At 46.9% G+C, this 72,089-nt stretch overlaps 1 protein-coding gene and 1 long non-coding RNA gene across 3 annotated transcripts; one reads left to right on the forward strand and one right to left on the reverse strand.

The window, feature by feature from the left end:
- Positions 1-2,681: 2,681 nt before the first annotated feature.
- dram1 (DNA-damage regulated autophagy modulator 1) lies at positions 2,682-37,750 on the reverse strand. Of its 2 annotated transcripts, XM_052029842.1 has the most exons (7): positions 37,470-37,750; positions 26,192-26,259; positions 22,438-22,580; positions 17,958-18,135; positions 10,150-10,208; positions 9,078-9,170; positions 3,354-6,916 (listed from the first exon to the last, which is right to left on the reverse strand). In XM_052029842.1, the coding sequence occupies exons 1-7, from the start codon at positions 37,598-37,600 to the stop codon at positions 6,833-6,835; spliced, it is 756 nt and encodes a 251-aa protein (XP_051885802.1). In that variant the 5' UTR covers positions 37,601-37,750; the 3' UTR covers positions 3,354-6,832. The 2 variants fall into 2 exon arrangements, with proteins under 2 accessions (XP_051885804.1, XP_051885802.1); XM_052029844.1 differs by lacking the exon at positions 9,078-9,170 and having other exon boundaries at positions 2,682-6,916.
- A 21,042-nt stretch (positions 37,751-58,792) lies between these two features.
- Positions 58,793-60,906, forward strand: LOC127578486 (uncharacterized). Its single transcript, XR_007957528.1, has 3 exons — positions 58,793-58,931; positions 59,033-59,093; positions 60,802-60,906. It is a non-coding gene; the product is annotated as an uncharacterized LOC127578486 (long non-coding RNA).
- The last annotated feature ends 11,183 nt before the right edge of the window (positions 60,907-72,089 follow it).

The raw sequence follows: 72,089 nt of genomic DNA on the forward strand, positions 1-72,089 counted from the left end.
TGTTCCCTAAACAGCCTCCATATTTCTTCTGTGCATTTCCCTGAGAACATCTGTTCCCAATTTACGCTCCCAATATCCTGCCTAATACCATCGTAATTATCCCTCCCCCAATTAAAAATATTGCCATATTGTCTGCTCCTATCCCTGTCCATGGCTATGCTAAAGGTCAGGGAGTTGTGGTCACTATCTCCGAAATGCTCACCCACCGAGAGATCTGTCACCTGACCAGGTTCACTACCTAGTATTAGATCCAGCATGGCCTCTCCTCTAGTCTGCCTGTCCACACACCATGTCAGGAATCCTTCCTGGACACACCTAACAAACTTTGCCCCATCTAAACCCTTTGCACTAAGGAGGTGCCAATCAATATTAGGAAAGTTGAAGTCTCCCATGACAACAACCCTGTTATTTTTGCACCTTTCCAAAATCTGCCTACTTATTTGCTGCTCAGTGTCCTGGTGGCTATTGGGGGGGGGGAGCCTATAGAACACTCCCAATAGAGTGATCGCTCCCTTCCTGTTTCTGACCTCCACCCACACTGACTCAGTAGACGATCCCTCCACCACGTCCTCCCTGTCTGCAGCTGTGACACTGTCCCTGATTAGCAATGCCACTCCCCCCCCTCTTTTACCTCCTTCCCTGTCCCTTTTGAAACATCTGAACCCCAGAACATCAAGCAGCTACTCAGGCCCTTGCGACAGCCAAGTCTCTGTAATGGCCACAACATTGTAATTGCTCATACTGATCCATGCTCTGAGTTCATCACCCTTATTCTCAATACTTCTTGCATTAAAGTAAAGACATTTCAACCCATCCAACTGACTGTGTTTATGACCTATCCACTGTCTATCCTTCTTCACACTCTCCGCACAACGCATCTAACTTTATGTCAACTGCTCCATCATCTGACCTAACACTCTGGTTCCCAGCCCCCTGCCAACCTAGTTTAAACCCTCCCAACAGCTCTAGCAAACCTGCCCGCAAGGACATTGGTCCCTCTCGAGTTCCCTTTCGTACAGGTCATTGCTTCCCCGAAAGAGATCCCAGTGATCCACAAATCTGCAACCCTGCCCCCTACACCAACTCTTCAGCCACACGTTCGTCTGCCATATCTTCCTATTCTCACCCTCACTGGCGCGTGGCAGAGACAGCAATCCAGAGATGACCACCCTTAAGGTCCTGCTTTTTAGCTTTCTTCCTAACTCCCTATCTTCCCTCTTCAGGACCCCATCCCTTTTCCTATCGATGTCGTTGGTACCATGACTTCTGGCTGCTCTCCCTCTCCCTTAAGGATCTCGGTCCTTAAGCTGTGATGTAAATGTGAGATATTGTGATCAGCCTTGGACACTGTTGGGCTCTTAGACCTTTTGCATTGTCTTGGTGCTGCCATTCCACCTGTGAACCAGTTGAGGACATTGTTCTCTGCTCTGTGTGGCTCGGGACCACCCCGGTCCTGTATTAAAGTGCTAGCCTGCCAAATGTACTCAGTTTGGGAACTTAAATCCATAACTTTCTCCCTTGGGGATAAATGATTAGCTCTGAGCCACTCAGGAACAGGAAGGGGTAATTGACCGTTCTCCCTGTGACTGCATGGTTTACCCCCGGGTGCTCCGGGTTCCTCCTACATCCCAAAGACGTGCGGGTGGGTGGGTTAATTGGCCGCTGTAAATTGCTCCTAGTGTATGGGTGAGGGGTAGACCCTGGGGAAGTTGATGGGAAAGTGGGGAGAATAAAATGGGATCAGTGTAGATGGGTCAACACACAAAGTGCTGGAGGAACTCAGTGGGTCAGGCAGCATCTATGGAGGGAAGTGGACAGTGAACGTTTCACTCCTCAGGTGCTGCCTGACCTGCTGAGTTCCTCCAGCTTTTTGTGTGTTGCTCCATTTTCCAGCGTCTGCAGTCTCTTGTGTCTCCTTGGGTGGCTGATGGTCGGAATGGACTCAAGTGGGCCGAAGGGCCTGTTTCCATGCTGTATCTCTCCCTGACTCTGGGCAGAGGAGGGTGGCGAGGTAAAGTCATGTGATTAGAACAGAGCTGACCTTTGTCTTCCCTTGTACATCAATAACCATGGCACATTTCTTCACAAGTGTCGCTCTATGTTCTCCAAATCTGCAGTCCATTTCTGGTCACCACATCACAGGAAGGATGTGTCAGCACTGGACAGGGTTCAGGGGAGACTTATGTTTGAGTGAAGGTTAACTCGACTTGTTTTGTTTACTCTGGAGCAAAGGAGATGGGAAGCATAATTGAGGTGCCTAATATTCTGGGAGGCCTGGCCAGTGAACAGGAAGCACCCGTTTCCTCTGGGGGAGACGACGGTAACCAGGGTACATCGACTAGAAGTAAAATGAGTGATGGGGATCTCCCTCTCCCTGCCTGAAGGGAGTGTTGCAGAAACCCTCCGCACATTTGACAGGCACCTGGATGAAAAGCCATTGTTGCATAGTGCCGCGGGCAGAGACTGTGGAAAAGGGATTAGACTCAGTGGCTTCTTTTTGGCTAGGCTTGGATGTGATGGGCCAAATGGCCTCCATTCTAAATTTCTTTCTTCTTTTTCAATCTTTTTATTAATTTTCAGATTAATACAGATTAATACATATAACATTGGTAATTATACACATAATACAAAGAGATCGAGAGGACAATCATGACATATATAATCATAAAGAATAAAAAATAAATTCTAGGCCCCACGGTTTCTTGGTAAACGAATGTATTACAAAAAGAAAGTCAAAAGGAGAAAGAAAAAGATTTATTATATAAAAAAAAACCCAAATCAGGAAAAAAAATTGTAAGTAAAATGAAACAAACTAAAACAAAAAGTTCAAAAGAAAAAAAACTGGACTGACATTTCTCGATGAACAAGGAGCAGTATTATGTCATCAATTCTGCTCCTCTAAGTTCAAAGATTAATGAAAATGGATCTATATAATATGAAAATATTGAAGAAATGGAGTCCAAACTTCCTCAAATTTAAGCGAAAAATCAACAGTGCTACTCCTAATTTTTTCTAAGTTTAAACATGATATAGTTTGAGAGAACCATTGAAAAGTGGTGGGGGGTATTGGATCCTTCCATTTGAACAAAATGGATCACTTGGCCATTAATGTAACAAAGGCAATCATACGACTAAATTGATATTATTTTGAAGTTCTGTAGTCTACAGATCTGCTCAGAGGTGACAGACCTCAAGCCTGAATAGTCCGCTAATGCCCACTGCTTCAGACTCAGGAAGAATAACAACTGAGGACAGGAGCTCATGGAAAGGGGGCCGGAGAGTGGGAAGAAGTGAAACTAACAGTCACAAACACAATCTGATAAAATATTGTTTATTAATAAAAATAATCTGTATCAAACCGTAATAAAACTTTAATACAGTAAAATAGATATATGTATAAATTCTCATAACCATTTCAAACAACATTCTGTCAATTTATCACCAATAGCCTGATTAAAGCAACTAGTTTATAAATCAAATCTTTCACCCATAAAACATATTCATTAATGTTCTTTGGATATGCATTGCTCTTGAACTCAACTCAGTTTTCTGTTAGTATTATTGTGTTTTAAAGAACCAGCATTGGGATTAATCAAACTTGAGGTTACTGTGAGACAATATGATTTGAACAGTTACAGCAACTTTTACCTATACTCATTTAACATTACAAAACCTTCTGATGTGCTTGCTGGAATACTAAGAGCAAAATCAGACAGAAGTCCATTGGAGATATTAAGGCAGTTGACCAAAAGCTTGGTCAAAGGGATGGATTTTGAAGAGAGAGGTGGAGAGGCTTAGGGAGGGATTTCTGGAGTTGGGGGTTTGGCAGCTGAAGGCACAGCCACTCGTGGTGAGTGATTAAATTCAGGATGATCAAGAAGCAGAATTGGAGGAGCAACGAGATCTGGGTGAGATGAAGAGCTGGAGGAGACATCAGCAATTTAGAAAGAGCTTTTATAAATGTGCTCTTGTAGCAAGCAACTAACTCACACCAATATTCTCACTAATACTAGTGACACAGCAAAGCGCTTTTGCCTTGTTGTGTCTGTAAATTGAGTCCATTTGTTGATGGAACCTTCACCCATGTCTTTGCTTCCTCAAGATCTGACTCCTGTGAAACTCCTCTGTCTTGCTTCCCTCGATCTATTCTCCATAATTACATTCAAGCTCTGCAGCCTGTGACCTGAGTCACACCAAGTCCCGATCACCCCTTATCTCTGTGCTTACTGCACCACACTGGCTTCTGGTTCTGAGAACCAGAAAATGTTCAATATACTCAGTAGGTCAGGCGGAATCTGTGGGAAGAGAAGCTGTTAACATTTCAGGTCCAGGACTCTATGCTGTTCAGTGTTTCCAATATTTTCGGTCTTTATCTCAGACTTCCAACACCTGCAGTTTTTTGCTTTCCTGATTCTCTGTCCTTTCAATGTAACTCCCATAGTTTCATCCCTCCCTTTCTATAGTCTCTCCCAGCCCTGTAAACCCCTCTATCACCAGCTCCCCCTATTTCACCCTCCCGCACGTCCCCAGTTTCAATCACTCCACCACTGGTAGCTGCACCTTCAGCTACCTGGGCCTGGGGCTCCAGAATTCCCTCTCAAAACCTCCCCACAAGCATCTACCTCATCATGCCCTGAGAATTTAATGCATGTTCTGTTTTTACTTCAGATGCCCAGTATCAGAAGTATTTTGATTCTGTCTTCTCACACCTCTTTATTTTTATACTCGGATGTTTTACAATGCCCTTATGTGGTAACTATGAGTATGCTGCTTGTTGTAACCATGGATACCTGCTCTGACTTGTCCCTGCTCTGAAACCCCAAGCAGGTCTAAACTCATGCACCTATTTTGCAGGTAGTGTTGTGAGATTAGAACATCACGGGAAGAGAAGGTAGGAACAGATCAGCAGAGCCAATTTAACCCACAGTGCTATAGTTGGTCTCCTTTTGTGACCTTCATTGTAAACAGGGTTGTTTGGTGTCACTAGACAAGAGTGGACTAGACACAAAGTTAAAATCACACAGTATTTTGGAGAATTTTTCCACAAATAAATCTGGATTAATAAGGTAGTTTCAGTAATTCCTGGAAAAATAAAAAATGGTTCACTGATGTGCCTCAGGGAAGGAAAACTGCTTCCCTTGACATTCTTTATGGATCCTGACCCTTAGCAGCCTCCTGGAATACCTAACAAACCAACCCACCAGATAACACTGGACCTGCCAACCAAAGCCCCAGCCTGTGAATGATGTTCTTAAAAATCATAGATTGGATTTGTTTGGGTTCAGATTCTCACCTGTAGATGATTTTTTAAAATTTTTTTATTGTACCTGGACATCACTGGCAAGGCCAGCATTCATTGCCCATCCCTAAGTCCTTGACCAGGAAGTGGTGAGCTGTCTACTTGAACCATTACTGTCCGTAGGATCAGTGGGGTGTTACTGGATTATTTCAAAGCCAGAAAGTGTGCAACTTGAGGGACAACCTGCAGGCGGCAGTGTTTCCATGTGCCCGGTGTCCTTGTCCTGCTAGACGGTAGAGATTGCAGGTTTGGAAGGTGCTGTCGGAGATTGATGAGTAACTGCAGTGCGCTTTGTACAACGTACTCACTGCCGGGACAGTGCGCTGGTGGTGGAGGGTCTGTCACAAAGTCATGCACCACAGAGATAGGTCCTTCTGCTGACCACTTTGCACTAAAATTGACTTTTTTTTGTTCTAATTGTGTTCTTTCTTATAAAAAATGTTTTATTTATGTTTGTTTTTCTTGTGAATGCTGCTTATCTGACGCTCTGTGCCTGTGATGCTGCTGCAAGTAAGTTTTTCATTGCACCTGTGCACACATGGACTTGTGCAGATGACAATAAACTCAACTTGGACTTTGAATCCCTGCCAACCACCAAGCACCCATTTACACGAATCCTACACTAATCCCACTTTCATTCTCTCCACATTCCTGTCAACCCTCCCCTAGATTCTACCCCTCACCTCCACACAGGGGACAATTTACAGCGGCCAATTAGTCTACCAACCCGCACATCTTTGGGATGTGGGGGGAAACCAGGGCACCCGGGGGAAACCCACGCGGTCACAGGGAGAACGTGCAAATTCCAGACAGCACCGGACCCCAGGAGCTGTGAGGCAGCAGCCCTATCACTGTGCTGCCCCTCTGAGACACACTTTGGAATTTCCTGTCCAGACTTTCTGCCTCCTTCTTGCTCATTAACACTCAACAGTTTCTCAAAACTTATAGTCACATCCAAATATCTTGTTCAAAATGTTGTCCACCTGCGTTCCTGTGAAGTTTTACAACTTGGTGTTTTACAACTTCAAAGATGCTGTGTAATTTTGGGATTTCTTCTTCCTGAGCAGTCCAGTAGGTCCTGGGACAACCTGGATCTCTCTCCAGTTCTGCGGTTGAACCCACAGACTATACCACAGGTAGGACAGATGGGCTTGACAGTCAGGTGTGTCAGTAGCATAGTGCCGGAGGCTCCTTCCTCTGTTGGGACAAGGCTTCTGCGTGCCTCAATCGAAGAAACTCTGAGTTCTCAGATCCTTCCTATTTGCTTCTATGGTAATTTCAGAGCTCACAGTCTGGTAACTCCTACCAGATGATGCGGATGTTACAATTTTTTCAACGATACTTACAGAAGATTCTTAAATTGTTTTCTGTGCCATCCTGGAAATGGCTGGTGATGCTTGCTCAGAGTAGTGTGCCTGTTTCTGGAGTCTAATGTCGGGCAGGTGGACTGTGGAAGTGCAAAACATCTTAAAACACAGGAAAGGATACCGATGGTAACTGTAGCGTTTCCCCAGGCTCTGGGAGAGGTCACTGTTATCGTTGGCCGGAGAGAATAGGGATCCTTAACTCATCCTGGAAGTCATCAATTATCTCCATTTTAATGCTTAGAGTAAACTTCTGTTGGGGCAAAAGAAACATTGACTTACAAAAGCATTTTTTAGACCTAATTAATGCAAAGCTAACAGTATGGCTACAGGCCATGGTCAGATGCAGTGTGTGTTGAAAATTAGATGAAAAACTCAATGATGCTGGAGGAACTCAGCAGGCCAGGCAGCATCCGTGGAGAAAAGCAGGCGGTCAACATTTCGGGTCAGGACCCTACTTCAGGACTGAAGATAGGAAAAGGGGAAGCCCAATATATAGGAGGGAAAAGCAGAGCAGTGATAGGTGGACAAAAGAGGGGAGGCGGGGTGGGCACAGGGTGGTGATAGGTAGATGCAGGTAAGAGATAGTGATGGGCAGGTGTGGGGAGGGGGAGAGCAGATCCACCAGGGGATGGGTCAAAGGTAAGAAGAGAGAGGGAAAAAGGGCTAGGGAAGGGAAGAAGAGATGAAGCATGGTGGTGGGGGCGGTGGGGATTACCTAAAGTGGGAGGATTCAATGTTCATGCCGTCAGGCTGCAAGGATCCAAGATGGAAAATGAGGTGCTGTTCCTCCAGTTTGCGCTTGGAATTCTCCTGGCAGTGGAGGAGGCCAAAGACTGACATATCAGTGATAGTGTGGGAGGGGGAGTTGAAGTGACCGGCAACGGGGAGATGCAGATCACGGTTACGGACAGAGCGCAGGTGTTCTGCGAAACGGTCACCTAGTCTGCGTTTGGTCTCACCAGTGTGGAGGAGGTCACACTTGGAGCACCGAATGCAGTAGATGATATTAAGGGAGGTGCAGGTAAATCTCTGCCTCACCTGAAAGGACTGTTTGTGTCCCTGGATGGAGGTGATGGGGGTGGTGTAGGGGCAGGTGTTGCACCTATGGCGGGAGCAGTGGAAAGTTCCCTGGGTGAGAGCAGGATGGGTGGGGAGGAGTGAACAAGGGAGTTGTGGAGAGAGCGGTCCCTGTGAGAGGCAGAAAGGGGCGGGGAGGGGAAGATATGCTTGGTGGTGGGGTCCCGTTGGAGATGGCGGAAGTGGCGGAGAATGATGTGTTGAGAATTAGATTGCAAATTAAAATGGGGTCAGTGGGGTGTTGCTGGATTCAGACCAAGCAGCAAATGGTCTATTTCAAACTGAGGAAAGTGTGCAGCTTTAGGGAGAAGCAAACAACCTGTTGGAGGAACTCAGCGGGTCGAGCAGCATCTGTGGGGGAAATGACATTTCGGGTTGAGGCCCTGCATCAGGACTTGAAGGGGATCCTACAGGTGGTGGTGTTCCTGCGTGGCTGGCGAACCTGTCCCACTAGAAGGTAGAGATTGCAGGTTTGGGAGGTGCTACCAAAGAAGCTTTGATGAGTAACTGCAGTGCACTTTGTACAATGTGCTCACTGCTGGGACAGTCCTCGGAAGATCCTCAGGCTACTGTCTGTGATTCAACAGGTAGCTGTCTCACCTCAGTCAGGAGGGAATGGGCTTTGGTCCCAGTCCAGAGACTTGGACATAAAATCCAGGCTGTGCAGCCGGAGCAGGACTGTGGGAGTTCTGCACAGCCAAAGCTGCTGACTTTAGTTTGGGACCTGCAACCCATGCAGTCATAGAAGGTCCCCAGGCTCCTACCCGAAGAACAGGGTGGATCATAAATATTTATAAGATAAGATTCCTTTATTAGTTGCATGTACATCGAAACACACAGTGAAATGCATCTTTTGCGTAGAGTGTTCTGGGGGAAGCCCGCAAGTGTCGCCACGCTTCCGGCGCCAACACAGCATGCCCACAACTTCCTAACCCGTTCATCTTTGGAATGTGGGAGGAAACCAGAGCACCCGGAGGAAACCCACGCAGACATGGGGAGAACCTACAAACTCCTCGCAGACAGCAGCTGGATTGAACCCGGGTTGCTGGCACTGTAATAGCGTTAGGCTAACCGCTACACTACCATGTCTGCCCGGTATGCTCACATCCTGAAAATTATATATTTTTTAAAATAGCTTTGAATATTTCCCACTGTGGAGCAGAGGAAGAAAGGCAGATTGTGTTCCCTTGATTCCCACACACGGATCGTTTTGTAACCCGTTGGTGCCATGGAGTTTGAAAGTAATTCACCACCTGTGGGAGGGAGGCAGTGAAGGGACCAGCGGGTGGACATGGGGAGAGGTGTACGGCAGAGATGTTCAGAGCAACTTGTACCTGGAATTCTCTGATAAAAGTCAGGAAGAAGAAGTTAAAGCAGAAGGCAACTATCCATTCGCAGACCGCACTGGCCACATGGTAGCCGTAGCCCTGGTGAAGAGGGAGAGAAAACGAGACTTAAGCACACATTCCATTACCCTAGAGCCCAGAAATAAAGCACAAATTATATGGCACTATCCAGAGCAACACAGACAATGCTGGAGGAACTCAGCGGGTCGGGCAGCATCTGTGGAGGGAAATGGACAGTCAACGTTTCGAATCAAGACCCTTCATCTGGACTGAAAGATAAGGGGAGATGGTCAGGGGAAGGAGGGCGGAGCGAGAGTGGCAGGCGATAGGTGGATCCAGATGAGGGGGGAGAGTGGGAATTATGTCAGACACCGGGAGGTGATAGGTTGGACTGACAAAGGACTGAAGATCATGGAATCTGAGAGGAAGGTGGAGCGTGGAATAAAGGGAGGGAGGGGGCGAGGGGAACTAGTGGGAGGAGTGTGTGGGTGATGGAGCGGGTGGGGGAGGGGAAAGAGACAGGCCTGTACTGTGCTGTAACGTTCTATGTTCTTTACAAGATCACTTGACTCCCAATGTCCTCCTTCTTAGCAAAGCCAGACGACCATCAGCCCATGGACTCCTCTGTCTACTCCCTAACACCTCCTCCGAGATCTCCACTCCCTGCCAATGTGAGAGACTGCGGAGAAAGTTGTACTGTATGGGGTAAATTGTGTCCCGAGCACAATGGAGCACTTGAACCTGGCAGACCAAGCCCAAAGGACTGTTCCCTCAGAGATAAAATGCAGCTTAATTTCCATTGGGATGGGGAAAAAGAGAACTAAGAGAATGGCCTGTGATTTCGGGGGCGGCAGGGGAGAGTGCGGGCTGAGAGAGGGTGGGAATGGGACAAAGCAGGGGTCGATATTGGCCTGGCCCTGGTTATAGGATTTATTGTTTCTTGAAACTGCTGGGATGAATGTTGCCTGAGTAGTCAGCCCCTTCCACTGGGCCAGTGCGAGAGCGCGGCCGCGAGTCTATGCCCTGTCCCTTTGCCCTCCCACCGGTGACAGATCCTTACCTTATCCGTTGGATCCCAATTAAATTTTGATTGTCCACTTAAGATGTAGCAGGTGAACACTAGAGTAGGCAAAGGTCAAGGAAGGTCAACGACATTTCTGTAAGAAATTAAAGTGACTACATCGAGGGTTAGACCCAGACCTAGCTGTCATACCTGGGATCTCGAAGTTTGGAATTAGGGTCGGTCTGGAGGTATTTAAAATGGTATCTTCCCTCATTGCATCTGAGGACAGCTAAATCCCAACACAATTTCCCCTGTAGCCCCTCCAGTCCTACACCCCCCCCTCTCTCTGTAACCCCTCCAGTCCTACACACTCCCCGTAACCCCTCCAGTCTTACACACTCCCCGTAACCCCTCCAGTCCTACACACTCCCTATCTCTGTAACCCCCTCCATTCCTACACACTCCCTATCTCTGTAATCCCCTCCAGTCCGACACTCCCTATCTCTGTAACCCCCTACACCCCTCCCTGTGTCTGAAACCCCCTACACCCCTCCCTATCTCTGTAAGCCCCCCCTCAGCCCCTACACCCCTCCCTATCTCTATAAACCACCCCTCCACCAGCCCCTACACCTCCCTCTGTAACCTTATCCAGCCTTTCCCCAACACCCTGCACCCGCCTCAATGCCCCACTCCCCTTGACACCCGTCCCTCCCACCACCAGGACTACAAGGATGAAAGACGATTTCTTCAGGCTGATTCTGCAGGGGGTTCTTGTACTTTGGAGAAGGTAGTGTGCGGATCTAACAGTGTGGTCACTCTTGGGGTTTCTTTCCACCCAAGACAGCCTTGAATGTGGTCCCCGAAGGCAAATGACAACTGCGAGAGGAAGCAGTCGGAAGTGGCCCTGCAAATCACTTTCAGTTACAGGGAAGTGCAGTGCAGGTAGACAATAAGGTGCAAGGTCAAACAAGGTAGATCGTGAGGTCAAGAGTCCATCTCATCATATTCTCCCCTCCCATCAGGCAGAAGATACAGGAGCCTGAGGGCACGTACCACCAGGATCAAGAACAGCTTCTACCCCACGGTGATAAGACCATTGAATGGCTCCCTTATACGATGAGATGGACTCTGACCTCACAATGTACCTTGTTTGACCTTGCACCTTATTGTCTACCTGCAATGCACTTCCCTGCAGCTGTGACACTTTGTATTCTGTAATTGATTTTACTCTGTACTACCTCAATGCACTGTGTAATGAATTGACCTGTACGAACAGTATGCAAGACAAGTTTTTCACTGTACCTCGGTACAAGTGACAATAATCAACCAATACCAGTTAAACGAACCCAAACTGTAGCTGAAGTATTGTAGACCTGCCCATCGACTGAAGCAAAGAGCTCACGAGGGTGAATACCTTCTAATTCCTTGTCTGAACTGAGTGAATGAAGGACTTGTAATAGAGACACTCCCAGCGATGGTGGTAAACTGTCTAAGGTGAACCCAGATGCTTCCTCCAACCCTGCCCAGGGCAATGAGAGTTACGTGCCCTGAACAGTAGCAAGCCAGCTCTCAGCTTGGCTCAGCCTCGGAGGGGCTGAGTGTTCTCACCACAGTCCAGTCTGCAGTGATGCCCTCTCTCAGATAGACCAAGCCCCCCACCTGCCCACAGGGAGATGGGTAGGTAGGCAAGGAGAGGTGGGTGAGTTTTTCCCCTGTATCCTGGACAACATTCATCACGCAAGCTATCTGATCGTTATTTCATTGCTGTCTGTGGGATCTTGCTGTGCACACATTGGCTGCCACCTTACATTGGCGGTAAAGCAGTTTGGAACATCTTCAGGTCATGAAAGGTGCCGTGCAATTCCAAGCCCACCAATCGTTAAGCCTGAATTCCATCCATCTATTTAAGTGGGCATTAAAGTTCCCCAAACGTGTGTCGGTGGATGGATAATTCTCCAAGTGTCCAGGCCGAGGTCCCCCTCCATCAACCAAGACCACCAGTTTATCATCTCTTTGGGATCTTGCTGTGCATAAATTGGCTGCCACATCATTTCCCCTACTACAACAGTGACCACACCGCAAAGTGCTTTACTGGCAGTGGACCACTTGGGGAAGATTTGAAAGGGACGTTAAAGGTTCTATAGAAATGCAACTTGACTCAGGCCTGATCTCCATAAATGTAAATCACAAAACCTTAGATGCTGGAAATCTGAAACTAAAAACAGAAAATGCTGGAAACACTCAGCAGGTCAGGCAGCGTCTATGGAGAGAAATGGTGAAATAGTAAACCTGTCCCTCTCTCCACAGATGCTGACCCGCTGAGTGTTTCTAGCATTTTCTGTTTTTACTTCTGATCTAACTTCATTCACTCCTTCTTACAGAGTCATAAAGCACAGAAACAGGCCTTTCAGCCCACCATGTACATGCTGACCATCGTCCTATCCACACTAATCCCATTTACCAGTACTTGAGCCAAAGTCTACTATACTTTGGCAATTCAAGTGCACTTCCAGATGCTTCTTAAATGTTGTGAGAGTCTCTGCCTCCACAATCTCACCAGGCAGCGCATTCCAGATTCCAACCACCCTCCAGGTGAAAAATATCTTCTTCAGTTTGCCTCTTACTCCTCACTCGACCCTCTGCTCTTTGCCATGGGGAAGAGTTTCTCACTACCCTATCTATGCCTCTCAACTTTGTGCACCTCTGTAGGTCCCCGTCAGCCTCCTCTACACTAAGGAAAAACAAACCCAACCTCTCCAGTCTCTCTTCAGAACTAAAGCACTCCATCCCAGGCAACATCCTGGTGAACCTAGAGAAACAAAGAACCGTAGATGCTGGAATCTAGATGAAAAACACGATGATGCTGGAGGAACTCAGCAGGCCAGGCAGCGTCCGTGGAGAAAAGCAGGCGGTCAACGTTTCGGGTCAGGACCCTTCTTCAGTCGTCAACGTTACGGGTCAAGACCCTTCTTCAGAATAAGAGTCCTGACCCGAAACGTTGACAACCTGCCCTTCTCCACAGATGCTGCCTGGTCTGCTGAGTTCCTCCAGCGTCGTCGTGTTTTTTATCCTGGTGAATCTGCTTTGCACCCTCTCCAGTGCAATCACTGTAGTGTGGTGACCAGAACTGCACACAATATTCCAGTCATGGCCTAACCAATGTTTTATAAAGTTGTACCAAGACTTCCCTGCTCTTATGAAGACAGATGAAGGGTCTCCACCCAAAACGTCGACTGTCCATTTCCCTCTGCAGATGCTGCCCAACCCGTTGAGTTTTTCCAGCACTTCGTTTCTCGCTTCCTGCTCTTTTAGTCTATGGCCCAGCTAATGAAGGCAAGCACCCCCGATGCCTTCTTCACCACCTCATCTACCTGTGCTGCCACCTTGAGCAATCTTTGCACCAGAATTTCACGGTTCTGTAATTTCTAATTCTTCTGCAGGACAAGCATCTACCAAACACAGTTTTGAAATGTTCAACCAACCCACAATCCCTGGCAGTTTTCTGAGGGAACTGCAGGTCGTCATTCCCACTGCCCCAGTGAGGAAGGTCCCTCCTAACACTACCTCGCCCCGAACGGCCGGGCTCTCTTCTTCAGGTGACACGAGAGACTCCAGATGCTGGAATCTAGAGCTAGGTACAAGATGCTGGAGGAACTCAACAGGTCAGGCAGCATCTGTGGAGGGAAATGGACTGTCGACGCTCCAGGTCGAGGCTGTTCATCAGGACTGAGGGGAGATAACCAGTGTAAAAAGGTGGGGGGAAGGGGTGGAGCAGGAGCTGGCAGGTGATAGGTGGATCCAGGTGAGGGGAGTGATAGGCAGGTGAGGGAGGGGGGGAGAGTGGGGATGGCGTCAGAAACTGGGAGGTGATGGGGGGAAGGGATAGGAGAGGAAGGTGGAGCATGGACTAGAGGGAGGGAGGTGGGGAGGGGAGGTGGTAAAGGTGGAGAAAAGGAAAAAGATGGATCAGGGAGAAGGGAAAAAGGGGGAATGGGGACGGGGGGGGGGGGGGGGAGCAGCTTCAGGAAGTTTGAGAATTCAGTGTTCATGCCCCAGGCTGAGGCTGCCCGGGTGGAATATGGAGGTGTTGTTCCTTCCTTTCGGAGGTTTTGACTCCCAGTTCTGGTCTACCCTCATCCCACCCCCACCTGGGGAAAAGCAGCCACTCTCACCGAACTGAATGGTGGGATCCAAAGGGCAAAAACCCTGATTCAAGGTATCCTTAATTATCAATATTAAAATCTGCTGTGAGCATCATGTACTCATAATTTAATCCTTTAGGTCCTGGTATCACTGGCATTAGCCTGGAACTCTCTCCAAGGCCCACATAACCTCCCTGCAGTGGGTTCCCCAGAACCGCTGACAGTTTCTCTGACCAAACATAACACCACTTTTACCAATTTTTACTTCAGCCCTTGAGCTAAAGGCTAACATTTAAAGACAAAGTAATAATCACACACCATTCTGTTAATTAATTGACCCTCTATACCAGCTTTTAACGACTTCTGACCCAAGTCTCTCTGGCGACACAAACATCCCATCCTCTCATCAGCTAGAACTCGTGTAGATCCAAAGTTGATGACCTAGCCAAGGTGGGCCGAAGGGCCTGCTTCTGTGCCGTACAACTCCATGACCTCATACTCTCCACATTAATGGAAAGTTACCATCCTATCAGAGATCCCAAAGACTCCTTAACCAATCCCCAGAATCCTGACCACACATCTGGAAATGATCACCAAACACAAAAACTAGTCTCCGGCTTTCAAAGGCATTTGTTAAATATTATTGCTGGCAATTAAGTAAGGGCATTTTCAAATTCAAAAGAATCTCATAATCGACTTGTGTCACTTCCTGAAACAGGGAAAGTTCAGGAGTCTTCCTGACTGGGATTTCTGGGATTTGGGAATGTAGCCAGAACTTTACCATCGCTGAGCTGGCCTTGGGTTGATTAACCTCCTCCATAACACAGTACTTTCTGTTTCAGGTGTCAACCTCCTGACCTATGTTAGCTTGCCTAGTGTTAGCATGACCTTTTCGTAAGCCTGCAGGGAATTTTCACTATTAGAATGCAGTTACCAAAGTTTGCCAAGTTTCTGTTTCAGGACTGTGTACCACGTAACTCTGACTGACTTCCGGGTGTAATGTTTGTCCAGTATCATTAGGCCTGACAGGTAAGGCAGAGAAACAGACCATTCAGCCAACTGACCTATGCAGGTGTTCCACGTGAGTCTCTTCCTACCTCTCTATGTGTCACCCCTCCTAATACTCTCCAATTCTTTCTGCCTCACTTCTTTATCCAGCCGACCTGTAGGTGCAGACAGCACCTTCCAAACCCACCACCTCTACCAGCTAGATGGACAAGGGCAGCAAAAGCCCGGGGAGCACCTTCCGCGGGCGTTGCCCTCCAAGCCACATACCATCCTGACTGGGAAATATATAACCGTTCCTTCACCGTCGCTGGGTCAAAGTCCTGGAACTCCCTCCCTGACAGCACTGTCGATGCACCCACACCTCAAGGACTGCAGCGGTTCAAGGCGGCAGCTCACCACCAACTTCTCAGGGGCAACTAGGGATGGGCAATTAAACATTGGCTCAGCTGCCAAAGCCCACGTCCCTTGAATGAATACAAAAAAAAACCTACTTGTCCCAACCACTCTCTGTGGGTGTGTCCGGGCAAGAAAGATTCTCAGCCTCACCTTCATATCTGGGAGGAGGAGAACATGTCAGGGAATCCAGAGACACTACAGTCGTGACCATCTTCAACAAAGGAGCCATCCGGTTGGAGTGAACATGCAGCATAGGGTCATACAGCCCAACTGGTCCATGCTGACCATCTAAGCTAGTCCCATTTGCCTGCATTTGGCCCATGTCCCTCCAAACCTTTCCTATCCATGGACCTGTCCAAATATCTTTTAAATGTTGTTAATGTACCTGCCTCACCTACTTCCTCTGGCAGCTCGTTCCATATAATGACCACTCTCTGGTTGAAAAAGTTGCCCCTCAAGGTTCCTATTAGATTTCTCCCCTCTCGCCTTAAACCTACGCTCTCTCATTCTTGATTCCTCAACCCTGGGGAAAAGACCGTGTGCATTCATCCTATCTATGTCCCTCATGATTTTATACACCTCTATAAGATCACCCCTTGTCCTCCTACGCTCCAATGAAAAAATCCCAACCTGCTCAACCTCTCTCCATAACTCAGTCCCTCGAGTCCCAGCCACATCGTTGTAAGTCTCCTCTGCACTCTTTCCAGCTTAATGGCATCTTTCCTATAGCAGGGTGACCAAAACTGAACACAATATTCCAAATGCAGCCTCACGAACATCTTGTACAACTGCAACATAACCTCCCAACTCCTGTACTCAGTGCCCTGACTGATGAAGGCCAGTGGGCCAGAAGTCTTCACCACCACCCTGTCTACCTGTGACACCACTTTCAGGGAACCATGTACTAGGTCCCTCTGTTCTACATGTCTACCCAGGACCCTCCTGTTCACTGTGAAAGTCCTACCCTCATTTGTCTTCCCAAAGTGCAACACAAGCAGGCAATGACTGATGAATTTATGAGGGCAGACAAAATTGAAAAAGATTATCCACAATGCCTCTTGACTCAGTCAAAGCTTTTCGTCAGCTTGAGAGAGATCACTTGCAAAGGCCCGGTATTTTTTGCCGAGGTGAAGATCCGGTCTGATGTACCTCTTTCCAGAAGGGAAACTGTGCTCTGAGGAGCTCAGTGGCCAGTGTGAGGAGGGAGTTGAGAAGGATCATTGTGATGACTTTCCCTATTGCAGACTGCTCTGATCACCAAAGCTGATTTGTCTCCTTAATTGACGATGGCCACAATTCTGAGCAAAAATTGAGCTGTTGGAGGACCTCGGGGTGGGGGGGGGGGGGGGGGGGGGGGGGGCAGGGGTCAGGCAGCATCTTAGACCAGACACCCAGGTGAGGGGTCTCGACCCAAAATGTTGACTATCTTTCCCATCACAGATGCTGCCTGACCAGCTGAGTTCCTCCAGCATTTTGTGTGTTGCTCCAGGTTCCAGCATCTGCATCTCTGGTAACTCCACAGTTCTGAGGTTCCCTGACGTGCCTTCCTCGTCCCAGACAAGCGAAACGAAAATAAGAATTCCTGCCAGAAGTTCCCCTCGGCCAATGTTGGAGCTTCATTGGGAATGTCACCTGCACAAGGGGATTGTCTATCGCCACCATGTGGCCTTTTCACCCTGTTGTGGGGCAGTGTCACCAAGCTGGAGTGGATATTCACATCAAGTTAAGGGTCTCGGTCAAGGAGTTCGTCAACATGGTTCTTCCAGAAGCTACTGACCACCTCCTGCATCCTCGGTACACCCTCTGCTCTTCATGCCTCAAAGGCCCAAGGTCCCATCCCGCTGACAGCCAAAGAGAAGTCTGTGCCGCAAGTTTGCTTCAATCTGCTCTGCCATTGGATAGGATCATGGCCAATCTGATCTGGTCTTCAACATCTTTCCTCCGGGTGCTTGGGTTTTGTCCCAAAGACGCGCAGGTTGGTGGGTTAACTGGCCACTGTAAATTGCCCCCAGTGTGTGGCTGAGGGGTAGAATCTGCAGGGAATTGATGGGAATGTGGGGGGAGGATAAAATAGAATAATAGACAACTTGAAAATGGGATTGGTGGTTGGCCTGCACTTGGTGGGTGGAAGGGCTCATTCTCATGTTTCTGTGCTGTATCTCTCTAAAGTGAAAAACCTCACAGATAAAACTGCCCACAGATGTAGCTTTGGCCCTTCCCACAGCTGTACAGAATCAAAAGTGCCCCAGCGTCCCTCACCCATTGTACTGTTACACATTGGTCCAGTATATTGACCAGACCGCTCAACAGAAAGGATACTAATGATGAAAGCTATCACAGACACTGCTGTCAGTACTGCCTTGGATAGAACCTCACAGCGATTGTTACACAGAAGCAGCATCTTGTAAGAAATCCAGGTCTGAAAGATGAGGTATATCGTTCCCATGCCAAAAGTCAGTAGCGCCCCAATGTCATGGACTGACCTCACAGCAGTTTCCTGAATACGAGACAGAGAATAAAAAAATGTAAGATTATTGTAAGCTTAAGCCCCAGTGTCAATGAAAATCAAATCATTCAACTGATGTGCAAAAGACCAATATTTATACCACACCTTTCAGTCCCTTACAGGATATTTAGATCCACTCTCAGCCTGTTAGAAAAGCATACGACATGTTGGAGCTGTACAAAACATTGGTTAGACCACACGGAGTATTGTGCACACTTCTGGTCGCCCCACTACAGGAAGGATGTGGTAGCATTAGAGAGAGCGCAGAAGAGACTCACCAGGATGTTTCCTGGAATGGAGGGCTTTGCTTTTAACGAGAGATTGGATGGGCTGGGATTATTCTTACTGTAATGTGGGAGGCTGAGGGGTGACGTTATACAGGTTTACAAAATCATGAGGGGAATAGATGGGATCAATGGAATCTTTTTCCTACTGTGGGGGAGACCAAAACTAGAGGGCACAGGTTTAAGGTGAGAGGGGAGAAGTTTACGGAGAATTGAGGGGTAAGTTTCTCACACAAAGGATGGTGGAATAAGCTGCCAGAGGAGATGCTGAAGGTAGATACAATTACATTTAAAAGGCACTTTGACAGGTACATGGATGGAAAGGTGTAGAGGGATACGGGCCTGACGTGGGCAAATGGTATTGGAATTGGTTTGTTATTGTCACTTGTACCAAGGTACAGTGAAAAACTTGTCTTGCAAGCCAATCGTACAGGTCAATTCATTACACAGTGCATTGAGGTAGTACAGGGTAAAAACAATAACAGAATACAGAGTAAAGTATCACAGCTACAGGGATTAGTGTAGCTAGATATCACGGTCAGCAGGGATGAGTTGGGCTGAAGGGCCCATTTCAGTGCTGTACATCTCTATGTGAATCTATAAGTCACACACATACTCAAATGGAGACATATAAACACACACCACACAGAGACACACACAGTGTGACACAAGAGATGCCAGATGCTGGAATCTGGAGCAACACGGAACGTGCTGGAGGAACTCAGCGGGTTGAGCAGCGGGAGTCCTGATGCAGGGTTTCAACTCGAACCGTCGACAGTTCCTTCCCCACCATCCAGATGCCGCTGGACCTGCTGACTTCCTCCAGCAGACTGTTTCTGGAGACGAGAGAGATACAGGTACACACCAACCCACGTGGAGAGACGCACACTGCAGCGAGGTTATGGAGTCGGCTGTGCTGTCTGAGAGGGGAATGGGAGAAGATTCAATGGGGACTTCCAAAAGATAAGATCAGATCTCTTTATTGGTCACATGTTACATCGAAACACACAGTGAAATGCATCTTTTGCGTAGTGTTCTGGGGGCAGCCCGCAAGTGTCGCCACGCTTCTGGCGCCAACATAGCATGCCCACAATTTCCTAACCTGTACGTCTTTGGAATGTGGGAGGAAACCGGAGCACTCGGAGGAAACCCACGCAGACACAGGGAGAACATACAGACTCCTTACAGACAGCGGCTGGAATTGAACCCGGGTCGCTGGTGCTGTAAAGCGTTACGCTATCCGCTACACTACCGTGCCTGCCCAGAGTGGGATGCACAGAGTAACCGTGCAGAGTGGTGATGATCTGGAACTCGCAGCATGTAGGGGCAGTGGAACAGAGTCAATCCAGGATGTTTGAAGGCAATTGGATGGGTTGTTGAGGGAAAATAGTCTGTGGAGCTACAGGGAAATAGTGGGGATTGCTGCTGGATTGATAGCTCAAAAAGGATGCAGCATCGACGATGGACCAAATGGCTTCCTTCAGTTCTGTAATGGTTGTACAATTCATTGATTCCTTCAAGTAACACCAGAAGCAAAAAATTATGATCATCATTCATAGTCATAGTAATACAGCATGGAAACAGGCCCTTCGGCCCAACCTGTCCGTGCTGACCAAGATTCCCATCTAAGATGGTCCCATTTGCCTGCATTTGGCCCATATCCCTCTAAACCTTTCCTATCCATGTATCTGTCCAAGTTTCTTTTTAACATTGTTATAGTACCTGCCTCAACCACTTCCCCAGCAGCTCGTTCCATATACTCACCATCCCCTGTGTGAAGAAGTTGCCCCTCAGGTCGCTTTTAAATCTTTCCCCTCTCACTTTAAACCTACGCCCTCTAGTTTTTGACTCCCCTACCCTGGGGAAAAGACTGTGACCATTCACCCTACCTATGCCCGTCGTGATTTTATACACCTCTGTAAGATCTCCCCTCAGTCTCCTACATTCCAAGGAATACTCTGTGGTCATCAGCACTATGACAGGTCCCTCACCAGAGATATGAGTTTACAGGACAGCATCACTGAGCAAGAATGCAGTGTTTACAACAGAACGATAGTGTGTGCAGGGAGAGGAAATTCTCTTTTGAATCAGACCACGCCTTCATCAACTGAATCAGCAGACAGGGGAAATGTGCAATAACCACAATTTATTTCTTTTTGATGACCCAGTCAATAAGGATGCTAGCTCACCGCACGTTCAGTCTATTCTCATCAAGGTAGATTGGACCATTAGAAAGTCAGAGAGTCATACAGCGTGGATACAGGCCCTTCAGCCCAACTGGTCCACGCCGACCATGGTGCCCACCCAGCTAGTCCCAATTTCTTGCATTCGGCCCATATCCCTCCAGGCCCCGCCCCTCCATGTACCTATCTAAGTGCTTCTTAAATGATCCTGTTGTACCTGTCTCACCCACTTCCTCTGGCAGCTCGTTCCACACACTCACCACCCTCTGCGTGAAAAAGTTGCCCCTCAGGTCCCTTTTAAATCTTTCCCCTCTCACCCTATGCTCCCTAGTTTTGGACTCCCCTACCCTGGGGAAAAGATTGTTACCGTCCACCTTATCTATGCCTCTCATAATTTTAAACATTTCTATAAGGTCACCCCTCATTCTCCTATGTTCCAAGGAATAAAGACCCAGCCTGGCCAACGTCTCCCTATAACTCAGGCCCTCGAGTCCTGACAACATCCTCGTAAATCCCTGTGCTCTTTCCAGTTTAACCACGTCTTTCTTATAACAGGGCGACCAAAACTGTGCACAGTGCTCCAAATGTGGCCTCACCAACAACTTATACAACTGCAACATGATGTCCCAACTCCTGTACTCAATGCCCTGACTGATGAATACCAGCGTGCTAAACACTTTTTTCACCTCCTTGTCTACCAGTAACGAACTATGCACTTGTATTCCTAGGTCCTTCTGTTCCATTAAGATAAGATTTCTTTATTAGTCACATGTACATCGAAACACACAATGAAATGCGTGTTTGTGTAGAGTGTTCTGGGGCAGCCTGCAAGTGTTGCCACGCTTCCGGCGCCAACATAGCAAGCCCATAACTTCCTAACCTGTACATCTTTGGAATGTGGGAGGAAACCGGAGCACCTGGAGGAAACCCACACAGACACAGGGAGAACGTACAAACTCCTTACAGACAGTGGCCAGAATTGAACCCAGGTCGCTGGCGCTGTAATAGCGTTACGCTAACCGCTACACTACCATGCCTGATACTCCCTAGTCCCCTACCATTCATAGTATACGTCCTATACTGGTTTGACTTTCCAAAATGCATCACCTCACACTAATCTGTATTGAAATCCATTTGCCACTCCTCAGCCCACTTCCCCAACTGATCCAGATCCCCCTGTGATCTACGATAACCTTCTTCACTATCAACAACACCACATAATTTCATGTCATCCACAAATTTACTGATCAAGCCTTGTGCATTTGGATCCAGATCATTTATATAAACAACGAATAACAAGGGTCCCAACACCAACCCCTGCGGCACAGGAATGTAAGAACCTGCAGAGAGTCGTGGACTCAGCCCAATACATCACGGGCACATCCCTCCCCACCATCGGGAGTATCTACAGGAGGCGCTGCCTCAAGAAGGCAACATCTATCATCAGAGATCCCCACCATCCGGGCTGTGCCATCTTCTCACAGCTACCATCGGGCAGGAGGTACAGAAGCCTGAAGTCCCTCACCATCAGGTTCAAGAACAGCTACTTCCCTTCAACCATTTGGTTCTTGAACCAACCGGCACAGCCCTAATCACTACAGTTTAGCAACACTGTGACCACTTTGATCACTTTGCACTAAAATAGACTTTGTTTTTTTTTGTTGCTCTAAATTTTGTTCTTTCTTGTAAAAATTGTGTTTATGTTTTTCTTGTGAATGCTGCTTATCTGGTGCTATGTGCCTGTGATGCTGCTGCAAGTAAGTTTCACCTGTGCACACATGTGCAAATGACAATAAACTCAACTCTGACTTTGATCTGGACTGTACCTGGAAGTTTGCCACGATGAACATCCCAAGGCAACCCAGCAAACCGAATACAAGTGCAGTGGTATTCTCACAGGAGCTTATGCTGGGATTTGCCTCGTTTAGGGTTTGCAACATCTTGTATCGAACAGACATGGTAAATGCACCTGAAAAAGAATGCAAGATTGTCAAACAGTGGCATTAGCTGACAAGTTAGCAGATCTTCCATGGAATGGCTTATTTCAAGAGAGACAGGAACCAGAAAGAACCTGTTAACAACTGCAACCAATCCATTTTGGGTTCTCAATGTAGACGGGAGGAAGTTTTAATACAACGCTAGAACTGTTATTGCTTTGCACATGAGGAAATTAAGACCAAGTTAAAAGTGTTGGGGCAGGGATCAATGAAATCCGGGCAGAGATGGTGGTGAGAAGTTGTAAAAGAGTGAGAGAGAGAGAGAGAGAGAGAGAGAGAGAGAGAGAGAGAGAATGTGGATGGACCGGTGGAGCAGGTTGTAGACCTGCTGCAGACACCCGGGCTCAATCCTGACCCCGGGTGCTGTCTGTGTGGAGTTTGCATGCTCTCCCTGTGACCCGGTGGGTTTCCCCCGGGTGCTCCGGTTTCTTCCCATGTTGCAGAGGTGTGTGGGTTGCTGGGTGAATTGACTGCTGTAAATTAATCCTTAGCGTAGGTAAATGACAAAAAGAATCAAAAGGGAATTTGATGAGCATGTGTGCAAGAGAATAGGTTGCAGGGGAATGGGACATTGGGGTTGTTCTGCTGAGAGCTAGCATGGATCAGTTGGGTTGAATGGCCACCTGTGTTGTAATGAGATGCGTGGGTAATAGAACATAGAACAGTACAGTGCAGGAAAAGGCCCTTCAGCCAAACATGATGCCAAAATAAACTAAATCTGCCTGCACATGATCCATACCCTTGCAGGCTGCCCCCGGAACACTCTACGCAAAAGCTGCATCTCACTGTGTGTTTCGATGTACATGTGACTAATAAAGAAATCTTATCTATTATCTTATATCCCTACATCCCTGCATATTCATGTACCTACCTAAAAGCCCCTTGATCACCACTATAGTATCTGCCTCCACCACCACCCCTGGCAGCCCGTTCCAGGCACCCACCACTCTCCGTGTAAAAAAACTTGCCCCACACATCTCCCTTAAGCTTTCCCCCTCTCACCTTAAATGCACGTCTTCTAGTACTTGACATTTCTACCCTGGGGAAAAGATTCTGACTGTCTACCCTATCTGTGCTTCTCATAATCTTATAAACCTCTATCGGGTCTCCCCTCAGCCTCCGACGCTCCAGAGAAAACAACCCAAGTTTGAGAGAGTAAGAGGGAAGACAAGGGAGAGAAAGAAAATGAGAATGAGGGAGAGTGATACAGACGAAAGACGTAGAAGAGTGAAAGACGAAGTGAGGGTGAATGACAGAGAAAAAATCATGAGGGGATTAGATGGGGTGGAATTTGTAAAATGCATCCCAGAGGGTTTTTGGAGTGTGTAGAGAGTCTTACCAAGGAGGGGGCTGTGCTTGAGGAAATGAGCGGCAGGGGAAAGAAGTGTCTGTGGAGGATCCACTTGGGAACAATGGCCATAATTTGGAAAGCTTCAGGGTATTCCTGGAAAAAGCTAGAGGGTCCTCGAGACAGGACCCGAAACTGGGAGAGGGTGGGTTCTAATCATGGACCTGGCAGAAGTAGATTGGAAGCAGCCGCTCGAAGGTGTTTAAAAGCGAGATCGTAAAGGAATATCACTTGGGATTTATAGGGGATATAGGAAAGGGCTTAAGAAAGAAATTAGGAAGACAAAAAGGGGGCCATGGAATGACCTTGGCAAGTATGATTAAAATTCTCATGTTAGAACAAAGAGAGTACTGAAGCAAGGGATGTGTCCCCCAGGGATCAGAGGGGTAATCTGTGTGTGGAGCCGGGGATACAAGTGAGGTTCTAAATAAATCCTCATCAGTAATCACCGGGGAGAGGGAAGTGGAGACTGGGGGATTAAGGAAGGGGTACGCTGATTCTCTGGAGCATGTCTGTTTCAGGAAGTGCTGGAAACACTGGCACACATTGGGGAGGATAAATCCCCAAGGCCTGGTGGGATCTATCCCTGGATGCCAAGAGAAGCAAAGGGATGAGATTGCTGGGGCCCTGATGGAGATTTTGCATCTTCATCAGCCAAGAGTGAGGTACCAGAAGATTAGAGGAAAGCGAATGTTGTCTCCTTCTGCACATAAGAGCAGTAGGGACAAGCCTGGAAGCTACATCTTGCCTCGCAAATCTGATTGAGGCAACTAAGAAAATTGATGAAGGGAAGTGGTGGACATGGTTTACATGGTCTTCAGGAAGGCTTTTGACAAGGTTCTACATGGTAGGCTGGTCCAGAAGGTTAAGGCACAAGGGATCCCAGGTGTGCTGGTGAATTGGATCCAAAATTGTCTTGGTGATAGGAGGCAGAGGGTAACAGTGGATGGTTTTCTAACTGGAAGCAGTGTACCAGTGGGATTGGTGCTGCAGCCTTTGCTGTTTGTATTAGTAGCTTTGCAGATGACACAAAAAGTGGTGGAGTTGTAGATAATGAAGAAGATGAAGAAGGGCATGCGTTGAAGGTGAGAGGGGGTAGGTTCAGAACAGACGTGAGGGGTATGTTTTTCACTGAGAGAGTGGTGGATGCCTGGAATGCGTTGCCTGATAGGGTGGTGGAGGCAAATTCATTGGGGGCTTTTAAGAGGGGCTTGGATGGGCACATGAATGAGAGGAAGATGGAGGGATATGGGCGTTCTGTAGGTAGGAGGGATTAGCTATGTCGGCACAACATTGTGGGCCGAAGGGACTGTCCTGTGCTGTTCTATGTTCTTAGATTGTCTAAGAATACAGCAGGACATAAATCGGTTGGAAAGTTGGGCAGAGTGGTGGCAGATGGAATTTAATCCCGACAACTGTAAGGTAATGCACTTTGGGAGGTCAAATTCTGGTAGGACATATTGGGTAAATAGTAGGAATCTTAGGAGCGTTGATGTACAGAAAGACCACCGGGTGCAAGTCCATAACTCCCAGGAAGTGACGACATAGTTGGATATCAACTGTGGCCATTACACTCGGATCTCACTGCCGGCTTTCACCCAATGTGGACCTCCGGTTTAATTGTCTAAGTGTCTCTATTCCACAGCCTTACATGAATTCAGATTCAGATGAGTTTATTGTCATACACACCAGGGTGCAGTGAAATTCCTTGTTCGTGTGAAGCTCAAAGAGTGAACAGTGGACGTGGTGATAATAAATACAGCAATAAATACAGTGATGAGCACAACACAGCAGACGGTGCAGAGACTGTAGCGCAATCTGAAGCAGTGCAAAAGGAAATGTTAAAGTGACAATAACAGAATAACCGAGAGAGGGAGAGTTAAGAGTCCGAGAACGTGGCAGCACCACCAGGAAGGGGATGTGAGAGGGGCGATGGTTCACGAGTCTGACAGCAGTGGGGAAGAAGCTGTTCTTGAGTCTGGATGTCCGGGCTTTCAAGCTCCTGTATCTTCTCCCAGAAGGTAGAGGAGAGAAAAGGGAACGGCCGGGGATGGCCGGCATCCTTAACAATACTGTTCCCCTTGCTGAAGCAACACACCGTGAAGGTGGACTGGATGGAAGGAAGAATCCAGAGGGAAGCCAGAAAGAGGATGGCCAAGATTTAGCAGAAGCTGCAGAAAATTTCAAATCCAACCAATATCCACTGTAAAAAAAATGAGAGGTTTCTGTGCTTACCCAGAAAGGCGGAGAAATTTATCATTATTCCAAACACACAGCTCTCCGGAGGGATTGTTCCAGTGTCACTGCAAAGAAATATAGTAAGAAAAAGAAAAAAATGAAAAACACATTTTATAATGGGTTACCCAAGGGGTGGCACAGTGACCCAGGTTCGATCCCGACCTCCGGTGCTGTCTGTGTGTGTGTGGGGAGTGTAACTGTGTGGGGTTTCCCCCAGTGCTCCGGTTTCCTCTCACATCCCAAGGACGTGTGGGTTGGTTAGCCGGCCGTTGTAAATTGTCCCTAGTGTGTAGGTGGCTGGTGGGAGAATGGGAAGGGAGCTGATGAGACCTCTGACAGTCCCACACGTCGTAGGTGCACTCAATCAACGTTCACGAATCCAGGCCTCCCCCCTCTGAATCTTGGCCGAGATCTGATTATGATCTTGTCATCCGACCCTCCTCCTTCCCACCAGAACCAGCACAGGTCCTATCCCAAAAAGTATCCAAGTACCCATTCCATTGTGCCCAAAACCTCAGATATAAATTACCAATGAGATGTTAAACATCTCATTGACAATATATCCGGGGCCTCTCTGTTTATCCTTTATTCTGATGTAAGATCATCGACCTGAAATATTGATTCTCTCTCCATAGATGCTGCTGGACCTGCTGTGTATTTCCAGCAATGTTTAATGTTATTTCAGATTTCCATCATCTGCAGTATTTAGTTTCCAAATCCCACGGTTGCCCTAACTCAACTGTTATTTGACACGTGCATGGTTGATGATCACACAGACTCAACAGGTTGAAATTGAGTTATTGTCATCTGCACAAGTCCATGTGTGCACAGGTGCAATGAAAAACTTACTTGCAGCAGCATCACAGGCACAAAAGTCACAAGAAAAACATAAATTATACAAAATTATACAAGAAAGAACACAATTAGAATTTTTAAGAAATGAAGTCCTTTGTTAGTGCAAAGTGGTCACGGTGTTGCTGTACTGAGGTAGTGATTAGGGTTGTGCAGCTTGGCCAGGGCCTGTTTCTGTGCTGTTTGCCCCCATGACATTGCTGTGTGTGGGAGCTTGTTCCTTGTGTGCCTCTGAGAGAACCATACTGATTACAAATGTACTTCAGCGATGTTATACAAATGGAGACATAAGAGACTGCGGATGCTGGAATCTGGAGCCAAAATACAAACTGCTGGAAGAACTCAGTGGGTCGAGCAGCATCTGTGGAGTTAGAGAGATGGTCGATGTTTCGGTCCTGATGCAGCTCCTCCAGCTTCAGGTTTGTTGCAGGAACAGAAAGCATGTTATCTAAAGTTAGAGAATTTGATATTGAGTCCAGAAGGCTGCAACGTTCCCAGACACAAGATGAGGTGCTGGTCCTCTAGCTTATTCCTGATGTATTTCATTCCTTACATTTAAATTCCCAGCTGTTGTGGGAAGTGGTCGGCTTCAAACTCATGTCTGTGAATTGGTGATCCAGATCTCTACCCCCACACACTGATAGTGTATCTCCCCTCTATCTTTCAATTCAGATGAAGGGTCTCGACCCAAAACGTCGACTGGCCATTTCCCTCCACAGATGCTGTCTGACCTGCTGAGTTCCTCCAGCGAAATGTTTTTACGTTGCATATCTGCCTTTTGATGGTTCTCACTCTTTGAGCAGAGAAACTTAAGGGGAATCTTATAGAGACATTCAAAATTACCCAGGGTTTTGAGGGAGTTATCGAAACCACCTGCTCTGGAAATTGTCAAGACTCTGATCGTTGATTGAAAATAGTTAGTGGCGGTGAAACAGTTCTTCACACAGGGACTTGTTCTGCTCTAGAACCTATTCAATGGAATTGGAACATTGAAGGTAACAAGGTAGAGGCTTATTCAGGGAACACTGGAGAATGGGTCTAATTGGAGAGTTCAGCCTGCACAGATACAATGGGCTGAATGGCCTCCTTCCCTTCTGTAAGATTCTGTGATTCTACCAATGTAGAGTCATAGAGTAATACAGCATAGAAACAGGCCAACTCTCTCAAGCCAACCAAGCTAGTCTCATATGCCTGCATTTGGCCCTATAGGTATAACATTTATAATTTGAGATCATTAATTCAGATATAACCAAGGCTTTCAGATCCTTTTGCCGTAAACTATCCATATCTTCGCCAGGCACCAATCTCTCCCTCTTCTGAAGTTCTGCACTTTGCACTCATCTGGATTAAATGGTATCACCCTTCACTTGGTCCTTATGCTAAGTGCATGCTTCCTCTATCTGATCCACGCCTCCTCCCTACCGCTATGTTTAGTCCATGTTCCCCCTGCTGCAAGGGTTAACCAGGGAACTTGTTCTGCAGAGCCCTGAGATGCAGAAGGATCTGGGTATCCTTGTGCAAGGTTCCCAAAGGCTAGTATGCTGGCACTGCAAGTAATCTGGAAAGTGAACAGAGTGTTACTATTTGTTGTGTGGGAATTGAATACAAAAGTAAGTAGATTATGCAGGGCATTGATGAGATAATATCTGAAGTACTGTCTCCACTAATGGCATCCTTATCTAAGGAAGGATGGAAAAGTACTGGAAGCAGTTTATAGAACATGGAACAGTACAGCACAGGAACACCGTGTCTGCACCAAACACAATGTCAGATTAAACTAAATCTCTTCTGCCTGCACGTGATCCACATCCCTCCATTCTCTGTACATTCATGTGTCTATTTAACAGCCTCTTAAACACCACTGTCGTATCTGCTTCCACCCCCACCCCTGGCAGCCCGTTACAGGTACCCACTGCTCTCTGTGTAAAAAACTTGCCCCGCACATCTCCTTTAAACTTTCCCCCTCTCACCTTAAATGCGTGTCCTCTAGTATTTGACACTTCTACCTGGGAAAACGATACTGACTGTCTACCCTATCGATGCCTCTCATAATGTTACACACTTCCATCAGGTCTCCCCTCAGCCTTCAGCGCTTCAGAGAAAACAACCCAAGTTTGTCCAATCTTATAGCTCAAACTCTCTAAACCAGGCAACATCCTGGTGAACCTCTTCTGCACCTTCTCCAAAGCCTCCACATCCTTCCTGTAATGGGGCGACCAGAACTGCACACAAGTGTGGTCTAACCAAAGTTTTATGTAGCTGCAACATGACTTCCTGACTCTCATACTCAATGCCGTGACCAATGAAGGCAAGCATGCCATATGCTTTCTTTACCACCCTATCTACTTGTATTGCCACTTTCAGGGAACTATGGACTGGGACCCCAAGATCCCTCTGTACATCAATGTTGTTAAGGGTCCTGCCATTAAGTTCAGAGATGGTTTACTAAACTAATACCAGGAATGAGAGCTGTTGCCTTCTGAGGAGAGTTTCGATAGTCTAGAATTGTATCCACTGGAGTTTTGAAGAGTGAGAGGGGACTTCATTGAAACATATAAGATCCCAAGGGGTTATAGTCTCTGAATATATTTATTCCATAGGTCATCAGATTCTTGATTACAGAGGGGGTGAAAGATTCACTGGAGTGAGCAAGAACATGGAGTTGGGGTTACAATCTAAGATAGATTGAGATAGTGAGATAGATTGGCTGGGTGAGTGGTGTCAGAACAACAACCTCGCACTCAACGTCAGCAAGAACAAGGAATTAATTGTGAACTTCAGGAAGGGGAAGTCAGGAGAACACACACCAGTCCTCATTGAGGGGTCAGCGGTGGAAAGGGTGAGCAGCTTCAAGTTCCTGGGCATCTCAGAAGATCTATCCTGAGCCCAACACATTGATGCAATCATAAAGAAGGCACACCAGTGGTTCTACTTCTTTAAGAGTTCGAGGAGATTTGGTATAGAACGTAGAACAGTACAGCACAGAACAGGCCCTTCAGCCCACAACGTTGTGCCAACATGGCTAATCCCTCCTAACTACAGATTGCCCATATCCCTCCATGTTCCTCTCATTCATGTGCCCATCCAAGCCCCTCTTAAAAGCCCCCAATGAATTTGCCTCCACCACCCTATCAGGCAATGCATTCCAGGCATCCACCACTCTCAGTAAAAAATGTACCCTCACGTCTGTTCTGATCCTACCGCCTCTCACCTTAAATGCATGCCCTCTGGTATTGGATCTCTCAATAATGGGAAAAAGATATTGCTTGTCCACCCTATCTATGCCCCTCATAATTTTATACACTTCCAACAGATCACCCCTCAGCCTCCACCGCTCCAGAGAAAAGAGCCCAAGTTTGTCCAACCTTTCCTGATAGCACATGCCCTCTAATCCAGGCAGCATCCTAGTAAACCTCCTCTGCACCCTCTCTAAAGCCTCGACATCCTTCCTATAGTGGGGTGACCAGAATTGCACGCAATACTCTAACTGCGGCCTAACCAGAGTTCTATAGAGATGTCTGCAAAGACTCTTGCAAATTTCTACAAAAGACCACAAGAGGCCGCAAAGGGTTATAGACTCAACCAGCTCCATCACGGGCACAACCCTCCCCACCATCGAGGAGATCTTCAAGAGGCAGTGCCTCAAGAAGGTGGCATCCATCACTAAGGACCTTCACCACCCAGGACACGCCCTCTTCTCATTACTACCATTGGGGAGGAGATACAGGAGCCTAAAGACCCACACTCAATGATTCAGGAACAGCGTCTTCCCCTCCACCATCAGATTTATGAACAGTCCATGAACCCATGAACACTACCTTGTTATTCCTTTATATTTTGCACTATATATTTATTTTTGTAATTTATAGCTTTTTATGTCTCTGCACTGTCCTGCTGCCGCAAAACAACAAATTTCACGATATATAAGTCAGTGATAATAAATCTGATTCTTATTCTGATTCTGAATTAGGGCTGTTGCCTTAGAACATCGAACAGTACAGCACAATACAGGCCCTTCAGCCCACAATGTTGTGCCGACCTTTAAACCTCACCTAAAACTATCTAATCCCTTCCTCCCACATATCCCTCTATTTCAAATTCCTCCATATGCTTATCTAGTAATCCCTTGAATTTGACCAATGTACCTGCCTCCAGCACCACCCCAGGCAGCGCATTCCATGCCCCAACCACTCTCCGGGTAAAAAACCTTCCTCTGGTATCTCCCTTGAACTTCCCACCCATTACTTTAAAGCCATGCCGTCTTGTATTGAGCATTGGTGCCTTCTGAGGAGAGGTTAGACGGACTGCGCTTGTATCCACTGGACTTTATAAAGGTGAGAAGGGACATGATTGAAACATATAAGGTCCCAAATGGTTGGAGCAAATTTGATAAAGGGGAGGTTGTTTCAGAACGTAGAACGTAGGACAGTGCAACACAGGAGCAGGCCCTTCGGCCCACGATGTTGTGTCGAACTAATTAAACTAATCCCTTCTGCCATGGTCCATTTCCCTTTGTTCTCTGCACATTCATGGGCCTGTCCAAGAGCCTCTTAAACCCCTCTGTCGTATCTGCCTCCACCCCCACCCCTGGCAGCACATTCCAGGCACCCACCACTCTCTGTGTAAAAAACTTGCCCATGCACGTCTCCTTTGAACTTTCCCCCTCTCACCCTAAATGCATGTCCTCAAGTGTTAGACATTTCGATTCTTATGATTCAAAATTTAACACAGAGATGAGGTGAATTCTTTTCCCCCTGAGGGCTGTGAGTCTTGGAACTCTCTTTCCCAAAGTACAGTGGAAGATGAGTCTCTGAATATTTATTCTAGAGGTCACTTAGATGCTTGATTAGAGAGGGGCCGAAAGATTTCATGGGGGTGAGCAAGAATGTGGATTTGGGGTTACAATCAGATCAGAGGAGGTTTGAGCGTCCAATGGCCTTCTCCTGCTCCTAGTCTACTTCTTTAAGTTCCTCTGACCCATCTCGACTGATAGAAGGCCATGACTTGAAAATGTGTTGGTTCTGTTTCCAGTAACAGCATTTCATGAGCAAGTGTAGCAATGAAATCTAGCACAACATTCACATTCTGACATTTAAACTTCCTCAAAATAAAAGCTTAGTCAGGTTGAATCTGCTGTTTCACAGGCAAAAAAAAAACTACATTTACTGGAAATCTGATATATTGGCAGAAAATGCTGGGAATCCTCAGTGGGTCAGAGAGTATCTGTGGGGAGAGAAACTGAATTCCAGCTGAGGGCTTAGGTAAATTGGTAAATTGGTTTCACCGTACCAAGGTACAGTGAAAAATTTTGTTTTGCATGCCATCCATACAGATCATTTCATTACATCAGTACATCAAGGTAGTACAAGGGAAAAGCAATAACCGAATGCAGGATAAAGTGTAACAGAGAAAGTGCAGTGCAGGCACACAATAAGGTGCAAGGTCATGACAAGGTAGATTGTGATGTCAAGAGTCCATCTTATTGTACTAGGGAACCATTCAATATTCTTATAACAGTGGGATAGAAGCTGTCCCTGAGCCTGGTGGTACGTGTTTTCAGGCTTTTGTGTCTTCTGCCCGATGGGAGGGGGGAGAAGAGAGAATGTCTGGGGTGGGTGGGGTCTTTGATTATGCTGGCTGCTTTACTGAGGCAGAGGAAAGCGTAGACAAGAGTCCATGGAGGGGATGCTGGTTTCCGTGATGTGCTGAGCTGTGTCCACAGCTCTCTGCAGTTTCTTGCATTTGCCATACCAAGTCATGATGCATCCGGATGGGATGCTTTCTGTGGTGCATCAATAAAAATTGGTGAGGGTCAAAGGGGATGTGCCAAATTTCTTTAGCTTCCTGAGGAAGTAGAGGCACTGGTGAGCTTTCTTGCCTATGGCATTAACACTGTTTCTCTCTCCATAGATGCTGCCTGACCTGCTGAGTATCTCCAGCATTTTCTGTTCTTATTTGAGATACTTGTTACATTCTATCCTCAAATTTCCAGCTTTTTGTTGGAAAGTAACTGGTTAAATTTATTGCCTTGAGGATACAATGCATGAAGGACTTTAACACCATGAGTTTATGATGATGAAGAGAGATTTGATCAAAATATTAAAACAGATTTGATTGAACAGACAGGGCAACTATTTCCTCTGTTGGAGAGAGACCTCCAAGAAGCCAATTCTGAAGGTTGACAGAATTGCAAATTATTTACAGAGCTTGACAGGGCAGATGCAGGGATGATGTTTCGCCCAAGGTTGGGTTGTCTAGATTCAGGGGTCACACTTTCAGAATAAAGGGTCTTCCATTCAGTACGGAGATAAGGAGATTTTTTCTTTCCCTCATCCAGAGGGTGGTGAATCTTTGGAATTCTCCATCCAAAAGGGTTGTGGACGCTCAGTCGGTGAGTTTATTCAAGACAAGACTTTGATAGATTTCTACATGTTAAGGGAATGTCAGGACATGGCGCACAAAAGAGGCTAAATCACTGGAGGTATTTAAGATAGGAGGTAGATAAGTTTTTGAAAGATCAGGAAATTGAGGAATATATGGAGCGGGCATGAGAGTTGAGGCTAATCACAATGGTATTAAGTAGGAGCTGGGGAGTGTAGATAAGGAGCAGATGTTATTGGATGTCCACATACAACATGTGGGATTCACTTCAAGGCCAGCTGGTCAGAATTCAGGGCCAAAACGTTCCAATGAGGAGGGAAGACAAGGAAGGCAAGACTGGGGAACCTTGGATGACAAGAGATGTTACAAATTTAGTCAAAAAGAAAAAGGAAGCGTACATCAGTTACAGGAAGCTGAGATTGGGCAGGGCCCTTGAGGAATATAAAGAAACCAGAATAGAATAAACAGGGAATCCAGGGGGCTGAAGGCGGCCACAAAATGTCCTTGGTGAGGAGGATAAAGGAGAATCCCGAGGCATTTTATTACGTACATTAAAAGCAAGAGGATAACTATGGAGAGGGTAGGACCATTCAAGGACAAAGGAGGGAACGTACGCCCGGAGCCAGAGGAAGTGGGCAAGGTACTGAATGAATACTTTGCATCAGGATTCACTAAGGAGAAGGGCATGGAGGGTAGTGAGATCAGAAGGGGCGTGCTGATATTCTGGGGCAGATTGATATCAAAAAGGAGTTGATGGATTTCTTGAAGAACACTGAGGTGGAGAAGTCCCCAGGGTCTGAAGGGATCTATCCCAGGTTATTGAGAGAGGCAAGAGAGGAGATTGCTGGGGCCTTGACAGAGATCTTAGCATCATTTTTAGCCACAGGTGGGGTTCCAGAGGACTGGAGAATAGCCAATGTTGTTCCCTTGTTTAAGAAGGGAATCATCTCTGTAGAAGTCTGGTTAGGCTGCATTTAGAGTATTACATGCAATTCTGGTCACTTCACTTCAGGAAGAATGTTAAGGCTTTAGAGAGGGTGCAGAGGAGTTTTACCAGGATGCTGCCTGGATTAGAGGGCATGTGTTATCAAGAGAGATTGGACAAACTTAGGCTTTTTTCTCTGGAGCGGTGGAGGCTGAAGGGTGATCTGTTGGAGGTGTATAAAATTATGAGGGTCATAGACAGGGTGGACAAGCAATATCTTTTTCCCATTATTGAGTGATCCAATACCAGAGGGCATGCATTTAAGGTGAGAGGGGGTAGGATCAGAACAAAAGTGAGGGGTATGTTTTTTACTGAGAGAGTGGTGGATGCCTGGAATGCGTTGCCTGATAGGGTGGTGGAGGCAAATTCACTGGGGGGCTTTTAAAAGGGGCTTGGATGGGCACATGATTGAGAGGAAAATAGAGGGATATGGGCATTCTGTAGGTAGAAGGGATTAGCTATGTTGGCACAACATTGTAGGCCGAAGACCCTGTTCTGTGCTGTACTGTTCTATGTTCTATGTAAGGTCAATAGGGACAAACTGGGAAATTATAGACTGGTGAGCCTTACATCAGTGGTAGGGAAATTACCAGAGAAAGTTCTTAGGAATAGGACTTACTCACATCTGGAAAAGCATGGACATTAGGGATAGTCTGATAGCTTTGAGCAGAGGAGGTCATGTCTTAGAAACTTGATTGCATTTATTGAGAACAGGACGAAGGTGATTGATGAGGGTAGGGCAGTGGATGTTGTCCACATGGACTTTAGTAAGACCTTCAACAAGGCCCCTGATGGTCGGCTGATCCAGAAGATAAGGCACATGGAGTCTTGGTAGATTGGATTCAAGATTGGCTTGGTCATAGAAGACGGAGGATAGTTATTCTGACTGGAGGTCTGTGACCAGTGGTGTTTCACAGGGCTCAGTGTTTGAGGTATATATGATTTTGAAGAAAATGATGACTCAAAAATAGGTGGAGTTGTGTATAGTGAGGAAGGTCGTCAAAGGATTCAGCGGGACATGGACCAGTTGGACATATGGGTGGAGAAATGGCAGGTGGCATTTAATCCAGACAAGTGTGAGATATTGCACTTGGGAGGTCTAATGTAAGAGAGAAGTGTACAGTAAGTTGCAGGACCCTTAGGAACATTGCTGTGCAGAGGGATCTTGGGGTTCAAGTCCATACCTCCCTGAAAATAGGTACCTGCCCTTCATCGATCGGGGCATTGTTATGGAAGTTGCCAAGTCGTACTGCAGTTGTATAAAACCTATTAGGCCACATCTGGAGTATTGTGTGCAGTTCTAGCTGCCCCATTACAGGAAGGATGTGGAGTCTTTGGAGAGGGTGCGGAAGTTCACCAGATGTTCCCTGGATTAGAGGGTACTGGCTTTAAGGAGACGTTGGACAAACTTGGGTTGTTTTCTCTGGAGTCATAGAGCAATACAGCACGGACACAGGCCCATCGGCCCAACCAGTCCCTGCCGACCACGGTTCCCACCCAGCTAGTCCCAATTTCCTGCGTTCAGCCCATATCCCTCCAAGCCCTGCCCCTCCATGTACCGATCCAAGTGCTTCTTAAATGATCCTGTTGTACCTGCCTCACCCACTTCCTCTGGCAGCTCGTTCCACATGGAGAGTCAGAGGCTGAGGGGAGACCTGATAGAAGTTTATAAAATTATGAGAGGCTTTGATAAGGTCGACAGTCAGTCTCCTTCTCCCAGGGTGGAAATATCAAACACTAGGGGGCATGGCTTTAAGGTGAGAGGGAGAAAGTTTAAAGGAAATGTGCAGGGTAAGTTTTTTTACATAGAGAGTGGTGGGTGCCTGGAACGGTCTGCCAGGGGTGGGGGTGGAGGCAGATACGATAACAATGTTTAAGAGGTATTTAGACAGACACATGAACAGGCAGGGAGGGATGTGGACCTTGTGCAGGCAGATGGGATTAGTTGGATTGGCACCATGGTCGGCACAGACATGGTGGGCCGAAGGGCCTGTTCCTGCGCTGTACTGTTCTGTGTTCTGACAACTGCCCCCATTGAGCCACTTTGACTCATCCTGTCACAGACCTTTGTTCAACACATCCCTCCCGCTGAAATCAGAGCCTCTCTCTATCCCATTTCTGACAAAGGGCCACAGATGGATACATTAACCGTTTCTCTTCCCACAGATGCTGCCCGACCTGCTGAGGCTTTGCAGCACTTTCTGTGTTTATTCCAGATTTCCAGCACCATTGGGTTAAAGGTGCTACCTAAATGCAAGCTGTTGAAGGCGCTACCTAAATGCAGCTGTCATAAATTGGGTTGCAGACGCTACACAAGTGCAAGCTGTCACAAGATGGGACAGGCAGACATAAGGAATCGGTTCTTGTTTCTCCCCCAGCGGTGACAATGGAAGGTTGATCAGAAGATCTGGGTGGGGAGAGAACTTCCTGCCCTCCCTGGAAGGGTCTGCGGGCAATCTTTGTCTGCGGGGGTGCTGATGTTGCGGGTTTCAGTATCCCGGCCGCTAGCTCTGTCTGTCTGAACCACCCGTTTTATCTTAATCTAGAAATCAGTTTAATTCTTTGTTTCAAACACAAAGTGCGAAGTGTGAGACACTTCCTGACACCTTTACGAACAAATGAAGATTGGAAAGGATTGAACTCCCGGGAGCCCAGCCTTCCGTTGCAAGGTCTGGTCTGGAATGGAGCGCCGATTAATTAATGTTTAACAGCGGGATCTGATGGCGGGGATTTCCGGGAGGCTTCGCCCTGTAAGAACAGAATCTCCAGACTTCTCAGTTGGCCCAGCGGATTCTGCAAGTGGTCCAGGGCAGGGCTGGGAAGAGGTTGTCACAGGGGCCCGGGGCTGGAAGGAGACTCCCCGCCCCGTCAGAGCCCAACGCAACTTGCAAAAAAAAACTTTTTTACTTACTTTCACAGAAAGTGCAAACTGTTCAACTCCCGGCCCCGTTTCTCCTCCTGGCACACGAGGAACTCAGAACAACCCGTATTTCCCCCTGTGACTAAGCCAGAGATGACAGCGGTTCAGCCCTTTCCCTGGGCTGTTAAGGCACTCACCTAATGAAAGGTACAAATGGTACAACGTGTCCGTTGCACACAGCGATGATAAATGAAATAATGAACGCAGCGGATGACCAGATAACCAGAGCGACCGGCAGGTAATAAATTTCCCAGTTGAGGCGACACATCTCCGCTGTTGCGTGTCCCTGCCTGCCCCGGAGCGGTGTGGACTCTCACAGCAACCCTTCCCCCGTTTGCCTGTTCTTCCGGGTCTGCTACAGCCCTAGGATGCAACGATTCGCGAGTTCTTGAAGTTTTGAACGGGGCAGTGGAGTCTGAGCAAAGCACCTTCCCACCCCCCTCCCCTCCCCTCCCTCCCCTCCTGCCTACCACAAACCAGCTGCAGTCAGCTTCGAGAAAATGAGTTAAAATGTTTAGCAACTTCCTGTGGGCTCTCGCGTGATTTAATTGCACTGGTAAGGAGTTTTCAGTGTTCCAAGCAGCGCTGTGGTCTCTGTGCTCTCTGGTATTGGTTTATAATTGTCACTTGTACCGAGGTGCAGTGAAAAACTTGTCTTGCATACCGATCGTACAGGTCAATTCATTACACAGTGCAGTTACATTGAGTCAGTACAGAGTGCATTGAGGTAGTACAGGTAAAAACAATAACAGTACAGAGTAAAGTGTCCCAGCTACAGAGAAAGTGCAGTGCAATAAGGTACAAGGTCACAACAAGGTAGATCATGAGGTCAGAGACCACCGTGCAACCGCACTAGTGAAACACTGGCCGCTAAAACTAAGCTTAAACTTAAACGCTAAGAACTAAAATTGGGACTGGCAGTTACACGGTTAAAGAGGGGGACGGATTTCAGCAAAAAAAACTGCAGATGTTGCAAATTTGAAACAAAACGCCCAGCGGGCCGGGCAGCGTCTGTGGAGGGAGAAAAAAAGTTGATGCTTCAGGTTCCTTGCGGAGGAGTGAGAATGGGTGGAGGTGGCTGCAGGAGGTGCTGGAGGGGCCGACTCTGCCTCCCACAGGTGCTGCCGAACCTGAGAATTACCAGCAGTCTTTGCTTTTGTCTCAGGATTGCAGCCGCTGCAGTATTTTGCCTAAATGTGTGGAGTCTGCACGTTCTCCCTGTGACCGCATGGGTCTTCCCCAGGTGCTCCGGTTTCCTCCCACATCCCAAAGGTGTGTGGGGCCGGTGGGTTAACTGGCCGCTGTAAATTGCCCCCCAGTGTGTGGGTGAGGAGCAGAATCGGGGGGGGGGGAGTTGATGGGGATGTGGGGAGAGTGAAATGGGATTGGTGTAAAGGGGTGTATCTTGTGGTCTCTCCAGGATCCCTTGAACACGTTAACAACAGTTTAATGTCACTCACCAGTACGAATGGTCACCCATATCATTATGTAAATGTAAACTTGCTAGTTACAACATGGGATGAGGCCATTCAGCCCACTCAGTCCATGTCAGTTCCCAGCGAGCAATCCCATTGGTCCCATTCCTCCCCTCTGCATTTCTCTGCACCCCTGCAGTTATTTCTCACGTGCCCAGCAGCGCACATGTATGCTTCGAAGCGGTAACTTGCAGCAGCCATTCAACCAACCTGCACGTCTTTGGGTTGTGAGGGGAAACCGGAGCGTCCGGGGGAAACCCGCCTGGTAATGGGCAAGCTCCAACTCATGAAGGGTCTTAGTTGGCCTCCAGAATACAAAGCATTGGCTCGAGAATCACATCTGCAAAGCCACTCTCAAATAACTTGCCAAACAAAATGACATAGAATATAGGCCCTTTGGCCCACAATATCTGTGCTAACCATGACACCAATTTAAAATAATCCCATCTACCTGCACATGGTCTGTATCCCTCCATTCCCTGCCTGATCATGTGCCTGTCTCAATGCCTCTTGTATCTCCTTCCACCTCCTCCCCTGGCAATGTGTTCCAGGCACCTACCACTCTGTTTGTACAAAGACCTGCCTCATAAATCTTTTCTAAACTTTCCGCTTAAAGCTATGCCCTCTACTATTTATCATTTCCACCCTGGGAAAAAGACTCTGTCTACCCTGTCTATGCTTCTCATAATCTTATAAACTTCTATCAGATCTCCTCTCAGCCTCCACTGCTCCAGAGAAAACAACCCAGGTTTGACCAACCTCTATTTATAGCTAATACTCTTTAGTTTTACTTTCTAGCTTTACCTTCTTTGGAGGTTAAGGAGGTTTGGCATATCACCAAAAACTCTATCAAACTTCTACGGATGTACTGTTGAAGGTATCCTGACTGGTTGCATCATGGTCTGGTATGGTCAATTTGAATCTACAGGAATGCAAGAAGCTGCAAAGAGTGGTGGACTCAGCCCAATACATCACGGACACATCCCTCCCCACCATCGGTGGTATCCACAGGAGGTGCTGCCTCAGGAAGGCAACATCCATCATCAAAGATCCCCACCATCCGGGCCATGCCATCTTCTCGCAGCTAACATCGGGCAGGAGGTACAGAAGCCTGAAGTCCCACACCACCAGGTTCAGGAACAGCTACTTCCCTTCAACCATTCGGTTCTTGAACCAACTTGCACAACCCTGATCACTACAGTCTAGCAACACTGTGACCACTTTGATCACTTTGCACTAAAATTGACTTATTCGTTTTGTTCTAATTGTGTTCTTTCTTGTAAAAATTGTGTATAATTTATGTTTAATTTATGTTTTTCTTGTGAATGCTGCTTATCTGATGCTCTGTGCCTGTGATGCTGCTGCAAGTAAGATTTTCATTGCACCTGTGCACACATGACTTTGACTTTGACATATTTACCCTTGGAATCACTTGCTGTCCACTCTCGGCACTCTTGTGGGTCCCATTTTACCTTTCTCTTTCTATTATTTTCAGAATAAAAAGAAAAATTCTTCCAACAACCCTGTCTTTGTAAGGCAGGGTCCAACATAGTCAATTTGGAAAGTGGTTCATGGGCCCTGATTTGCATTTTACCAGACAAACACTGAACACTGTCAGAGATTCTGCTCTAACCCATCCACAAGTTTGCAGATGATACCACCGTAGTGGGCCGTATTTCAAATAACAATGAGGCGGAGTACAGGAAGGAGATAGAGAGCTTAGTGACATGGTGTCATGACAACAACCTTTCCATCAATGTCAACAAAACAAATGAGATGGTCATTGACTTAAGGAAAGGGAGTGACATACGTGCACCTGTCTATATCAATGGTGCTGAGGTCGAGAGCTTCATGTTCCGAGGAGTGAACATCACCAATAGCCTGTCCTGCTCCAACCACGTAGACGCCACGGCCAAGAAAGCTCACCAGCGCCTCCACTTCTTCAGGAGGCTAAAGAAATTTGGCATGTCCCCATCGACCCTCACCAATTTTTATTGATGCACCATAGAAAGCATCCTATCTGGATGCATCACAGCTTGGTACAGCAACTGCTCTGCCCGTGACTGCAAGAAACTGCAGAGAGTTTGGACACAGCTCAGCACATCACGGAAACCAGCCTCCCCTCCACGGACTCTGTCTACACTTCTCGCTGCCTTGGTGAAGCAGCCAACATAATCAAAGACCCCACCCACCCGAGACATTCTCTCTTCTCCCACCTCCCTTCGGGCAGAAGATACAAAAGCCTGAAAGTACGTACCACCAGGCTCAAGGACCGCTTCTATTCCACCATTATAAGACTATTGAACGGTTCCCGATTTCCAAGCTCCAAACACATTACATATTCTCTTCTGGGAGACAGGAATTCTGGCTGTTCGTTTGCCATTTAAGAGACAAAACAAGCTTCCCCAAAGAATTCAATATCAGTAAGTCAAAAGTCTTGAGCCACATATTTTAACCTTCTGGAAAAATATTGTTATTAAGAAAGACAACATTTAAGATTCCCAATTGTTCCAATTATCTCCCAAAGCACCAGTTTCAAATTCCCAATTTAATCTTAACACACTGATCACTAATTTTCCTCAAAATGCCAAGTTTCTCTCTGGAATGTGGGAGGATTATCAGGAATTGAGACACTCACATTTTTAACACCTTAACCTATATTTCACATGGCCAGTGCAGAATCCGGGTCTCTCTCGAATCAATTCTAACAGAAATTTAAATAAAAATTCCATTCTTGCATTTCTCTTCAGAATCAGAATGAGATTTATTATTACTGACTTAGATGACATGAAATTTGTTGCTTTGCAGCAGCAGTACAGTGCAAGGACAGAAAATTTACCATAAATTACAAAAGTAAATAGTGCAAATAAAAAGGAATAACGAGGTAGTGTTCATGGGTTCATGGACCGTTCAGAAATCTGATGGCGGAGGGGAAGAAGCTGTTCCTAAATTGCTGAGTGTGGGTCTTCAGTCTTCTGTACCTCCTCCCTGATGGTAGTATCGAGAAGAGGGCATGTCCCGGGTGGTGAGGATCCTCAGTGAGGGATGCCTTTAGAATCTTCACAAATAACCAAAAGAATAAACAGTTAATTTCCACAGTGAAAACTTCTAAAACATAATCCAAATAATAAAGGAAATGATGGATGGGTGGGGCCTCCACACACACACACACACACACACACAAATCTTCTGGAAGAGACACCGCCTCTTAAGACAAAGTCCTGCAACGACACACAAAATGCTGGAGGAACTCAGCGGGTCAGGCAGCATCTATGAAGGGAAATGGATAGTCAACGTTTTGGGTCGAGACCCTTCATCAGGACTCTGCAAACCTGTTTCGTAAAATCTTTCAGTTAGTCACATGCTATTCCTTTGGAACACAGGTGCAATGAAAAACTTACTTGTAGCAGCATCACAGGCACATAGCATCAGATAAGCAGCATTCACAAGAAAAACATAATTTAAACATAATTTTTACAAGAATGAACACGTAGAACAAGAGAAACAAACTCCATTATAATGCAAAGTAATCAAAGTGGCCATCGTGTTGATATACTGAGGTAGTGATTAGGGTTGTGCAGAACTGAATGCAGATGATACCAAGATTGGTGGAGCTGGGAATAGTGTAGAAGACTGGCGACGGATACAGTGTGATATAGATCAGCTGCAGATGTGGGCAGAGAAATGGCAGATGGAGTTTAACCCGGATAAATGTGAGGTGTTGCACCTTGACAGGACTAATGTCAAGAGGCAGCACACTCTTAAGGGCAAGACCCTCAACAGTGTTGAAGAGCAGAGAGACCTTGGGGTGCAAGTCCATGGCTCATTGAATTGCTTGCTTTCATTAATTGAGGTATTGAGTATAGGAGTCAAGAAGTTATGTTGCATCTCTATTGAACTTTGCTTGTCGACCCTATCTATGAGGGGCATAGATCTTTTCCCCATTTTTGGGCAATCCAATACCAGAGGGCATGCATTTAAGGTGAGACGGGCTAGGTTCAGAAGAGATGTGAGGAGTAAGTTTTTTACTCAGAGAGTGGTGGATGCCTGGAATGCGTTGCCTAATAGGGCAGTGGAGGCAAATTCATTGGGGGCTTTTAAGAGGGACTTGGATGGACACATGAATGAGAGGAACATGGAGGGATATGGGCATTCTGTAGGTAGGAGGGATTAGCTATGTTGGCACAACATTGTGGGCTGAAGGGCCTATTCTGTGCTGCACTATTCCATGTTCTATAACTGGAGGGCTCTTTCTGGGAGCTGGCACCAGTTGGTATCTTGGGCCGTGGCCTCCTTATTCGCCAAATGAGACAGAAAAAGGCAAGGATATGGGATCCATATTGCACAAAGTGAAGAGTTAGCACCAATGTAGGCAGAATAGCCTCTATATAGTGATTGAAGACCTGCTGACTGAGATGAGTAGGTATAAACTTGACTGAGAGAGTGTTGTTGGAGTCTCGTTGAAACAGAGAAAGCCATTCATCCCATCAAGTCTATTTGACTGTTCAAACCCATGGGTGAATCCCATCTTCTCACCTCTACTTCCTCAGAGGTGATTCAGCATGTCCCCAAGGACTCTTACCAATTTTTACAGATGCACCACAGAAAGCATCCTATCCAGATGCATCACGGCTTGGTGTGGCAACTGCTCTACCCATGACCACAAGAAACTGCAGAGAGTTGTGGACACAGCCCAGTCCATCACGCAAACCAGCCTCCCCTCCATTGACTACGTCTACTCTTCCTGCTGCCTTGGGAAACATAATAAAAGACCCCTCCCACCCTGGTCATTCTCCCTTCTCCCCTCTCCCATTGGGCAGAAGATACAAAAGCTTGAGAACATGTGTGACCAGGCTCAAGGACAGCTTCTGCCCCGCTGTTATCAAACTCTTGAACAGTAAACAAGAGACGTAATGTTTTGGGCCAATGAGCTCTCATCAGAAGTTATGTATTGGCCTGGATCTCTCCACATAAATCCCACAGATTCTGGATTCACCAAACATGCAAATCCAGAAATCCCAAGCTTGCTGACTGCTCCTCACTTTCTGGACTTCATTCCAAAATTGCATTCGCCAGCTGAGCACAAAGTTGCAATGTTTCCTCTGCACTTATACTGAGGATTCTGCTGATAAAACCTGTGATAGGTCAAACCTGGTGCATGACTTGTGTCTCCATTCATTTATGTGGAGAGGAATGGCTGCAAGGGACCCAGGTAAACATTAGGCCATTCCACCCATTAACTACACTCTACTAATGTTATAATAAATGTTTTTTATTGTTCTGAACGCTTGGTATTTCAACTTTTGTATATTTATTAAAAGTAATGGCATTTGAAAATGTTTAATTTTGATATTTTTAAATGCTTTTTGAATGTTCCTGAATGGCAGGTATTTGGGTTTGGCAGTGGGTTAAACTGGGAGGTGTGACCTAGCCTTGACAACATTTCACAGCTCGCATGACACCATTTATGTGCAAGATCCTGCTGCAACAAGGACCTTGCCAAAGAGGACCAGACCATCACTGCAGGAAACTGATACCAGCAAGAAGCAGCAGCTGGCCTCTGACACAAAATCCCAGGCAGAGGTAACAAATTAATCACATGCCTCCATAGGTCAACTTGGATAGAAATGCGATGACACAACTTGCCCTCTGCACCAACTTTATGCCCCAGTACCTGGCCCAGGTGGGTGTGAGACTGGGCAAGGGGAATGCACTGACTGTGACAGAAAGATCTCCTGTGCACTAATTCCCCCCTCCAGCAGTCAGACGAGGCCTGGGGCAATCCTGCACCACTCACAAGGCTTCAGGCAGTGAGTAGGGAGACGTTGGGCAGAAGATACAAAAGCCTGAGAACAGGCACCACCAGACTCAAGGACAGCTTCCGTCCCGCTGTTATCAGACTCTTGAATGGATCACTTGTACATTAAAGATGGACTCTGGACCTCACAATCTACCTCGTTATGGCCTTGCACCTTATTGTCTGCCTGCGCTGCACTTTCTCTGTAGCTGTAACACGTTATTGTGCATTCTTTTTTTACTTTTATCTTTGTACTACCTCGATGTACTTATGTATGGAACGATCTGTCTGGATGGCGCGCAAGCAAAGCCTTTCACTGAATCTTGGTGCATGTGACAATAATAAACCAGTTCGAATTAGTTGTTCAATTCACTCTTAGAAAATGAATCACTCAGAAATGGACATTTGGACATGTACTTAAACACACTGAGAACACTCTCTCTCTCTCTCTCTCTCTTCTCTCTCCTCTCTCTCTCTCCTCTCTCTCTCTCTCTTTCTCTCTCTCTCACTCCCACCCCTTCCCCCCCCCCCCCCCCCACTAGCATGACGCAGGACGATTTGATCTGGCGATTACTGCCTAATCACTCAACCATCAGCAAAGTGAAGGAATGTGTCAACAGCACTCTTTTAAGCAGCACTTCCTCTAACCTAAGTTTCACTGGGCCATTTGGTTCCAGGCTGCATCACAACATGGAACAAAAAATTCCAGAGTTGAGAGACTCCATTACCATCAAGGCAACCTGTGGCAGAGTGTAACATCAAGGAGCCCTTGGAAAGTCCATGGCGAACAAATGTGAGGCAGGTCAAAGGCTGAAGTCATGTTTTACTCAAAGGTATTGTTGGAGGCCAGTCATCCCAGCCCCAGGACATCACTGCAGAAGTTACTTCAGTCAGTATCCTAGGCTCCACCATTTTCTTCTACTTCAATGACCTTCCTTCCTTTATGAGGTCAGGACTGGGGAAGTTTGCTGATGGTGGCGTAATGTTCCATCCCATTTGCAACTCCTCAGCAACTGAAGTCCATGCCTGCATCCAGCAAGACCTAGACAGCCTTCAGGTGTGGGCTGATATGTGGCAATTAACATCCATGCCACAAAATTACCATGAGGAAGCAAAGGGTTAAGAATTGCAACCGTACCTATAACTGGCAAATAAAATATACATATATGTATTTATATTTCTTTAGCAAGGACTAGCAAGCTGCTGACCCACTAGTTAGGTTGGAATGTTAAGTATGTTAACTGCCTTTGTTTCGGGTAAGGAACCATTCCGATATGTCAGACGGTGGCGATACTGAGTGTAATTAACATCGAGGTGAAGACTTGGTCTGAACAATGAAGGGTGATACCTGCCTTTGAAAGCCTTGATTGTAACTCAATTATACTAAGACAAAAGGTGTGATAGCTGTCTTGGGATCTCTATAGCTTGACGGAAACTCGCGGCGCCGTTTGCATGGGATGTGCGTGACAATTCCTGTATAAATGTCTGTCTGCCCTTTGTTCGGGGAGAACTCGGGAAGCGACTCTTAGTGAGTGCTGAAGAGAATTCTCCTAGCAGTGCACTGCTAATAAAGGTACTTGTTCGAATCGACCTTGTGGCGCTGTGTTATTTACAGCAGACGGATAGGGAAAATTGATTTCGGGACGACAACCAGACAATGACCATCTTCAACAAGGACTCTAACCACCTACCCACTGCATTACCTTTGTTGAGTCCCCCCACCACCAACATCCTGGAGGTCACCATTGACCAGAGATTCAGCAGGACCAGTTACATAAATACCATGGCTTCAAGAGCAAATAGAACTGGGTATCCTATGGTGAGTGACTCACCTCCAGACACCCTCCCTTCTACTAACAAGTCAAGATTTTGATGAAATACTCTCTACTTGAATGAGTGTGGTTCCAACAAGTCTCAAGAAGATCATGTGATTGGCCAGAGTGTATTTGCAGTTACTCACCTGGGCTACTCCAACAGTTCCTCCAACACCTTTGATCTCCACCACCAAGGGCAACAAGTACATGGGAACACCACCTCCTTCGAGTGGCACACCATTCTGACTCAGAAATATATCACCATTCTTTCATCAACTCTGTATCTCAGTCTTGGAACTCCCTCCCCAGTGACACTGTGGGAGCAAATTCACCGGAAGGACTGCAGTGGATCAAGAAGACAGCTCACCCCCACCTTCTCCAGGGCTACCGGGGATGAGTAATAAATACTGGTTTGGCAGCTGGATTCACATCCCATAAGAAAAATGAGCTGTATTAAGTCTGAAATATCACATCCTTTCTTTATTTCCCTGGTATTTTATGCACCTTTGATGCTTTGAATATCCTTAGAAATCACATCAAATAATGACACAATCTGAAACTGTCAGTTCATCAAAGGGAACTAATCACATCTCAGTTGAGCTGTTCCAAGAACAGTTGCAACATCAGTGACTGTCTACTGAGGAGGGAGATTGTCCACTTCTGCCCTGAACACACCCCAGTTCGACCAGTTACTGATCAAACTCCTCTCAAGGTGATGAAAGGCGTAGACAGTGCTGTCAAGTGGTATTTACCCAGCAATAGCCAGGTTTCACTGACCACTTGATTCCAGACTGATCACAACTATGGACCAAGAAATTAAATTCTAGAGGCAAGTAACTGGCTTGATATCGAGCCAACATTTCATAGAATCGTAGATTGGTGAATTGTCTTGCATACCGTTCATACAGATCATTTCATCACATCAGTACATCAAGGTAGTACAAGGGAAAACAACAACAGAATACAGAATAAAATGCAGAATACAGTTACAGAGAAAGTGCAGTGCAGGCAGACAATTAGATGCAAGGTCATAACAAGGACAGAGTGGAGGTCAAGAGAGGTCAAGAGTCCATCTTAATGTACTAGGGAACTGTTCAATAGTCTTATAGCTTCAGGAAGTACGTGCTTTCAGGCTTTTGTACCTTCTGCCTGATGGGAGAGGGAAGAAGAGAGGGTAAGATCAGATAAGATTTCTTTATTAGTCACATATACATCGAAACACACAGTGAAATACATCATTGTAGAGTGTTCTGGGGGCAGCCTGCAAGTGTCGCCACGCTTCCGGCGCCAACATAGCATGCCCACAACTTCCTAACCCGTACGTCTTTGGAACGTGAGAGGAAACCAGAACACCCAGAGGAAACCCACGCAGACACACAGGGAGAATGTACAAACTCCTCACGGACAGCGGCGGGAATTGAACCTGGGACGTTGGCACTATAGTAGTGTTGCACTAACCGCTACACTACCGTGCCGTTGGCTGCTTTACTGAGGCAGTGAGAAGTGTAACCAGAGTCCATGGAGGGGAGGTTGGTTTCCGTGATATGCTGAACTGAGAGTACAGCATGGGAATAGGCCATTTGGTCCAACTCATCCATGCCAGCCAGTGGGCACCCATTCATATTAATCCCATCACTTCATCCACAGTCCACAATGCCCAGACAATTCAAATGTTCATCTAGACACATCTTAGATGCTGTTAGTGACCAGCTTCAACCACTCTCTGAGCAACGCATTGCAGGTACTCCCTACTCTCTGGGCGAAAAAACACCCCCCATATCCCCTCTGAATCTCCTCCCCCAACCCCAACCCTTCATCTACCTTGGAAATGGGGAAAGGTTTCCTGCAGTCTCCCCTATCTCTACCCCTTTTATATACCTCAATCATATCCCGTCTCAACGCCCTCAGCTCCCGGGAGAACAGAGTCAGCCTCTCCAGTGTCCTTTGATAACTAAAACACTCCTGTCTCAGGCAGCATCCCGGTGAACCTCCTCTGTACCCTCTCCATTTCACCAACACCTCTAAGATTACATTCCAATGGCCATCTGCAGTCGGGGACACCATTCCTTATTGTGCAATGGCATTCCCATCACTGAAAGCCCCACCTTCCCCCTCCTTATCATGTGGGTTGGAACATCATTCATTGGACCAACCATGTAAATGCTGCACTTCTAGAGCTGATGAGAAACTGTATATCCTAAGGGGCAGGAGGGTGAAGAACACTCTCTGCCTGCCTGGATGAGTTCAGCTCCAACAACACAAGCAGCTCAACACCATCTAGGATAAAGCAGCCCACATGTTAGCTCTCTGTCTGTCAGATTAAACATTCCTTCCCTCTGCTGTGACACACAGTGGCTGCAGTGTGCACCATCTACAATGCAGTTCCTCACCCAGGCTACTGCAACAGTGCCTCCTAAACACACAGCCTCTACCACCAAGAAGGACAAGGGCTGCGGGTGCAGAGCAGCAGGTTTTCCAAGTGGGATACCATCCTGACATGTCTAAACCCTGGAACTCCCTCCCCAACAGCACTGTGGGAGCACCTTCACCAGAAGGACTGCCGTGGTTCAAGATGGTTGAGGCAGGTACAATAACAACTTGTAAAAGCCAGTTGGACAGGTCCATGGATGGAAAAGGTTTAGAAGGTTATGGGCCAATCACTGGCAAATGGGACTAGCTTGGATGGGGCATCTTGGTTGGTATGGACCAGTTGGGCTGAAGGGCTGTGTGACTCTATGGCACCTTATCACCATCTTCTCAAGGACAATTAGGGATGGACAATAACTGCTCGCCTTGCCATCAATGCTCAGATCTTATGAAATAAAAAGAACCACTGAAAGTTGATGTAATATGCAGTTACACATTGCTTTTATTCCCCACTGGGTGCTTTCCAATTTAGCACATCATGGCTGAACTGGATAAGCCACATGGAAATCACATTGTTTCACAACAATGAAATGATATAATCTGAAACTCTCATTTCATTTCTTAAAAGGAACTAAACCAAACACAAGTTAATGTCATATATCAGAATCAAAAATGTTCTCACACTTGACCAACTGCAAAATACCCTAACACAGAATACCCTGAGGCCCTCTTCATCATCGCGGGGAACTTCAATCAGGCCAACCTCAGGAATGTGTTACCAAAATACTATCAGCACATCTCCTGCTCCACCAGGGGCGCCAACACCCTTGACCACTGCTATACAACCATCAGAGATGCCTTCCGAGCCACCCCTCGCCCTCACTTTGGTAAATCAGACCACCAGGCTGTGCTCCTTCTCCCTGCATACAAACAGAAACTGAAACGGGAGGATCCAGTACAGAGAGTCGTGCAGTGCTGGTCTGAGGAAGCAGATGAGCTTCTACGTGACTGCTTTGAGACAGTGGACTGGACTATGTTCAAAGACTCAGCTGCCAGCCTAGATGAGTATGTCATCACAGTCACAGACTTTATCAGCAAGTGTGTGGAGGACTGTGTACCAAAGAGGACAATACAGGTGTTCCCAAACAGGAAGCCATGGATGAACCGGGAGATCCACTCCCTACTGAAGGAGAGGACTGCTGCACACAAATCTGGTGATCCTGATCTGTACAAGAAAGCGAGGTATGACCTTCATAAAGCTATAAGGGATGCCAGGAGGCAATACCAACTCAAATTAGAGTCCTTGACCAGCCGCCAGTTATGGCAGGGCTTACATGCCATAATAGCCTACAAGACGAAGTCAGGCTGCATAGCTAACAACAGCGCATCCCTTCCTGACGAATTTAACGCATTCTATGCACGTTTTGAACAAAAAGGAAGTGGATTGTCACCATCCACCCTGACAGCCACCAACACAGCTGAACCTGTGATCACAGTGGAGGACGTAAGATCAGTCTTCCGGAGAGTGAACACGAGGAAAGCATCTGGCCCAGATGGTGTCCCGGGCCGTGTGCTCAGATCTTGTGCTGATCAGCTGGCAGAAGTATTTGCGGACATATTCAACCTCTCCCTGCTTCAATCTCAGGTTCCCTCCTGTTTTAAGAAGACCACTATCATCCCGGTACCAAAGAAAAGCAAAGTAACATGCCTCAGTGACTACTGACCAGTGGCTCTGACATCCACCATCATGAAGTGCTGTGAGAGGTTGGCCATGGCACGCATCAGCTCCAGCATCCCAGACAACCTGGACCCATTGCAATTCGCCTATCGCCGAAACAGGTCTACAGCGGACACCATCTCCCTGGCCCTACACTCAGCTCTGGAGCATCTGGACAGTAAGGACACTTACATTAGACTATTGTTTATTGACAACAGCTCTGCCAAACTCCGAGACCTAGGACTCAGTACCTCCCTCTGTAACTGGATCCTTGACTTTCTAACAAACAGACCGCAGTCAGTGAGGATAGGCAGCAATACCTTCAGCACAATTATTCTCAGCACTGGTGCACCTCAAGGCTACGTCCTCAGCCCTCTACTCTACTCCCTATACACTCATGACTGTGTGGCCAGATTCTGCTCTAACTCCATCTACAAGTTTGCAGATGATACCACCGTTGATGAAACAGTGATGAATCAGAGTACAGGAAGGAGATAGAGAGCTTAGTGGAATGGTGTCTTGACAACAACCTTTCCCTCAATGTCAACAAAACTAAAGAGCTGGTCATTGACTTCAGGAAAGGGGGCGGTGTACATGCACCTGTCTACATCAATGGTGCTGAGGTCGAGAAGCTTCAAGTTCCTGGGAGTGAACATCACCAACAACCTATCCTGGACAAACCACATGGATGCCACGGCCAAGAAAGCTCGCCAGCGCCTCTACTTCCTCAGGAGGCTAAAGAAATTTGGTTTGTCCCCTTTGACTCTCACCAACTTTTACCGATGCACCATAGAAAGCATCCTATCAGGATGTATCACGGCTTGGTACAGCAACTGCTCTGCCCAAGACCACAAGAAGCTGCAGAGAGTTGTGGACACAGCCCAGCGCATCACGGACACCAGCCTCCCCTCCTTGGACTTCTGTCTTTACCTCTCGTTGTCTTGGTGTAGCAGCCAGCATAATCAAAGACCCCACCCACCCGGGACATTCTTTCTTCTCTACTCTTCCATCGGGTAGAAGATACAGGAGCCTGAGGGCACGTACCACCAGACTTAAGGACAGCTTCTACCCCACTGTGATAAGACTATTGAACAGTTCCCTTCTACAATGAGATGGACTATGACCTATGACCTCATGACTTCACGATCTACCTTGTTGTGACCTTGCACCTTATTGCACTGCAGTTTCTCTGTAGCTGTGACACTTTACTCTGTACTGTTATTGTTTTTACCTGTACTACATCAATGCACTCTGTACTAACTCAATGTAACTGCACTGTGTAATGAATTGACCTGTAAGATCGGTTTGTAAGACAAGTTTTTCACTGTACCTCGGTACAAGTGACAATAATAAACCAATACCATTACCAAGATGTTCTGATGGTCCAGAGGCCAGATATCAATGAGAGCTTGACTATCGATTGAAAGCAAAGTTGAAATCCAGCTGGTCAGTTTTGAAGACAGGAAAGACTGCAGCTGCGGGAATCTGGAGCAACCCACAAAGCACTGGAGGAAGTCAGCGGGTCAGGCAGCATCTATTGGCAGGAAATGGACAGTCGACGTTTCAGGTTGAGACCCTTCATCTGGACAGCCTGTACATTTCCCTCCATAGGTGCTGCCTGACTGCTGACTTGCTCCAATGCTTTGTGTGTTGGTAACTTTTGAAGTTTCAGTTCCTTGATGCAGTAGGAGTTTACCTGAGGTATTTAGAACGCTCCACGTGACTTCAGGCACCCTGCCTTTGCAAACTTCAGTCTCCCACACACCCTGCTTCAGCTAACCTGTCACCCAGTGCAGAGCCCTTAGCACATGACATCAGCCAGGCTGTGGAACTTTTAGGATGAGGAACGGCACTGGGTACCACATTGTGAGCAGACCTGCCTAAAGACACCTAGAACAGGACCAGGAGCATGAACAGCCAAGGTTCACCACTGGAGGTCTTTGTCTGGTGGTTCGCTGCATCTGTGATACAGATGTGATGGTCACGGATTCCATGTCATCACACACTCAGACAGAACTATCATTGCTGAACCTGCTGGTACACACTGAATACATTCAGTTGCTCCGTATTCAAGAAGAAAACACCCTAGAATCAAAACAATTTTGATTCGCCATGATTATTCTCAACACTGGTGCCCCACAAGGCTGCGTCCTCAGCCCTCTACTCTACTCCCTGTACATTCATGACTGTGTGGCCAGATTCTGCTCTAACTCCATCTACAAGTTTGCAGATGATACCACCACAGCAGGCTGTATCTCAAATAACGATGAGTCGGAGTACAGGAAGGAGATAGAGAACTTAGTGGCATGGTGTCATGACAACAACCTTTCCCGCAATGTCAGCAAAACAAAAGAGCTGGTCGTTGACGTCAGGAAAGGCAGCGGTGCACATGCTCCTGTGTACATCATCAGTGCTGAGGTCAAGAGGGTTGAGAGCTTCAAGTTCCTAGGAGTGAAAATCACCAATAGCCTATCCTGCTCCAAACACATAAACGCCATGGCCAAGAAAGCTCACCAGCACCTATACTTCCTCAGGAGATTAACTTTGTGTGTGTTGCTCCAGATCCCAGCATCTGCAGATTCTCTTGTGTCAGGCACTGGAGGAACTCAGCAGGTCGGGCAGCATCTATGGAGGGAAATGGACAGTCGACGTTTCGGGTCGAGACCATCTCAAGACTCCAGTCCGGATGAAGAGTCTTGACCCGACACATTGACTATCTATTTCCCTGCATAGATGCTGCCTGAGTTCTTCCAGAGCTTCATGTGTTACTCCAGACTGCAGCATCTGCTGTCTCTCATGTCTCTGGATTGGAGGACTTTAGTCATGGGGAGAGGTTGGAACGGTTGGACTTGTTTTCCCTGGAATGAGGGAGGCTGAGAGGTGATGGGGATTCTATGAGATTACGAGAGGCATAGATAGGGTAAATAGTCGAAACCTTTTCCCCATGATAGAACTATGAGAAACAAGAGGGTGTGGGTTTAAGGTGAGAGGGAGGAGATTTAAAAGGGAAAACACAATGATGCTGGAGGAACTCAGCAGGCCAGGCAGCGTCCATGGAGAAAAGCAGGCGGTCAACATTTCAGGTCAGGACCCTTCTTCAGGACTGGAGAAGGGTCCTGACCCAAAACACTGACCGCCTGCTTTTCTCCATGGACGCTGCCTGGCCTGCTGAGTTCCTCCAGCATCATTGTGTTTTTCACCTAGATTCAGCATCTGCAGTCCTTTGTTTCTCCAGATTTAAAGGGGATCTGAGGGGTAAGTTTCTCACACACAGAGTGATTGATACCTGGAACGCACTGAGAGAGGAGGTAGTGGAATCAGATATAATCACCACTGGTATTGGGATTGGTTTATTATTGTCACTTGTACCGAGGTCCAATGAAAACTTGTCTTACAAACCAATCGTACAGATCAATTCATTACACAGTGCAGTTACATTGAGTTAGTACAGAGTGTATTGAGGTAGTACAGGTAAAAATAACAGTACAGAGTAAAGTGTCACAGCTACAGAGAAAGTGCAGTGCAATAAGGTGCAAGGTCACAACAAGGTAGATCATGAGGTCAGAGTCCATCTCATCGTATAAGGGGCATTTACGTTTAAGACATTTACAAGGCGTCTATGTTTAAGAGACATTTAGGTAGACGCTTAAGGAGGCAAAGCGCAGAAGGAGATGGTTCCAATGAGGCAAATGGGATTAGTATAGATGGGCAAAAAGATAGACTTGGACATGGTGGGCTGAAGGGCCTGTTTCTGAGCCTCTTTATAAAAAACCTTTATTACAAAGACAAATTAGGGTTTAATGTCTGTAATGTACTGTGCTGCAAAAAGCTGATTTCATGGCTACGACAATAAACTTGAACCTGAAGCTGGCCTACGGAACCATAGGACAGGCACACTGATGAGAACAAAACATGGCCCACCCACAAATCAACTGAACCAGGCCTCCATTTCCCTTCACTGACATCTGACCCACTTTATCACCCTTCTCAGCCAGTCTGGAAGTTCAACGAAGGCCATGACTTCCGGGAACTGATCGATTGGCCATTTGTCACATCGCTGCTTGTGCGAGCTTGCTCTGCACCTGCCCCTAGATCACAACAGTGACTGTGTTTAAAAGTAATCAGCTGAGGGATGCCCCAGGATGTCCTGAGGCTGTGAAGGGGGAATGCAAACATCAGTTTTTCTTTCTGCATGTACAACCTTCCACTCTGTGCTTAGATTCAGTAAATTCCACATGCAATTCACATTCTTCTTTAAGACAAACTCCATGATCCAGTGCTGTCTAATGTGTCACTACAACAATGAGGTGTGACAACACATCTCATGCTAAAGGTGGCCATAGAACATGGAACAGTGCAGCACAGGATAGGCCCTGTGTTGTGCCGAACTAATTAAACCAGTGACTCCTAATTAATCTGTTCCCTCTTCCCCGCACATTGACCATATCCCTCCTTCTCTGCACATTCATGTGCCTGTCTAAGAGTCTCCTGAACACTCCAATGTTATCTGCCTCCACCACCACCCCTGGCAGCGCATTCCAGGCACTCACCACTCTCTGTGTAAAAATCTTGCCCCCGCACATCTCCTTTGTACTTACCCCCTTTCACCTTAAATACAAGCCCTCACGCACTAGACATTTCAATCCTGAGAAAAAGATACTGGCCGTCTATCTATACCTCGCATAATTTTATAAACTTCTCTCATGTCTCCCTCAGCCTCTGCCGCTCGAGAGAAAACCACACAAGTTTGTCCAACCTCTCCTCATAGCACTTCCTCCAAACCAGGCAGCATCCTGGTAAACCTCCTCTGCACTCTCTCCAAAGTCTCCACATCCTTCCTATAATGGGGTAATGAAGTGGGGGTATTGCTGGATTTTACGCTAGGGGCACGTTATTAAACCTGCCATAACTTACTGGACACACAAGAGATTCTGCAGATGCTGGAATCTGGAGCAACACACAAAATGCTGCAGGAACTCGGCAGGTCAGGCAGCATCCGTGAAGGGAAATAAGCAGTCAATGTTCCGTGTTGACATGCTTCATCAGGACTGGAAAGGAAGAGGGCAGAAGCCAGAATAAGAAGGTGGGGGGAGGGGGCGGAGCACACGCAGGTAGGGGAGAGGTGAGTCCAGGTGATAGGTGAGTCCAGGTGAGGGAGGGGGGAGAAGATGTAATAAGCTGAGAGGTGACAGGTAGGAGAGGCAACGGGCTGAAGAAGAAGGAATCCAGTAGGAGAGGGCAGTGGATCATGGAATGAAGGATGGGGGAGGGGAGGGGAGGAGAGGAGATGGGCAGGTCATCAAGACGGGGAAAGGGAGCCACAGGAATAAGGGAAGACAAAGGATTGGTGGGGGGGGTGGAGGGGAAGAAAAGGAAGGGGAGGGGTTACCGGAAGTTCGAGAAATCGATGTTGAGGCCGTCAGGTTGGAGACTCCCAAGGCGGAATATGAGGTGTTGTTCCTCCAACCTGCATCTGGCCTCGACGTGGCAGTAGAGGAGGCCGTGGCCAGACATGTCAGTGAGGGAGTGGGATGTGGAATTGAAGTGGGTGGCCACCGGGAGGTCCTGGCTGTTGCGGCAGATGGAGCGACGATGGACAGTTGCTGAGGGACTCACCAGCCAGTTTTAGGGCTCCAGGGACTTCTCTTTCACTGGCTCTACTACCAAGTACAGGAAGTGAATAGTGATATAACTAAACAACACTTGGAAGACTCAATGGGAGCAGAAAGGGTACTAGACGTACTCTGGGTAGGGTTTTTTCAGTGTCCGTCACCAAGAATAGTTTAGTGGCACCAGCACTCACTGGACTGAAAGACAGAACTGCCAGACCTAGTCCGCGGCCTGTAGTGACTGAACCAACACCAGGGATGAACCTATTTGACCTGCAGATGCTGGAAATCAAAACAGAAAATGTTGGAAATGTTCAGCAAGTCAGGCAGCATCTGTGTACAGAGAATCTGTGTACATAGTCAAAGACCCCACCCACCCCAGACATTCTCCCTTCTTCTCCTCCCATTGGGCAGAAGATGAAAAAGCTTGAAAGCCCGTACCACCACGCTCAAGGACACCTTCTATCTCACTGTTATAAGACTATTGAACAGTTCCCTAGTACAATAAAATGGACTCTTGACCTCACAATCTACCTCGTTATGACCTTACACCTTATTGTCTGCCTGCACTGCACTTTCTCTGTAACTGTAACACTTTATTCTGCATTCTGTTATTGTTTCGCCTTGTACTACCTCAATGTACCGTGTAATGAATTGGTATTGGTATTGGTTGATTATTGTCACGTACCGAGGTACAGTGAAAAACTTGTCCTGCATACCATTCGTACAGATCAATTCATTACACAGTGCATTGAGGTAGTACAGGGTAAAACCAATAACAGAATGCAGAGTAAAGTGTCACAGCTACAGAGTAAAGTGCAGTGCAGGTAGACGATAAGGTGCAAGGTCATAACAAGGTAGATTTTAAGGTCAAGAGTCCATCTCATCGTATGAGGGAACCGTTCAATAGATCGATTGATCTGTATGAACGGTACGCCAGACAGGTTTTTCACTGTACCTCAGTACGTGACAATAATCAACCAATTTACCAATATAGCAATTTAGAGAAGCAAAGTTAATGTTTCATTAAAAGAACATTCATCAGAACTTTAACTCCAGTTCTCTCTCCACAGATGCAGTCTAACCTGCTGAATGTTTCCAGCATTTTCTGCTTCTATTCTTTAATAATGAGATGACAGTTTTGTGATGCTGGAGCGCAGGACCACATGTGTGTTAAGCAGGAGAAGCAGTGCAATAGACATAATAACGTGATCACACGACGAATGCTTCTGATCAAACCTCTGAAGCCCTACCACACCTGGTTGTGGAAGCTGGTGAACAAGCGGGTGGCGAAGAGGAAGAGGAGGCTCCGAGAACAATCCTCATCAATGGCTGGGCCCAGTCTGTGTGTGCTGAAGACAAGGCTGAAGCATTTGCAACTGTGGTCAGCAAGAAGTGCTGAGAAATGACCCATCTCTGCTCCTTCCTGAGATCTCCGTCAATTCAGTTCACTTCAGCCTTACCACCATCAACAGCACAAGCCAGGAGTGTGATAGAATGCCATCCACCTCCTGGATGTGCAGTTTCAGCAACACATAAAAAGCTCAAACCCATCCAGGACAAAGCAGCCAGCCTGATTGGCACCTCATCAACCAGTCAAAGTATTCATTCACTCTACCATTAGCTCACAGTGTCCACCAATTACAAAGCTACTTGCCCAGACTACCCAATACCTCTGAAACCTATCACCTCTGCTGCCCAGGACAAATGGAGGGAGGTGAAGATTCCCCTCTGCCATCCTCACCTGGAAGTACATCACCATTCCTTCTCCTTCACTGGGTCTGACTCCTGGAACTCCCTCCCCAACAGCACAGTGGGAACACCTTCACCAGGACTGCAGCAGTTCAAGAAGGTGGCTCACCGCCAACTTTACAAGTGTAGCTAGGGATGGACAATAAATGCTGGCCCTGCCACCGAAGCCAGGCACACTGAAGGCAGGCACGGTAGTGTAGCGGTTAGCATAAAGCTATTACAGCGCCAGTGTCCCGGGTTCAATTCCTGTCACAGTCTGTAAGGAGTTTGTACGTTCTCCCCGTGTCTGTGTGGGTTTCCCCCGGGTGCTCCGGTTTCCTCCCACATTCCAAAGACATACGGGTTAGGAAGTTGTGGGCGTGCTATGTTGGTGCCAGAAGCGTGGCGACACTTGCGGGCTGCCCCCAGAACACTCGACACGAAAGATGCATTTCACTGTGTGTTTTGATGTACGTGTGACTAATGAAGAAATCTTATGTGATAAGCCCAAAAATGAGTCGGCAAATAAGTACAACTCACTGATAGTCCTCTAATATGCAATAAAATATTTAAGCAATGAACCTGGCTGACAATGTTCAGCCCATTGTTTGACTTATACCCAAAGCCTCATGTCATCCAAATCTTCCACTCACACTGCATTTGCTGTAATCTCCAACCTAGTCTTCTCCCGCTTCCCGGAGGATTTAGTATTCCCGCTCACTCATCCCCCATTCTCATACATTCCTTCAATTTTCCATTATTTTAACCAACTATGCTAATTTTCTTTTTCAATAATTTAAGAATTCTGCTTCAAGGACAGTTTACACCAGAGAGTTCCACATTCTGTGTCTTGTGTAAGCAACTTCCAATTCCTTTAAGCCAGAATTGTGTCATATTTTCTTGGCAGTGGCTGCGGTTCCCATCTGCCTGTTTTATTAACTGTAACTGCTTGAACAGTAAATATCGAGCCTGCATGTAGGGTCATGTAAAGTTACAATGACTCAAACCCAGCAAGGGGCACTCCACCCCTTGTGGAATGGTTCTTGTTACAAGAAGTTGCAGTGGAGTCTACTGCCTTTAGTTCACTTGGTAAGGGTCAATTGAACTCTTTAAACTGCTTGTTATTATTAATTAGTTTATCATTAATTAATATGTCTTTTGTTGCTGACAGTTTTTTCTTTGGAATGCAGGAGTTTGAAGTGTATAAGATTACAAGAGGGCTGGACAGGAAGCATGTATTACCCCTCGGAGGTCAGTAACTGGGGAGCATTGATTTAAGGTAGTTGTTAGCAGTATTTGATGAAAATAATTTAATTTGAAGAGTATTAGAACTTATTCTCTGTAAGGATTAAGTAGAAACCCTCAGCACATTAAGCAGTAGTTGGGAGTGACTTCTAGTGTTGGAACTGAGTTACCCAAACTCACTTTTTTGCCTGGCATAGACATGTTGGGCTGAATGGCCTCTCCTGTACTAAGTGTCTACAATATTCAGATTGCTTTTGTTCCCAACTCAAGTTATTTGGTGCATAAAATAACTGATGCTCTCTGTAGCACTTAGGCCTTCCTGAGAACTGAATGTGCAAGGTAATTGGTTTATTATTGTCACATGTACTGATACGCAGTGGAAAAGCGTAGTTTTGTGTGCCATCCATACACATCATTCCAAAACATCAGTACATCGAGGTAGTACAAAGGGAAAGGCAATAACAGAATGCAGAATATAGTGTTACAGTTGTCATTAAAGAAAAAGTGCGGTCTAGGTAGACAAATTAAGTGCAAGGGCCACAACGAGGTAGACTGAGAGATCAAGTTCATCCTTATCGTATAAGAGGTCTGTTCAAGAGTCTGATAACAGCGGGATAGAAGCTGACCTTGAGTCTGATGGTGAGTATTTTCAAGCTTTTGTATCTTCTGCCCAATGGGGAGAAGAGAGAATGTCTGGGGTGGGAGGGGTCTCTGATTATGAGGGGTATAGATAGGGTGAATGCATGCAGGCTTTTTCCCCCTGGGTTGGGTGAGACTAGAACTAGAGGTCATAGGTTTAGGGTGAAAGGTGAAATATTTAAGGGGAATCTGAGGGGAAACTTCTTCACTCAGAGGGTGGTGCGAGTGTGGAACGAGCTGCCAGCGGAAGTGATGGATGCGGGTTCAGTTGTAACATTTAAGAGAAGTTTGGATAGGTACATGGATGGGATGGGTATGGAGGGCTATGGTCTGGGTGCAGATAGATCAGACTAGGCAGAAAAACAGGCCAGCATGGACTAGAAGGGCTGAAAAGCCTGTTTCTGTTCTGCAGTGCTCTATGACTCTATGTTGGCTGTTTTCCTGAGGGAGTTGGAAAGTGTAGATGGAGTTAGTGGAGAGGAGGCTGGTTTTCGTGATGGACTGGGCTATGTTCACAGTTCTTTGAACAAACTTCAATGGAATGGAATTTCAGAAGCAAGAGTATAAAGCCCATCAACTTCTCTTTGCCTGAGAATAAATTCCAACCCCAAACACAATCATACACCAGGAAGGCAATTCAGCCCATCTTGGGCCTAGGAATCACCTGAGAGGTTGTCCCAATGTAGCATCCAATTGCTGCGCTAGAGATTCCAAGGTTCTAAGTCTACACTTGGGCACATTAAGGGTGGATTGGCATGGTCTTTTTTCCTAGGATAAGGAGTTTTAAAATTAGAGAGCACAGGTTTAAGGTGAGAGGGGAAAGACTTAAAGGAAACCTGAGGGGCAAGTTTTTCACACAGAGGGTGGTGGGCATATGGAACGAGCTGCCAGAGGAAGCTGTAGAGGTGGGGACAATTATAAAATTGAAAATGCACTTGGACAGGTTCAGGGATAGGTAATGTTTAGATGGATATGAGCCAAACACAGGCAAAGGGGAGTAGCTCAGGAAGGCGAGTTGGGCTGAAGGGCCTGTTTCCGTGCTGTGTGAATCTGTATTTTTTTTTATTTTCCTTAGTCAAATAATTAAGTGTACTTCAAGGCATAAAAAATGCGACGATGCTGGAGGAACTCAGCAGGCCAGGCAGCATCCATGGAGAAAAGCAGGCAGTCAACGTTTCAGGTCAGGACCTTTTTATTCTCTTATGCTCAATTTTTTTAATCCTTATAAACTGGCATTTAAAATCTTTTAAAGGAATAAGGGCTTGGATTGTTAAAGGTGATAGAGGTACTTGCATTCTCCCACAGTTCTCATGATAGAAAGGATCACATCTTCGAAACTTTACTTTGTGAATTTTATTTCTGAACTACAGTGCCCTCATGAGTAATTTTGTTAAGGGCACCAGCCAAAGTGGTCTGTCTTGAATTTTAATTATACTGTATTATTGGGTGATACCTGTTGTAGATCTAAGGACAAAAGGAACAGGCAGGGGATGGAGGGATATAGGGCATGTGCAGGCAGATGGGATTAGTTTGAATTGGCATCATGGTCAGCACAGACATCATGGGCTGAAGGCCTGTGCTGTGCTGTACTGTTCTATAAGTTACAAAATAACTAGTGCAAAAGATGAATAACGAGGTAGTGTTCATGGGTTCATGGACCGTTCAGAAATCTGATGGCGGAGGGGAAGAAACTGTTCCAAAAATGTTAAGTGTGGGTCTTCAGGCTCCTGTACCTCCTCCCTGATGGTAGTAACTTGAAGAGGGCATGTCCTGGGTGGTGAGGGTCTTTAATGATGAATGCCACCTTCTTGAGGCACCGCCTCTTAAAGATGTCCTCGATGGTGGGGAGGGTTGTGCCATGATGGAGCTGGCTGAGTCTACAACCCTCTGCAGCCTCTTTTCGATTTTGCACATTGGAGCCTCCGTACCAGGCGGTGATGCAACCAGTCAGAATGCTCTCCACCTACATCTGTCGAAATTTGCAAGAGTCTTTGGTGGGCATACCGAATCTCCTAAAACCCCTAATGAAGTAGAGCCATTGGTGTGCCTTCTTCATGATTGCATCAATGTGTTGGGCCCAAGATAGATCTTCAGGGATGTTGACGCCCAGGAACTTGAAGCTGCTCACCCTTTCAGCCGCTGACACCTCAATGAAGACTGGTGTGTGTTCTCCCCTTTCTGAAGTCCACAATCAATTCCTTGGTCTTGCTGAAGTTGAGTGCGAGGTTGTTGTTGTGACACCACTCAACCAGCCGATCTACCTCACTCCTGTACACCTCCTCATCGCTATCTGAGATCCTGCCAACAACAGTGGTGTCATCGGTGAATATGGTGTTTGAGCTGTGTCTAGCCACACAGTCATGAGTGTAGAGAGAGTAGAGCAGTGGGCTAAGCACACATCCTTGAGGTGCGCCTGTGTTGATTGTCAGCGAGGAGGAGATGTTACTTACTGATCCGCACTGACTTGTCTCCCGATAAGGAAATTGAGGATCCAGTTGCAGAGGGAGGTACAGAGGCCCAGGTTTTGAAGCTTGTTGGTTCGTACTGAGGGGGATGATGATGTTGAACACCGAGCTGTAATTGATAAACAGCAGCCTGATGTATGTTTTGCTGTTGTCTAGGTGCTCCAAAGCTGAGTGGAGAGCCAGTGAGATTGCATCTGCTGTAGACCTGTAGTGGTGGTAGGCAAATTGCGGTGGGTCCAGGTCCTTGTTCGGGTAGGAGTCATGACCAACCTCTCAAAGCACTTTATCACTGGGCAATAGTCATTGAGGCAGCTCACCCTGCTCTTCTTGGGCACCGGTATGATTGCTGCCCTTTTGAAGCAGGTGGGAACCTCCCACTGCAGCAGTGATAGGGTGAAGATGTCTTGAACATTCCAGCCAGTTGGTCAGCAGAGATTTTCAGTACCCTGCCAGGTACACTGTCGGGACCATTCTTCCAAATTCGAAAGAATACTGTCCCAGTTACTCAATTTCTCCTGATATAGCAAACATCCCATCCCTGGAATTAGTCTGGTGAATCCTTACGGCACTCCATTTATGAAAACTTCACCTTTTCTTAACTAACACCAACATCCTACACAATATTCAAGGCAGCACTGCCTTTAGTGCTTCATCAATGATGTTTTCTTCCATCACAAGATCAAAAGCATGGATGTGGCACGGTAGTGTAGCGGTTAGCATAACGCTATTACAGCGCCAGAGACCCAGATTCAATTCCCGCTGCTGTCTGTAAGGAGTTTGTACGTTTTCCCCGTGTCTGCGTGGGTTTCCTCCAGGTGCTCCAGTTACCTCCCACGTTCCCAAGACATAGAGATTAGGAAGTTGTGGGCATGCTATGTTGGCGCCAGAAGTGTGGCGACACTTGCGGACTGCCTCCAGCACATTCTCAGTACGCAAAAAGACGCATTTCACTGTGTGTTTCGATGTACCTGTGACTAATAAGTAAATATCTTGTCTTGTATCTTAGTTTCAGTCCATTCCTCGGTAAATGTGGTAGCCCATGGACAACATGGACCTGCGTGCATAGACAACATTCAGCATAGGCTGATAAGTGGCAAGTAACATTCACGTCACAGAAGTGCCAATCAATGACATCTCCTATGAAAGAGTCTAACCACCCATGCTTAACATTCAGGCCAGTTTCTGTTATGTTAATCCATGCCATTTTATTTAATAACTGCATTGTGTACCATCTACAAAGTGCATTGCAGTCACTTGCCTAGACTATTCTGACAGCATTTCCCAAACCTGTGAGCTCTACCACCATCTACAGGTTCTAATATCTCTACTTTGAAAATATTTCACTGGCTCCCAGCTCCATGGAACCTCTCACCAGAAGCACTGCAACAGTTCAAGAGGCCTCGAGCTCAAAAGACGACTAGGTTTGACTGATAAATGCTGGCCTGCTAGTGACATTCAGAAATAAAAATATACTCAAGGCATAGGAGCATGGCATGGTGTGTTAATTATGAATCAACAGTTGATAATGATATAATTATCTTTGATCTTTACGATCGATATGCAAGACAAGTTTTTCCACTGTACCTCAGTACAAGTGACAATAATAAACCAATACCAATATACTGACAACTCTTTAATATAGTCTTCATGAGATTATCTCCAATTATTCTTGCTGCTCAGAGTCTATAAAATGTTGCACCTTTTCCATTCATGTACTTGTGCATATGACAATAAACTTGACTTTGACCTTTCCTTTTAAACCTTACCATAAAGATCTCCAGACAGAAGTAGCCAAGGTGATAAAAGCTGGTCAATGAACCATGTCACTTTGCCAGTCCCTGAACTGCAAATGCACCAAAGGAAAGTCTGAACCTACCGATGATAAATGAGTCATTTTACAATGAGTAGGATATAGAATTTGTTGTTTATTGGATCAAGTGTTTTGCACACAGTGGATTCAGCCTCTGATATAGAATCAAAAGCAGAGAGTCGTAGTAGGAATATAAATAGGCCCTTCGGCCCACCACATCTGTGCTGACCTCTTTGCCCATTTACATTAATCCCATTTCCGCACTAGGACCATATCATAAAGTTCGGTCCTACTGGTCCATGCTGACCAAGATGCCTTCTATACCTTGCCTATCTAAATGCCTCTTAAACATAATGGTTGTGTCTCCTCTGGCAGCAAGTTCCAGATATCAACCTCTCCCTGGGTAAAGAACTTGCCACTCAGAACCCCTTTAAAGCTCCTTCTTCTCACCTTTAACCTGTGCCCTCTTATTTATGATACCCCCTACCATAGGAAAAAGATGCTTCTCATGATCTCATGTACCTCTATCAGGTCAGCCCTCAGCCGCCTCTGCTTCAGGGAAAACAAGCCTAGCCTCTCCAATCTCTCCCCATTACTAAAGTCCTCCAACCTAGTCAACATCCCAGTGAATCTCCTCTGCACTCTTTCCGGTGCAGTCATATCCTTGCATGGGAGATACACTCAGATCCCTTTGTACCACAACACTGTGGTCTTACTCTATTTAAGTAGCAATTTGCTTTTTCATTTTTCATTCCAAAGTGGCTAATCTCACATTTTCCCACATCCGACCCCATCTGGCAACGTCTGACCTGCTTATTCAAACCACCTATATCCTTTTGTGGATTCTTTGTGTCCTCACAACCTGTTGACCCTTGCTATCTTTGTACCTTCATGTTTAATCCTCAATCGATGGATTATCTATCAGGCAGGAGGTCCAGGAGCCTGAAAACCCACACCCTAATGTTCAACAACAGCTTCTTCCCCACTGCCGTCAGGTTCGTGAGCCGACTGAAGAAACTCTAACACTACCGCAGACCATGGTTCTTTTCTCTCTCTTTCAACTTGCACTAGTGTTGTTTTGTTTATTTTGTTGTGTAAATTATGTATAATTTATGTTAATTTGTTTATGTTAACTTATGTTTGTAATCTACAATGGTGCTGCTGTAAAAAGCTAATTTTCATGGCATTTATACCCTGGGTATTTTTGCCTAGACGATGAACTTGACCTGCACTTAATTATCTCAATGGCTATTTGTCAGAGCTTCCTTTGTGATAATTGCTGGAACCAGTGACTATGCTTTGAAAGTGTATCATTGGCTGCAAAGTGTGATCATGAGGTTGTGAAATCCATTAAGTGCAAGATTTTGTTCTTCAGCCTCACGCTCCAGAATCTGTTTCCCAAGCCTTTCTCTCCTTGCAAAGGCTTTCTGGAAACCATTTTCTGGGGTGCCTGTTTGGTCAGCTTTGCAAATTCTATAATGAATTCCAGGCCACTTTCTCCTGAGTGAGGAACTTTCTCTCTTGTTCTATTGAAGGCATGGCTTACATGTTGGATTATTGAGAACCTTTGAACCCTGCTGACCTGAGCAGTGAATAATCTTCCCATGCTATTAATAAATACAGCTGTTAATAAGGCACCTTCCAAATTGTCATAGAAACTGCCTTAACTGGTAATCTATTAACCTTGAACTTTAATAGGACCACAGAATATGGAACAATATTTGTTGATCATTGAGCAGGAGCCCTATCATCACGACTAAAGCATGGCCTCTGTGTAGCAACAAAATCGCAAGGTAATACAAACCTCTAAACAAGCACCAGCCCAAGGAGAATTATGTCCTGTGTGCTCTCATTTTCTTGTTCTAAAGAAAATGGTTGTGCAGCTATTGTTGGTATTATTGGTAATTTGGTAACCCAGAATATTCAGAATCAGATTTATTATCACTGACTTATATGATGTGAAATTTGTTATTTTAGAACATAGAACAGTACAGCACTAGACAGGCCATTCGGCCCACGGTTGTGCCGATCTTCTTGCCCATTTATACTAAATGTCCTCCTCCTGTGTATCATCCACATCCCTCCATTCCCTTCATATTCATGTCTGTCTAAAAGCCTCTTAAACTCCACCACACTGCCTCCTCCCACTGCTACCCTGTAACCCAACCCATTCTGTCTATGCTCCAGATTCCAGTATCTGCAGTCTCTGTCTCCACTAGAATGTGACTTCTTTTCCCTCTCCCACCACCCACCCCCACCACCCACACCCACCACCCACGACCAACCACCCACAACCCCCCACCACCCACCTCCCACACCACCCACCACCCACGACCAACCACCCACCACCCACACCACCACCCACCACCCACCACCCACCTCCCACACCACCCACCACCCACGACCAACCACCCACAACCCCCCACCACCCACCTCCCACACACCCCCACCACGACCAACCACCCACCACCCACACCACCACCCACCACCCACCACCCACCTCCCACCCACCCACCCCCCACGACCAACCACCCACCACCCACACCACCAACCACCCACCCACCACCACACCACCCCCCACCACCCACCTCCCACACCACCCACCACCCACGACCAACCACCCACCACCCCCACCACTACCCACCACCCACCACACCACCCCCCACCAACCACCCACCACCCACCACCCACACTACCCACCACCCACGACCAACCACCCACCACCCCCACCACCCCACCACCCACCACCCACCTCCCACACCACCCACCACCCACGACCAACCACCCACCACCCACCACACCACCCCCCACCCACCACCCACACTACCCACCACCCACGACCAACCACCCACCACCCCACCACCACCCACCACCCACACCACCACCCCCCACCAACCACCCACCACCCACACTACCCACCACCCACGACCAACCACCCACCACCCCCACCACCCACCCACCCACACCACCCCCCACCAACCACCCACCACCCACCACCCACACTACCCACCACCCACGACCAACCACCCACCACCCCCACCACCACCCACCACCCACCTCCCACACCACCCACCACCCACGACCAACCACCCCACCCCCACCACCACCCACCACCCACCACACCACCCCCACCAACCACCCACCACCCACCACCCACACTACCACCACCCATGACCAACCACCCACCACCCCCACCACCACCCACCACACCACCCCCCACCAACCACCCACCACCCACACTACCCACCACCCACGACCAACCACCACCCCCCCACCACCACCACCACACCACCCCCACCACCCACCACCCACCACCCACACAGCCTGTTCCCCTTTTACCCTCCATCCCTCCCTTATCTGGTTCCACTCATGACCTTCCTTCCTTATCAGACTCCATGGTCTTCAGCCCTTTGTTGTCTCCACCTCCCTCCCTCCCTCTGCCTCTACCTCCACCTTTCCCACACCTACCTGACTCCATCGTCCCCCTCCTCACCTGGATCCACCTATCACCTGCCAGCTCCTGCCTCCCCCTCAGTTCCTTATACTGGATACCCTCCCCCCTCCCCCCCCCCCAACTCTCAGTCCTGATGCCGGGTCCCGACCCAAAAGGTTGACCATCCCTCTGCCCCCACAGTCCTGCTGAGTTCCTCCGGTTTGATTTTTGCTCCAGGTCTCAGCATCTGCAGTCTCTCATGTCTCCATCTTCTTCCCAGGATGTACCAATGCACTGCAGTAGCAGCCTAGACTTTTGTACTTAAATTGCATGATATGAACTTGAACTTGGAGGTGGTGTGACTGGCATCCAAGCTATCTTAGACAATGTGGTAGTGCCCAGACCAATTTTCTGATAAACTACTTGAGAAATGAGAGAGAAAATAGATTTTGCTTAACTGGCTTTCGGTAAAGTTTTTTATCAGTCAAGTCAGGTTTATTGTCAAGTGCACAAGTACGGTGAGGTACAAGTACTATTTATTTTGTAATTTATAGTTTTTTACGTCTTGCACTGCACTGCTGCAGCAAAACAACAAATTTCACGTCATATAAGTCAGTGATAATAAACCTGATTCTGATTCAACAAAAAACTTGCTTGCAGCAGTATCACAGGCACATGGATTCAGACAACACAGAACATAAATTAAGCATAAATTATATGTAAATTATAGAAGACAGTGGAGGAAAAAAACTGTGCAAAACATTAGTGCAAAAAATCCACAATCAGAGACAAGTCCGTGGTAGTGCAAGAGGTGGTTCGTAGTGTTCCGTTGCTGAGGTGGGGTTAGGGGTGTGCATGTTGGTTCAAGAACCTGATGGTTGAAGGGAAGTAGCTGTTCCTGAACCTGGTGGTATGGGATGAAATAGGACTAGGCTGTTGAAAGCAGAGATTTGTTGAGGATACGGTGTCAGGATTGCCGGGACAGTTGGGTGGAGCTCTGCAGGAGTGGAATTCCAGCAGTTTCACAAATCATTTGGTAGGAGGGAGGCGGTTGGGTGTTGGGGTTGGTCGTGGGTCACTACCTGGATGGTGCCAAGACGTTGGAAGGTGTGGTGGGATGTGAAGGCACAAAGTACGGGTGTGTGATCTGTTATGTGAGTTGAGCAGATGCAATCCAATGGAGATTAGTGCAGAGGCCACAAATTACATCAAGGGACTTTAAGGATTTCTGGGAAAATAGAAAGATAGAACATAGAACATAGAACATAGAACATCGAACAGTACAGGTCAGGAACAGGCCCTTCAGCTCACCATGTCTGCACTGAACACAATGCCGAATTAACCCAAATCCCTTCTGCCTGCACATGATCCACATCCCTCCAGTCCCTGCTTATTCATGTGCCTGTCTAACAGCCTCTTAAATGCCACTGTCGTATCTGCTCCCACCACCTCCCCTGGTCACCCATTCCAGGCACCCACCGGTCTCTGCGTGTTTAAAAAAAACTTGCCCCTCACATCTCCTTTCAACTTGCTCTCACCTGAAATGCATGTCTTCCAGTATTTGACATTTCTACCCTGGGAAAAAAATTCTGACTATCTGAACCTCTCACCATTTTATAAACCTCTATCAGATCTCCAATCAGCATCTAACTCTCCAGAGAAAACAACCAAACTTTGTCCAGCCTCTACTTATAGCTTGTACCCTCTAATCCAGGCAGCATCTTGGTGAACCTCTTCTGCACCTTCTCTAAAACCTCTACACCCTTCCTGTAATGGGGCGACCAGAACTGCGCACAATACTCCAAGTGCGGCCTAACCAAAGTTATACACAGCTGCAACATGGCTTCCTGACTGTTACACTCAATGCCCTGACCTATGAAGGCAAGCATGCCATGTGCCTTCTTTACCATCCTACCTACTTGTGTGGCCACTTTCAGTGAGCTATGGACTTGGACCCCAAGATCTCTCTGTACATCAACGCGGTTAAGGGGCCTACCCATAACTGTATATTTTCTCCTTTCATTTCACTTCCTAAAGTGCAACACCTCACGCTTGCCGGCATTGAACTCCATCTGCTATTTATATATCGCCCCTATCTGTAACGGATCTATATTTCTAGATTGGTAATTGGTTTATTATTGTCACATGCACCGAGATACAGTGAAAAGCTTTTGTTTGTGTGCTATCCAGACAGATCATTTCATACATCAGTACATTGAGGTGCAAGGGCCATGACGATGTAGGTTAAGAGGTCAAGATTAGGACTGGGATCTGGAAGTCACAGTGGACAGATCCTTATTGATCCATTTATGCAATGTGGGAATCACTGGCAAAGGCCAGCATTTATTGTCCATCCCTAATTGCCCTCGAGGAGGTGGTGGTGGCTGCTTTGAACTGCTGCAGTTGGTGTGGTGAAGGTGCTCCCACAGTACTGTTTATCAGGGAGTTTCTGGATATCATAGAATCATAGAACAGTACAGCACAATACAGGCCCTTCGGCCCACAATGTTGTGCTGAACTTTAAACCTTGCCTAAGACTATCTAACCCCTTCCTCCCACTTATCCCCCTATTTTAAATTCCTCCATATGCTTATCTAGTAATCTCTTGAATTTGACCAATGTACCTGCCTCCACCACCGCCCCAGTCAGCACATTCCATGCACCAACCACTCTCTGGGTGAAAAACCTCCCTCTGATATCTCCCTTGAAATTCCCACCCATTACTTTAAAGCCATGCCCTCTTGTATTGAGCATTGGTGCCCTGGGAAAGAGGCACTGGCTGTCCACTCTATCTATTCCTCTTAATATTTTGTACACTTCTATCATGTCTCCTCTCATCCTCCCTCTCTCCAAAGAGTAAAGCCCCAGCTCCCTTTGTCTCTCCTTATAATCCATACTCTCTAAACCAGGCAGCACCCTGGTAAATCTCCTCTGCACCCTTTCCAACACCTCCACATCCTTCCTATAATGAGACGACCAGAACTGGACACAGTACTCCAAGTGTGGTCTAACCAGAGTTTTGTAGAGCTGCATCATTACCTCGCGACTCTTAAACTCGATCCCACGATTTATGAAAGCGAACGTCCCATAAACTTTCTAACTAAGATAGAGCAGCAATGAAGCAATGGCAGATGATTGGTGTGGAATGTGCAGCGGCTGATGTTCTTCTCTATCTGCTGCCCTTTCCTTCTCAGTGGCAGAGGTTGGGGGAAAGCCGTTAGATTTGATCCTTTAACAATCTGGAGTTTCCAAGGTCCATGCGCTGATACACTGTAGTGTTTGAATGCAGCAGGTGTTGGGAAATGAGTTTAGAGGGTCACTCTGATTTTACCCCACCAAAGACATCCCCCTCCCCCACAATCCGCTTCTGTCTCCTTCCCAGTTCTGATGAAGGATCTTCAACCTGAAATGTTCGCTCTGTTTGTCTTCCTGCAGCCTGACCTAAGTACTTCCAGCATTTTCTGCATGTATTTTAGATCTCTAGCTTCTGCAGTTTTTTTGTCTTTCAGCTTAGAGGGTTTACTTGGACCAGAACCATCTGATTTTCCAACATCTGCTGGGACCAGGCAAGGCAGCTCATTAGGAAGGGACCCAAGGAGGTGTGACCAAGAGTCTGGTTGATATCAGAAAAGAAAACAGGTGTATAAGATGGTGAAAGTAGTAGGTGTGTAAAGAAACTGCTTTGATGCAGCTTAGATGGTTAATTATGTGTTCAACTTGAGCATTCTGTTTAACCTTGAGCATCGTTCGCGATGACTGCAGATGCTAGAATCTAGATGAAAAAATGGTGATCTGCATCTCCCCGTTGCCGGTCACTTCAACTCCCCCTCCCACACTATCACCGATATGTCAGTCCTCGGCCTCCTCCACTGCCAGGAGAATTCCAAGTGCAAATTGGAGGGACAACACCTCATTTTCTGTCTTGGAACCTTGCAGCCTAACGGCACGAACATTGAATTCTCCCACTTAAGGTAATCCCCACCACCCTTCCCCACAACACCCCCCCCCCCCACCATGCTTCACTTCTTCCCTTTTAGCCTATCCCTTCTTTTCTACCTCTTTTTCCCTCTCTCTCCTTACCTTTCACCCATCCCCCGGTGGATCTGCTCTCCCCTCCTCCCCCACACCTGCCCATCACTATCTCTTACCTGCATCTACCTATCACCACCCTGTGCCCACCCGCCTCCCCTCTTTTGTCCACCTATCACTGCTCTGCTTTTCCCTCCTATATATCGGGCTTCCCCTTTTCCTATCTTCAGTCCTGAAGAAGGGTCCTGACCCGAAACATTGACCGCCTGCTTTTCTCCACGGATGCTGCCTGGTCTGCTGAGTTCCTCCAGCATCATCGTGCTTTTCATCTAGATTCCAGCATCTGCAGTCCTTTGTTTCTCTTGTATTATAGTGTCCTGGAAGGTTGACCATCAGCCACATTGGTGGGAGGAGGGGAGGGCATGGGGAATGGAGTCATTTATTAATGGACAGTTAATGAGGGGAGATTTCATTTCATAAAGCTTGCAGTTATGACACCAGACCGTGAGGTTAGAGGGCTGAGACTAGGACAGCACAGTGGCACTGCAGGAGGAGTTACTGCCTCACAACTCCAGCTATGCAGGTTCGATCCTGACCTCTAGCGCAACCTGTGCAGAATTTGTACG

Source organism: Pristis pectinata, chromosome 15, assembly GCF_009764475.1.
Source record: "Pristis pectinata isolate sPriPec2 chromosome 15, sPriPec2.1.pri, whole genome shotgun sequence".
In the NCBI taxonomy this organism is placed as follows: domain Eukaryota; kingdom Metazoa; phylum Chordata; class Chondrichthyes; order Rhinopristiformes; family Pristidae; genus Pristis; species Pristis pectinata.

Excerpts from the sequence above, each read along its gene's own strand:
- dram1 (XM_052029842.1), bottom strand. The coding sequence starts at position 37,600 with ATGTGTCGCCTCAACTGGGAAATTTATTACCTGCCGGTCGCTCTGGTT. Across the intron at positions 18,136-22,437 it reads TCATCGTGGCAAACTTCCAG|GAAACTGCTGTGAGGTCAGT; the intron begins GTACAGTCCAGA and ends TCTCGTATTCAG. Across the intron at positions 6,917-9,077 it reads CTTTTATCAGAGAATTCCAG|AAGTTTACTCTAAGCATTAA; the intron begins GTACAAGTTGCT and ends TTGCCCCAACAG.